The sequence below is a fragment of the Electrona antarctica genome (assembly GCF_951216825.1).
Source record: "Electrona antarctica genome assembly, chromosome: 7".
In the NCBI taxonomy this organism is placed as follows: Eukaryota; Metazoa; Chordata; class Actinopteri; order Myctophiformes; family Myctophidae; genus Electrona; species Electrona antarctica.
Genome location: NC_136812.1, coordinates 5090870 through 5162958, shown reverse-complemented (window position 1 = coordinate 5162958; position 72089 = coordinate 5090870). Strand labels below are relative to the sequence as shown.

At 39.8% G+C, this 72089-nt stretch overlaps 4 protein-coding genes across 5 annotated transcripts; 1 reads left to right on the top strand and 3 right to left on the bottom strand.

The window, feature by feature from the left end:
• Window positions 1–18888: 18888 nt before the first annotated feature.
• On the bottom strand, window positions 18889–27740 carry LOC306927353 (uncharacterized protein; the record flags this gene model as incomplete). The annotated part of the gene is made up of 4 exons (XM_079507064.1): window positions 18889–19032; window positions 19342–19482; window positions 26345–26958; window positions 27566–27740. 4 exons carry the CDS (start codon window positions 27738–27740, stop codon window positions 18889–18891), a joined length of 1074 nt encoding a protein of 357 aa, XP_079363190.1.
• Window positions 27741–31671: 3931 nt separating this feature from the next.
• Window positions 31672–62122, bottom strand: LOC306926621 (uncharacterized protein). Of its 2 annotated transcripts, none has more exons than XM_079505978.1 (3): window positions 61838–62122; window positions 49537–49944; window positions 31672–33126 (listed from the first exon to the last, which is right to left on the bottom strand). In XM_079505978.1, the coding sequence occupies exons 1-3, from the start codon at window positions 62028–62030 to the stop codon at window positions 32342–32344; spliced, it is 1386 nt and encodes a 461-aa protein (XP_079362104.1). In that variant the 5' UTR covers window positions 62031–62122; the 3' UTR covers window positions 31672–32341. The 2 variants fall into 2 exon arrangements, with proteins under 2 accessions (XP_079362104.1, XP_079362103.1); XM_079505977.1 differs by lacking the exon at window positions 31672–33126 and adding an exon at window positions 45992–47829 and having other exon boundaries at window positions 61838–62114.
• LOC306927243 (piggyBac transposable element-derived protein 3-like) lies at window positions 51195–53023 on the bottom strand (the record flags this gene model as incomplete). The annotated part of the gene is made up of 3 exons (XM_079506953.1): window positions 51195–51577; window positions 51695–51889; window positions 51998–53023. 3 exons carry the CDS (start codon window positions 53021–53023, stop codon window positions 51299–51301), a joined length of 1500 nt encoding a protein of 499 aa, XP_079363079.1. The 3' UTR covers window positions 51195–51298.
• A 925-nt stretch (window positions 62123–63047) lies between the features above and the next one.
• LOC306926463 (uncharacterized protein) lies at window positions 63048–67918 on the top strand. Its single transcript, XM_079505770.1, has 2 exons — window positions 63048–63324; window positions 66312–67918. The coding sequence occupies exons 1-2, from the start codon at window positions 63132–63134 to the stop codon at window positions 67484–67486; spliced, it is 1368 nt and encodes a 455-aa protein (XP_079361896.1). The 5' UTR covers window positions 63048–63131; the 3' UTR covers window positions 67487–67918.
• The last annotated feature ends 4171 nt before the right edge of the window (window positions 67919–72089 follow it).

Sequence of the window (72089 nt, the reverse complement as noted above, 5' to 3'; positions counted from 1 at the left end):
TTTGACAGCTCTTTTATTAGACATTGTTTTAATACCATAATTGTACATATGTTTTTTTTTTATTATAGTTTTGTCAATACAGTTGATGTAATCAAAATGGGGCCTATATATAGTGATATATCATATAATCACCAGTTTCTTACTGTGTTTTAACTACAACAGGCTGTGCAATTTCATATAGCAGGTCATAGATAGTGTTTTTGTCTGTTGTTACACACTGTACTCGGGATTATGAATAAAGAGATTTTCATTAATTGTTATTGTTTTGTTATTACATTACATTTGAGTCTAACCTTATTATCACACAACAATACAATAGATTGTATTATCACACTACAATATTCATTTTTCAGGGAATAGCTAAAATGCTTCATTTGTAATTGCTTGCTCTTTATCCAAGGTTTACCATTGAGTTTTACAGAATGATTGACCATCGTTTTAGTGCATTATAATCTCCCTGTATACATGGCATGGCAAACAACCATGTGATAACTCTAAATCAAACTTCAATATGATTGAAAATCCATTATGTGATCCAACACTGGTTTACGGCTCAAATAATATGCAGGAGATGCATTTTAACTGAATTTCATATAATTCAAAATGGCAGGTGATCTAGGTCGGAGGCCAAACGTCAGAGCACGAAACTTGTTCGGTATGAGGAGAGGAGACATGCGTGTCGAGGTTTCACTGAGTGCTATAGCGCCCCCCTTTGGCCAATGGTTGTGGGTTCAGTTGTGGGTTCAGGTAGCTTTAAACGCACTGAAATCACGCAAACGAAAGAATTTGAACGGACAAATATTGCCTTTGAGCAAAAAGTTGAAATCATCGAAACAGTCCAAATCGCAAACCAAGAAGATTGAAATTGTGAAGAAAAACAAGAAGAGATACAAGATAAGCATGATACCAGTTAGTTGTACCATTTGTGACAAATCAGTGTACAATATGAACTCCCACATGGAGATTCATACAGGGAGAAAATACTTTCCTTATAGATGTCGGATCTGTGCTGAAGGATTTCAACACAAGGCAGATTACTGGCCCCACTTGTTAAAGTGCATGCACTGCTTCCACGGTGCACTGTACACTGGCACGTGAATGAAGAGAATGGAATATTGCTTCATAAACACACCTCAACATTTACCACACAATGCATGTATAGTATACATGATGATACAGGGAAATGTTTTAGTTGTTCATATTCTGATGAAGTATCAAGTATGTACTACACCTGTACTTTACCCCCAAAATGCATAATTGCTACTTTTTTTAACACCAAGGTTTTTTTACTTACAATTTGACAGCTCTTTTATTAGACATTGTTTTAATACCATAATTGTACATATGTTTTTTTTTTATTATAGTTTTGTCAATACAGTTGATGTAATCAAAATGGGGCCTATATATAGTGATATATCATATAATCACCAGTTTCTTACTGTGTTTTAACTACAGTCAGATGTTTGGTTGTGAAGTTTATAATAATGTACTTGGTTTGAGTAGAGAGCTAAATGTTAATTTAGATCTGCAGTAATCTGGAGGGTTAAGTGGGGGCTGTTAAACAACTCGTCCGGTTTCTGTCCACCCCCCCCCACACAAACTCTCTGATTGGCCCACCAGACCACCCTCTGAGTATTTAGCAGGGCTGTGTTGAGTGGTGATAGTTAGTGCAGCAGAGGATATCGCAGCGAGAGGAACCATATAATTTTCTGCTGTACTGGTTATTAGCTAGATTTAAAATATGGATTTACTCCAAACACTGGGGTCCTTCTTAGAGAGACAGCGCCCTGCCTTCTTAATCGAGCAACTCCACGAGCCACTATCTACGGCTGCTATTGAAGAGATACTTGGCATCGCTAGATTAATCACAGCAGAGTACGAGGAGGAAGCGCTGCGCTCCAAGCAGGAAATTGACCGCCAACGCAGACTACCGGATATGGGTTTAAAACCAAACATCGAATTTCACAGATCAGGTTGGTACTTTTATATGATTTGAAGATGCAACCAAGTAGTTCATATTTTGTGTACAGCTGCAAAGGATTGCTAACTTGAAGTTAGTTTTACAGATCCACAAGAGTCTATATTACAGTGGATGCTTTGAGAAACAACAGAAAAACAATGTATATATCCCAGTCAAATATGTTACTTTGCCCAAAATGAGGAAAGATGTGGTAAAAAAAATATATATATGCATATTAAGTTGTAATGAAACATGTAATAACTTTCTCTCATTTCATCTTTGGTCTAGAATCTCTGCAGATTTGTCAGAACTTGTCAGAACTACTGTCAGAACTATCTCCAGACCAACACCTCCCTGTGTGTAAAGAGGAGGTTTCTTCCTTTGAACCTCTAGACCTATCGCTGGGTCCACAGGTCAAAGATGAAGAAATCAGAGAGATAGAGTCTCTAGTCACCACCTCAACTGAAATGGAAAGACAAGCCAATGCAGATGACTGGGGAATATCACAAACGAGTGATGACCAGTTCCTCTTCTCACAACCTGATATAATGAACTGTGTCGAGTGGGAGGAGAACAGACAAGTTCAGGTAGCTTTAAACTTGTCAGAACTACTGTCAGAACTATCTCCAGACCAACACCTCCCTGTGTGTAAAGAGGAGGTTTCTTCCTTTGAACCTCTAGACCTATCGCTGGGTCCACAGGTCAAAGATGAAGAAATCAGAGAGATAGAGTCTCTAGTCACCACCTCAACTGAAATGGAAAGACAAGCCAATGCAGATGACTGGGGAATATCACAAACGAGTGATGACCAGTTCCTCTTCTCACAACCTGATATAATGAACTGTGTCGAGTGGGAGGAGAACAGACAAGTTCAGGTAGCTTTAAACGCACTGAAATCACGCAAACGAAAGAATTTGAACGGACAAATATTGCCTTTGAGCAAAAAGTTGAAATCATCGAAACAGTCCAAATCGCAAACCAAGAAGATTGAAATTGTGAAGAAAAGCAAGAAGAGATACAAGATAAGCATGATACCAGTTAGTTGTACCATTTGTGACAAATCAGTGTACGATATGAACTCCCACATGGAGATTCATACAGGGAGAAAATACTTTCCTTATAGATGTCGGATCTGTGCTGAAGGATTTCAACACAAGGCAGATTACCGGCCCCACTTGTTAAAGTGCATGCACTGCTTCCACGGTGCACTGTACACTGGCACGTGAATGAAGAGAATGGAATATTGCTTCATAAACACACCTCAACATTTACCACACAATGCATGTATAGTATACATGATGATACAGGGAAATGTTTTAGTTGTTCATATTCTGATGAAGTATCAAGTATGTACTACACCTGTACTTTACCCCCAAAATGCATAATTGCTACTTTTTTTTAACACCAAGGTTTTTTTACTTACAATTTGACAGCTCTTTTATTAGACATTGTTTTAATACCATAATTGTACATATGTTTTTTTTTTATTATAGTTTTGTCAATACAGTTGATGTAATCAAAATGGGGCCTATATATAGTGATATCATATAATCACCAGTTTCTTACTGTGTTTTAACTACAACAGGCTGTGCAATTTCATATAGCAGGTCATAGATAGTGTTTTTGTCTGTTGTTACACACTGTACTCGGGATTATGAATAAAGAGATTTTCATTAATTGTTATTGTTTTGTTATTACATTACATTTGAGTCTAACCTTATTATCACACAACAATACAATAGATTGTATTATCACACTACAATATTCATTTTTCAGGGAATAGCTAAAATGCTTCATTTGTAATTGCTTGCTCTTTATCCAAGGTTTACCATTGAGTTTTACAGAATGATTGACCATCGTTTTAGTGCATTATAATCTCCCTGTATACATGGCATGGCAAACAACCATGTGATAACTCTAAATCAAACTTCAATATGATTGAAAATCCATTATGTGATCCAACACTGGTTTACGGCTCAAATAATATGCAGGAGATGCATTTTAACTGAATTTCATATAATTCAAAATGGCAGGTGATCTAGGTCGGAGGCCAAACGTCAGAGCACGAAACTTGTTCGGTATGAGGAGAGGAGACATGTGTGTCGAGGTTTCACTGAGTGCTATAGCGCCCCCCTTTGGCCAATGGTTGTGGGCTTTGCATCCTCGCCGTTTGGCATGGCCCTCTACCATATTTCTAAGTTCTGCGAAAACCGACTGCATGGTTCAGCCAGAACTGCTATTTTTATCAAATCACCATGGAATATTTATATTTCCATGGTAAATGGATACACAGCTATTTCTTCAGTGTTTGACTCTCAGTTACTCTCATTCATTGCTGGGTGTTCTTGACACCTTGTAGGCCTAATTTAATTACATCTGAATAGCAAAGCTATAGACCAAGCACTCAGACAATCAACACGTACAAGTGATGACTCATTGCCATTGTTTTGTCTGCATGTAATGATGGTGCCTCATTTGCAATTGCTTGGTCTATAGGTTTACCATTGAGTTTCACAGAATGATGGGTCATTGTTGTAGTCTGATTGCAGACATTAGCCTACAATAATTGTCCTATTTACATGGTTTACATTATTTTTCTATTATAAAAACATATTCTCTGGTATCAGTATTCAGTATCAGCTAACACAGTTTCTGTGTACTATATATTGAAGAGGGAATCTTGAAAATACTATAAAGTTGCAGCACACGCTGATAGCCAAAGTGCATATTTTTGTATTATTGAATATGTCTTCATGTCTTCATTATGGGTGAAGATAACTTTTACCAGTCACCTTCAAGTGAGATATCTGTACTTTTATGCAGAAGATGCTGTTTCATGTGTTTGTTTGCTTGATTAGATGTTTTAGTACGTTACAATGATTTCTGTATTATTTTAATTACAATTATATTGCTTTTACAGTCATTAGACATGGGACAAGGTGAGATGACATAGTCAGATGTTTGGTTGTGAAGTTTATAATAATGTACTTGGTTTGAGTAGAGAGCTAAATGTTAATTTAGATCTGCAGTAATCTGGAGGGTTAAGTGGGGGCCGTTAAACAACTCGTCCGGTTTCTGTCCACCCCCCCCCCCCCCCACCCCCTCCCACACAAACTCTCTGATTGGCCCACCAGACCACCCTCTGAGTATTTAGCAGGGCTGTGTTGAGTGGTGATAGTTAGTGCAGCAGAGGATATCGCAGCGAGAGGAACCATATAATTTTCTGCTGTACTGGTTATTAGCTAGATTTAAAATATGGATTTACTCCAAACACTGGGGTCCTTCTTAGAGAGACAGCGCCCTGCCTTCTTAATCGAGCAACTCCACGAGCCACTATCTACGGCTGCTATTGAAGAGATACTTGGCATCGCTAGATTAATCACAGCAGAGTACGAGGAGGAAGCGCTGCGCTCCAAGCAGGAAATTGACCGCCAACGCAGACTACCGGATATGGGTTTAAAACCAAACATCGAATTTCACAGATCAGGTTGGTACTTTTATATGATTTGAAGATGCAACCAAGTAGTTCATATTTTGTGTACAGCTGCAAAGGATTGCTAACTTGAAGTTAGTTTTACAGATCCACAAGAGTCTATATTACAGTGGATGCTTTGAGAAACAACAGAAAAACAATGAATATATCCCAGTCAAATATGTTACTTTGCCCAAAATGAGGAAAGATGTGGTAAAAAATAATAATATATGCATATTAAGTTGTAATGAAACATGTAATAACTTTCTCTCATTTCATCTTTGGTCTAGAATCTCTGCAGATTTGTCAGAACTTGTCAGAACTACTGTCAGAACTATCTCCAGACCAACACCTCCCTGTGTGTAAAGAGGAGGTTTCTTCCTTTGAACCTCTAGACCTATCGCTGGGTCCACAGGTCAAAGATGAAGAAATCAGAGAGATAGAGTCTCTAGTCACCACCTCAACTGAAATGGAAAGACAAGCCAATGCAGATGACTGGGGAATATCACAAACGAGTGATGACCAGTTCCTCTTCTCACAACCTGATATAACTAACTGTGTCGAGTGGGAGGAGAACAGACAAGTTCAGGTAGCTTTAAACTTGTCAGAACTACTGTCAGAACTATCTCCAGACCAACACCTCCCTGTGTGTAAAGAGGAGGTTTCTTCCTTTGAACCTCTAGACCTATCGCTGGGTCCACAGGTCAAAGATGAAGAAATCAGAGAGATAGAGTCTCTAGTCACCACCTCAACTGAAATGGAAAGACAAGCCAATGCAGATGACTGGGGAATATCACAAACGAGTGATGACCAGTTCCTCTTCTCACAACCTGATATAATGAACTGTGTCGAGTGGGAGGAGAACAGACAAGTTCAGGTAGCTTTAAACGCACTGAAATCACGCAAACGAAAGAATTTGAACGGACAAATATTGCCTTTGAGCAAAAAGTTGAAATCATCGAAACAGTCCAAATCGCAAACCAAGAAGATTGAAATTGTGAAGAAAAGCAAGAAGAGATACAAGATAAGCATGATACCAGTTAGTTGTACCATTTGTGACAAATCAGTGTACGATATGAACTCCCACATGGAGATTCATACAGGGAGAAAATACTTTCCTTATAGATGTCGGATCTGTGCTGAAGGATTTCAACACAAGGCAGATTACCGGCCCCACTTGTTAAAGTGCATGCACTGCTTCCACGGTGCACTGTACACTGGCACGTGAATGAAGAGAATGGAATATTGCTTCATAAACACACCTCAACATTTACCACACAATGCATGTATAGTATACATGATGATACAGGGAAATGTTTTAGTTGTTCATATTCTGATGAAGTATCAAGTATGTACTACACCTGTACTTTACCCCCAAAATGCATAATTGCTACTTTTTTTTAACACCAAGGTTTTTTTACTTACAATTTGACAGCTCTTTTATTAGACATTGTTTTAATACCATAATTGTACATATGTTTTTTTTTTATTATAGTTTTGTCAATACAGTTGATGTAATCAAAATGGGGCCTATATATAGTGATATATCATATAATCACCAGTTTCTTACTGTGTTTTAACTACAACAGGCTGTGCAATTTCATATAGCAGGTCATAGATAGTGTTTTTGTCTGTTGTTACACACTGTACTCGGGATTATGAATAAAGAGATTTTCATTAATTGTTATTGTTTTGTTATTACATTACATTTGAGTCTAACCTTATTATCACACAACAATACAATAGATTGTATTATCACACTACAATATTCATTTTTCAGGGAATAGCTAAAATGCTTCATTTGTAATTGCTTGCTCTTTATCCAAGGTTTACCATTGAGTTTTACAGAATGATTGACCATCGTTTTAGTGCATTATAATCTCCCTGTATACATGGCATGGCAAACAACCATGTGATAACTCTAAATCAAACTTCAATATGATTGAAAATCCATTATGTGATCCAACACTGGTTTACGGCTCAAATAATATGCAGGAGATGCATTTTAACTGAATTTCATATAATTCAAAATGGCAGGTGATCTAGGTCGGAGGCCAAACGTCAGAGCACGAAACTTGTTCGGTATGAGGAGAGGAGACATGCGTGTCGAGGTTTCACTGAGTGCTATAGCGCCCCCCTTTGGCCAATGGTTGTGGGTTCAGTTGTGGGTTCAGGTAGCTTTAAACGCACTGAAATCACGCAAACGAAAGAATTTGAACGGACAAATATTGCCTTTGAGCAAAAAGTTGAAATCATCGAAACAGTCCAAATCGCAAACCAAGAAGATTGAAATTGTGAAGAAAAACAAGAAGAGATACAAGATAAGCATGATACCAGTTAGTTGTACCATTTGTGACAAATCAGTGTACAATATGAACTCCCACATGGAGATTCATACAGGGAGAAAATACTTTCCTTATAGATGTCGGATCTGTGCTGAAGGATTTCAACACAAGGCAGATTACTGGCCCCACTTGTTAAAGTGCATGCACTGCTTCCACGGTGCACTGTACACTGGCACGTGAATGAAGAGAATGGAATATTGCTTCATAAACACACCTCAACATTTACCACACAATGCATGTATAGTATACATGATGATACAGGGAAATGTTTTAGTTGTTCATATTCTGATGAAGTATCAAGTATGTACTACACCTGTACTTTACCCCCAAAATGCATAATTGCTACTTTTTTTAACACCAAGGTTTTTTTACTTACAATTTGACAGCTCTTTTATTAGACATTGTTTTAATACCATAATTGTACATATGTTTTTTTTTTATTATAGTTTTGTCAATACAGTTGATGTAATCAAAATGGGGCCTATATATAGTGATATATCATATAATCACCAGTTTCTTACTGTGTTTTAACTACAGTCAGATGTTTGGTTGTGAAGTTTATAATAATGTACTTGGTTTGAGTAGAGAGCTAAATGTTAATTTAGATCTGCAGTAATCTGGAGGGTTAAGTGGGGGCTGTTAAACAACTCGTCCGGTTTCTGTCCACCCCCCCCCACACAAACTCTCTGATTGGCCCACCAGACCACCCTCTGAGTATTTAGCAGGGCTGTGTTGAGTGGTGATAGTTAGTGCAGCAGAGGATATCGCAGCGAGAGGAACCATATAATTTTCTGCTGTACTGGTTATTAGCTAGATTTAAAATATGGATTTACTCCAAACACTGGGGTCCTTCTTAGAGAGACAGCGCCCTGCCTTCTTAATCGAGCAACTCCACGAGCCACTATCTACGGCTGCTATTGAAGAGATACTTGGCATCGCTAGATTAATCACAGCAGAGTACGAGGAGGAAGCGCTGCGCTCCAAGCAGGAAATTGACCGCCAACGCAGACTACCGGATATGGGTTTAAAACCAAACATCGAATTTCACAGATCAGGTTGGTACTTTTATATGATTTGAAGATGCAACCAAGTAGTTCATATTTTGTGTACAGCTGCAAAGGATTGCTAACTTGAAGTTAGTTTTACAGATCCACAAGAGTCTATATTACAGTGGATGCTTTGAGAAACAACAGAAAAACAATGTATATATCCCAGTCAAATATGTTACTTTGCCCAAAATGAGGAAAGATGTGGTAAAAAAAATATATATATGCATATTAAGTTGTAATGAAACATGTAATAACTTTCTCTCATTTCATCTTTGGTCTAGAATCTCTGCAGATTTGTCAGAACTTGTCAGAACTACTGTCAGAACTATCTCCAGACCAACACCTCCCTGTGTGTAAAGAGGAGGTTTCTTCCTTTGAACCTCTAGACCTATCGCTGGGTCCACAGGTCAAAGATGAAGAAATCAGAGAGATAGAGTCTCTAGTCACCACCTCAACTGAAATGGAAAGACAAGCCAATGCAGATGACTGGGGAATATCACAAACGAGTGATGACCAGTTCCTCTTCTCACAACCTGATATAATGAACTGTGTCGAGTGGGAGGAGAACAGACAAGTTCAGGTAGCTTTAAACTTGTCAGAACTACTGTCAGAACTATCTCCAGACCAACACCTCCCTGTGTGTAAAGAGGAGGTTTCTTCCTTTGAACCTCTAGACCTATCGCTGGGTCCACAGGTCAAAGATGAAGAAATCAGAGAGATAGAGTCTCTAGTCACCACCTCAACTGAAATGGAAAGACAAGCCAATGCAGATGACTGGGGAATATCACAAACGAGTGATGACCAGTTCCTCTTCTCACAACCTGATATAATGAACTGTGTCGAGTGGGAGGAGAACAGACAAGTTCAGGTAGCTTTAAACGCACTGAAATCACGCAAACGAAAGAATTTGAACGGACAAATATTGCCTTTGAGCAAAAAGTTGAAATCATCGAAACAGTCCAAATCGCAAACCAAGAAGATTGAAATTGTGAAGAAAAGCAAGAAGAGATACAAGATAAGCATGATACCAGTTAGTTGTACCATTTGTGACAAATCAGTGTACGATATGAACTCCCACATGGAGATTCATACAGGGAGAAAATACTTTCCTTATAGATGTCGGATCTGTGCTGAAGGATTTCAACACAAGGCAGATTACTGGCCCCACTTGTTAAAGTGCATGCACTGCTTCCACGGTGCACTGTACACTGGCACGTGAATGAAGAGAATGGAATATTGCTTCATAAACACACCTCAACATTTACCACACAATGCATGTATAGTATACATGATACAGGGAAATGTTTTAGTTGTTCATATTCTGATGAAGTATCAAGTATGTACTACACCTGTACTTTACCCCCAAAATGCATAATTGCTACTTTTTTTTAACACCAAGGTTTTTTTACTTACAATTTGACAGCTCTTTTATTAGACATTGTTTTAATACCATAATTGTACATATGTTTTTTTTTTATTATAGTTTTGTCAATACAGTTGATGTAATCAAAATGGGGCCTATATATAGTGATATATCATATAATCACCAGTTTCTTACTGTGTTTTAACTACAACAGGCTGTGCAATTTCATATAGCAGGTCATAGATAGTGTTTTTGTCTGTTGTTACACACTGTACTCGGGATTATGAATAAAGAGATTTTCATTAATTGTTATTGTTTTGTTATTACATTACATTTGAGTCTAACCTTATTATCACACAACAATACAATAGATTGTATTATCACACTACAATATTCATTTTTCAGGGAATAGCTAAAATGCTTCATTTGTAATTGCTTGCTCTTTATCCAAGGTTTACCATTGAGTTTTACAGAATGATTGACCATCGTTTTAGTGCATTATAATCTCCCTGTATACATGGCATGGCAAACAACCATGTGATAACTCTAAATCAAACTTCAATATGATTGAAAATCCATTATGTGATCCAACACTGGTTTACGGCTCAAATAATATGCAGGAGATGCATTTTAACTGAATTTCATATAATTCAAAATGGCAGGTGATCTAGGTCGGAGGCCAAACGTCAGAGCACGAAACTTGTTCGGTATGAGGAGAGGAGACATGTGTGTCGAGGTTTCACTGAGTGCTATAGCGCCCCCCTTTGGCCAATGGTTGTGGGCTTTGCATCCTCGCCGTTTGGCATGGCCCTCTACCATATTTCTAAGTTCTGCGAAAACCGACTGCATGGTTCAGCCAGAACTGCTATTTTTATCAAATCACCATGGAATATTTATATTTCCATGGTAAATGGATACACAGCTATTTCTTCAGTGTTTGACTCTCAGTTACTCTCATTCATTGCTGGGTGTTCTTGACACCTTGTAGGCCTAATTTAATTACATCTGAATAGCAAAGCTATAGACCAAGCACTCAGACAATCAACACGTACAAGTGATGACTCATTGCCATTGTTTTGTCTGCATGTAATGATGGTGCCTCATTTGCAATTGCTTGGTCTATAGGTTTACCATTGAGTTTCACAGAATGATGGGTCATTGTTGTAGTCTGATTGCAGACATTAGCCTACAATAATTGTCCTATTTACATGGTTTACATTATTTTTCTATTATAAAAACATATTCTCTGGTATCAGTATTCAGTATCAGCTAACACAGTTTCTGTGTACTATATATTGAAGAGGGAATCTTGAAAATACTATAAAGTTGCAGCACACGCTGATAGCCAAAGTGCATATTTTTGTATTATTGAATATGTCTTCATGTCTTCATTATGGGTGAAGATAACTTTTACCAGTCACCTTCAAGTGAGATATCTGTACTTTTATGCAGAAGATGCTGTTTCATGTGTTTGTTTGCTTGATTAGATGTTTTAGTACGTTACAATGATTTCTGTATTATTTTAATTACAATTATATTGCTTTTACAGTCATTAGACATGGGACAAGGTGAGATGACATAGTCAGATGTTTGGTTGTGAAGTTTATAATAATGTACTTGGTTTGAGTAGAGAGCTAAATGTTAATTTAGATCTGCAGTAATCTGGAGGGTTAAGTGGGGGCCGTTAAACAACTCGTCCGGTTTCTGTCCACCCCCCCCCCACCCCCTCCCACACAAACTCTCTGATTGGCCCACCAGACCACCCTCTGAGTATTTAGCAGGGCTGTGTTGAGTGGTGATAGTTAGTGCAGCAGAGGATATCGCAGCGAGAGGAACCATATAATTTTCTGCTGTACTGGTTATTAGCTAGATTTAAAATATGGATTTACTCCAAACACTGGGGTCCTTCTTAGAGAGACAGCGCCCTGCCTTCTTAATCGAGCAACTCCACGAGCCACTATCTACGGCTGCTATTGAAGAGATACTTGGCATCGCTAGATTAATCACAGCAGAGTACGAGGAGGAAGCGCTGCGCTCCAAGCAGGAAATTGACCGCCAACGCAGACTACCGGATATGGGTTTAAAACCAAACATCGAATTTCACAGATCAGGTTGGTACTTTTATATGATTTGAAGATGCAACCAAGTAGTTCATATTTTGTGTACAGCTGCAAAGGATTGCTAACTTGAAGTTAGTTTTACAGATCCACAAGAGTCTATATTACAGTGGATGCTTTGAGAAACAACAGAAAAACAATGTATATATCCCAGTCAAATATGTTACTTTGCCCAAAATGAGGAAAGATGTGGTAAAAAATAATAATATATGCATATTAAGTTGTAATGAAACATGTAATAACTTTCTCTCATTTCATCTTTGGTCTAGAATCTCTGCAGATTTGTCAGAACTTGTCAGAACTACTGTCAGAACTATCTCCAGACCAACACCTCCCTGTGTGTAAAGAGGAGGTTTCTTCCTTTGAACCTCTAGACCTATCGCTGGGTCCACAGGTCAAAGATGAAGAAATCAGAGAGATAGAGTCTCTAGTCACCACCTCAACTGAAATGGAAAGACAAGCCAATGCAGATGACTGGGGAATATCACAAACGAGTGATGACCAGTTCCTCTTCTCACAACCTGATATAACTAACTGTGTCGAGTGGGAGGAGAACAGACAAGTTCAGGTAGCTTTAAACTTGTCAGAACTACTGTCAGAACTATCTCCAGACCAACACCTCCCTGTGTGTAAAGAGGAGGTTTCTTCCTTTGAACCTCTAGACCTATCGCTGGGTCCACAGGTCAAAGATGAAGAAATCAGAGAGATAGAGTCTCTAGTCACCACCTCAACTGAAATGGAAAGACAAGCCAATGCAGATGACTGGGGAATATCACAAACGAGTGATGACCAGTTCCTCTTCTCACAACCTGATATAATGAACTGTGTCGAGTGGGAGGAGAACAGACAAGTTCAGGTAGCTTTAAACGCACTGAAATCACGCAAACGAAAGAATTTGAACGGACAAATATTGCCTTTGAGCAAAAAGTTGAAATCATCGAAACAGTCCAAATCGCAAACCAAGAAGATTGAAATTGTGAAGAAAAGCAAGAAGAGATACAAGATAAGCATGATACCAGTTAGTTGTACCATTTGTGACAAATCAGTGTACGATATGAACTCCCACATGGAGATTCATACAGGGAGAAAATACTTTCCTTATAGATGTCGGATCTGTGCTGAAGGATTTCAACACAAGGCAGATTACTGGCCCCACTTGTTAAAGTGCATGCACTGCTTCCACGGTGCACTGTACACTGGCACGTGAATGAAGAGAATGGAATATTGCTTCATAAACACACCTCAACATTTACCACACAATGCATGTATAGTATACATGATACAGGGAAATGTTTTAGTTGTTCATATTCTGATGAAGTATCAAGTATGTACTACACCTGTACTTTACCCCCAAAATGCATAATTGCTACTTTTTTTTAACACCAAGGTTTTTTTACTTACAATTTGACAGCTCTTTTATTAGACATTGTTTTAATACCATAATTGTACATATGTTTTTTTTTTATTATAGTTTTGTCAATACAGTTGATGTAATCAAAATGGGGCCTATATATAGTGATATATCATATAATCACCAGTTTCTTACTGTGTTTTAACTACAACAGGCTGTGCAATTTCATATAGCAGGTCATAGATAGTGTTTTTGTCTGTTGTTACACACTGTACTCGGGATTATGAATAAAGAGATTTTCATTAATTGTTATTGTTTTGTTATTACATTACATTTGAGTCTAACCTTATTATCACACAACAATACAATAGATTGTATTATCACACTACAATATTCATTTTTCAGGGAATAGCTAAAATGCTTCATTTGTAATTGCTTGCTCTTTATCCAAGGTTTACCATTGAGTTTTACAGAATGATTGACCATCGTTTTAGTGCATTATAATCTCCCTGTATACATGGCATGGCAAACAACCATGTGATAACTCTAAATCAAACTTCAATATGATTGAAAATCCATTATGTGATCCAACACTGGTTTACGGCTCAAATAATATGCAGGAGATGCATTTTAACTGAATTTCATATAATTCAAAATGGCAGGTGATCTAGGTCGGAGGCCAAACGTCAGAGCACGAAACTTGTTCGGTATGAGGAGAGGAGACATGTGTGTCGAGGTTTCACTGAGTGCTATAGCGCCCCCCTTTGGCCAATGGTTGTGGGCTTTGCATCCTCGCCGTTTGGCATGGCCCTCTACCATATTTCTAAGTTCTGCGAAAACCGACTGCATGGTTCAGCCAGAACTGCTATTTTTATCAAATCACCATGGAATATTTATATTTCCATGGTAAATGGATACACAGCTATTTCTTCAGTGTTTGACTCTCAGTTACTCTCATTCATTGCTGGGTGTTCTTGACACCTTGTAGGCCTAATTTAATTACATCTGAATAGCAAAGCTATAGACCAAGCACTCAGACAATCAACACGTACAAGTGATGACTCATTGCCATTGTTTTGTCTGCATGTAATGATGGTGCCTCATTTGCAATTGCTTGGTCTATAGGTTTACCATTGAGTTTCACAGAATGATGGGTCATTGTTGTAGTCTGATTGCAGACATTAGCCTACAATAATTGTCCTATTTACATGGTTTACATTATTTTTCTATTATAAAAACATATTCTCTGGTATCAGTATTCAGTATCAGCTAACACAGTTTCTGTGTACTATATATTGAAGAGGGAATCTTGAAAATACTATAAAGTTGCAGCACACGCTGATAGCCAAAGTGCATATTTTTGTATTATTGAATATGTCTTCATGTCTTCATTATGGGTGAAGATAACTTTTACCAGTCACCTTCAAGTGAGATATCTGTACTTTTATGCAGAAGATGCTGTTTCATGTGTTTGTTTGCTTGATTAGATGTTTTAGTACGTTACAATGATTTCTGTATTATTTTAATTACAATTATATTGCTTTTACAGTCATTAGACATGGGACAAGGTGAGATGACATAGTCAGATGTTTGGTTGTGAAGTTTATAATAATGTACTTGGTTTGAGTAGAGAGCTAAATGTTAATTTAGATCTGCAGTAATCTGGAGGGTTAAGTGGGGGCCGTTAAACAACTCGTCCGGTTTCTGTCCACCCCCCCCCACCCCCTCCCACACAAACTCTCTGATTGGCCCACCAGACCACCCTCTGAGTATTTAGCAGGGCTGTGTTGAGTGGTGATAGTTAGTGCAGCAGAGGATATCGCAGCGAGAGGAACCATATAATTTTCTGCTGTACTGGTTATTAGCTAGATTTAAAATATGGATTTACTCCAAACACTGGGGTCCTTCTTAGAGAGACAGCGCCCTGCCTTCTTAATCGAGCAACTCCACGAGCCACTATCTACGGCTGCTATTGAAGAGATACTTGGCATCGCTAGATTAATCACAGCAGAGTACGAGGAGGAAGCGCTGCGCTCCAAGCAGGAAATTGACCGCCAACGCAGACTACCGGATATGGGTTTAAAACCAAACATCGAATTTCACAGATCAGGTTGGTACTTTTATATGATTTGAAGATGCAACCAAGTAGTTCATATTTTGTGTACAGCTGCAAAGGATTGCTAACTTGAAGTTAGTTTTACAGATCCACAAGAGTCTATATTACAGTGGATGCTTTGAGAAACAACAGAAAAACAATGTATATATCCCAGTCAAATATGTTACTTTGCCCAAAATGAGGAAAGATGTGGTAAAAAATAATAATATATGCATATTAAGTTGTAATGAAACATGTAATAACTTTCTCTCATTTCATCTTTGGTCTAGAATCTCTGCAGATTTGTCAGAACTTGTCAGAACTACTGTCAGAACTATCTCCAGACCAACACCTCCCTGTGTGTAAAGAGGAGGTTTCTTCCTTTGAACCTCTAGACCTATCGCTGGGTCCACAGGTCAAAGATGAAGAAATCAGAGAGATAGAGTCTCTAGTCACCACCTCAACTGAAATGGAAAGACAAGCCAATGCAGATGACTGGGGAATATCACAAACGAGTGATGACCAGTTCCTCTTCTCACAACCTGATATAACTAACTGTGTCGAGTGGGAGGAGAACAGACAAGTTCAGGTAGCTTTAAACTTGTCAGAACTACTGTCAGAACTATCTCCAGACCAACACCTCCCTGTGTGTAAAGAGGAGGTTTCTTCCTTTGAACCTCTAGACCTATCGCTGGGTCCACAGGTCAAAGATGAAGAAATCAGAGAGATAGAGTCTCTAGTCACCACCTCAACTGAAATGGAAAGACAAGCCAATGCAGATGACTGGGGAATATCACAAACGAGTGATGACCAGTTCCTCTTCTCACAACCTGATATAATGAACTGTGTCGAGTGGGAGGAGAACAGACAAGTTCAGGTAGCTTTAAACGCACTGAAATCACGCAAACGAAAGAATTTGAACGGACAAATATTGCCTTTGAGCAAAAAGTTGAAATCATCGAAACAGTCCAAGAAGATTGAAATTGTGAAGAAAAGCAAGAAGAGATACAAGATAAGCATGATACCAGTTAGTTGTACCATTTGTGACAAATCAGTGTACGATATGAACTCCCACATGGAGATTCATACAGGGAGAAAATACTTTCCTTATAGATGTCGGATCTGTGCTGAAGGATTTCAACACAAGGCAGATTACTGGCCCCACTTGTTAAAGTGCATGCACTGCTTCCACGGTGCACTGTACACTGGCACGTGAATGAAGAGAATGGAATATTGCTTCATAAACACACCTCAACATTTACCACACAATGCATGTATAGTATACATGATGATACAGGGAAATGTTTTAGTTGTTCATATTCTGATGAAGTATCAAGTATGTACTACACCTGTACTTTACCCCCAAAATGTATAATTGCTACTTTTTTTAACACCAAGGTTTTTTTACTTACAATTTGACAGCTCTTTTATTAGACATTGTTTTAATACCATAATTGTACATATGTTTTTTTTTTATTATAGTTTTGTCAATACAGTTGATGTAATCAAAATGGGGCCTATATATAGTGATATCATATAATCACCAGTTTCTTACTGTGTTTTAACTACAACAGGCTGTGCAATTTCATATAGCAGGTCATAGATTTTTTTCTGTTGTTACACTGTACTCTGGATTATGAATAAAGAGATTTTCATTAATGGTTATTGTTTTGTTATTACATTACATTTGAGTCTAACCTTATTAGCACACAATACAATAGATTGTATTATCACACTACAATATTCATTTTTCAGGGAATAGCTAAAATGCTTCATTTGTAATTGCTTGCTCTTTATCCAAGGTTTACCATTGAGTTTTACAGAATGATTGACCATTGTTTTAGTGCATTATAATCTCCCTGTATACATGGCATGGCAAACAACCATGTGATAACTCTAAATCAAACTTCAATATGATTGAAAATCCATTATGTGATCCAACACTGGTTTACGGCTCAAATAATATGCAGGAGATGCATTTTAACTGAATTTCATATAATTCAAAATGGCAGGTGATCTAGGTCGGAGGCCAAACTTCAGAGCACGAAACTTGTTCGGTATGAGGAGAGGAGACATATGTCATGCCGTTTGGCATGGCCCTCTACCATATTTCTAAGTTCTGCGAAAACCGACTGCACGGTTCAGCCAGAACTGCTATTTTTAACAAATCACCATGGAATATTTATATTTCCATGGTAAATGGATAAACAGCTATTTCTTCAGTGTTTGACTCTGTTACTCTCATTCATTGCTGGGTGTTCTTGACACCTTGTAGGCCTAATTTATTTACATCTGAATAGCAAAGTTATAGACCAAGCACTCAGACAATCAACACGTACAAGTGACGACTCATTGTCATTGTTTTGTCTGCATGTAATGATGGTGCCTCATTTGCAATTGCTTGGTCTATAGGTTTACCATTGAGTTTCACAGAATGATGGGTCATTGTTGTAGTGTGATTGCAGACATTAGCCTACAATAATAATGAGCAACCGCATTTTCAAAGTCCTCCGCCTTTAGGTGAAAAAGTATTAACTCTGCTGGGTTCATAATTTAGGTCAGTTCATTCTGTCACGAAGGCCAAAATGTGCTGAACCCAAATGCAGAGTCACACCAAGCAGAAGTGTGTTCAAAACACTTATTTATTAAAAAAAAAATGCAGAACAAAGGCAAGCTAACACAAGCTGGATAGGCAGAGGATAAGCAATCCCAAAAATGCAAAAACAACGATAGGTATGAGCAAATTACAAATTACCAGAAGTATTCAAGGCAGGGTCCAGAGGAACAAAGACACAAGCAAGAGCTCCAAGGTAGGACATCATAACATGAAAGTATGAACGGACAGTGTGTGTGTGCAGAGAGTCCAGTCTTATAGGTGGTGGGTTGATTGCATCAGTGTTCACAGGTTTGTAATGGGCTGGGGTGATGAGAGTGGAACCAGGTGTGTAACTAGGACTGAAGTGAGCAATGGGATGAGGGAGTGGCCAAAGTGGGAATACAGACAGGGGGAGACTCAAACCATGACACTAGGAAGCTAAAAACACATATCAGCGAGCATAAAAGCTCTATTCGCAGAAACGACAGGGATTACCCGGTTGCCGTTCATTTTAATGACATGAAACATGACATATCCACCTTACGCTTTGTTGGCATGGAGATGGTCCCTCTGCCACCCAGAGGTGGAAACCATGACCTTCTCCTTAAGATACGTGAGGCATATTGGATCTTCACTTGTGTTGCGGTCTCCAAACAAGTATGTATGATAAACAAGTGGCTCAAACTGGAGACCAACATAAGGACAGACATCACAAAGTGGACAAGTTAACGGTTTTTATTAACCACTTCCCCACAGGAGCATTAAACCAACAAACAAAATATATATTACTGTCAGGTACTTTACCAAATCAGGAGAAACAAAGGAGACGCCGGCCAAAACAGGAGAATGAGGGGGGGGCCCAGGCCACCCCCTATAGGGACGTCGAAGCCGTTTCCCCCCTCCCCTAACTAAAACCAATTAACTAATAAGAACAAAAACTATAACTGCCGGCCATCCCCAGGCCAAACTAAACTAAACTAAATTAAGTTTAACTGCAAAGTATGGATTGGGACTGAGCTGTTGCTGGGTCTGTGTCTGCCTTGACACTGAGCTGGCATGGCTTTTATAGCAGAGGGCTGCAGCAGAGGATGATTGGGGAATCTGCTGCAGGTGTGCCAGCCTGGGTGTGTCAGTCTGAGTGGGGAGGAGAGACAAGATTAGGCACAGACAATGATTGAATGACTTGAGTGTAGCTGTTGCCACACGGTCGAAAGAGCTGCGCACGTTCTCGGCTGCGCGCAGCTTAAAGCTTGAGTTTTTAGACAGCTGGTGGATGGAAATTAAGCTCCACCTGCGCTGAATTCTTGCGCGACGGCCAGATTCCCGGAAACGCTCTCCTCCGCTCAAGTCTTCGGCGGAGGTGGAGCTTCTTTTCCATCCACCAGCTGTCTAAAAACTCGGAATTTAAGCTGCGCGCAGCTTAAGAAGTGCGCAGCTTAAGAAAGTTTTGCGCTATGGTGTGGAGACGGTGTGTGTGTGTGTGAGTGATGTCATAGCCACACGCAACAACTTGCGACACCTTAGGCCCAAAAGGTTTAAATGATGAATTCTTACTAAATGTGATGTTGTGAATTTTGAGGTTTTCTCACCTCTGGGGTTTTTTGATACTTTATTTATTTTCTGGATGTTTTTGATATCTTGGTTTTATGTCCCGCTGTCATTGTGTGTGATGTCAATGTTGTGTATTTTGGAGTAAAGACCCTTATACCTTTAATTTATTAGGTCTGACCCCTAGTACATGTATTGGACATTATGCCATCCATTATTTAATTGTCCAATATTCATTTGTTGCCTCAGTCAGTACACTTAAAAGGTATTCCATTTTCATTGTATATATTGCCTTACTATACTGATTGATTTATTATATTGTAGCTATCTTATTCTATTTGGTGTATATTTATAAATGTTCCCTTTATCATGGAAAAAATATACCACCTGTACTCACCTGTGGGCAGTCCCTCCCCATGGTAACGGATTGGTGTGGGGCATTTGATTGGCCCCCACTGATCCCAGAGTTGTATTAATGCTGACTGTTTGTCAGTTCTGCTTTATGCCTGATGAAGGTCTGACGACCGAAACGTTGCAATAAAATCCAATAGCTAAAGTACAACATAATGCTTAAAACACTAAAATGGGTTCCCGTCCAGAATGGGTTAATATGGTCGTATAGCATTGAAGCTGCCACCCGACCTGTCAGAGCAGCAAATGAACATGGTTCTATGTATATGAGTATACATGTAAATAGTTCAATTCAACTTTGTAAATACTAAATGTATTTATTGTTATTTTGTCTTTGGGTAAAAATATAATTTTAATATAATAATATAATATAATATAATCTTAATAAAAAGATAATTTGAACATTTTAAGAATACCGTACTTCACATTTTATACACTTAATCATGTTAAAAATCAAGTAGATAATTAACACAAATCAATATAACGTACATTAATTGAACATTAAACAGTAAACGGGAATAGATTACACATTGCACTGAACTGAACTGAATGTGAACAGCCGGTCCATCCATCCATCCTCTCTCTCTCCGCTTTCTCTCGCTCTCCCGCTGGAAAGCGGAGAGAGAGGGAAGCCTGAAGACTCATGTCCTCTTTGAGGAGCTCATCATCTCTCCCTCTCTTCCTCGGGCCAGCCTCCACATTGGGACCCAGTGTTGTTTTTGGCAGCAAATTTAGATTTTAGTTTTAGTCCTATAAAGTCTCTTGAATAGTTTTCATTTAGTTTTAGTCACATTTTAGTCTTACTGTTAGTCTAGTTTCAGTCGACTGAATCTACGGTTGATTTAGTCGACTGAAGTTTTGCCATCAAGGCCACTGTTTTTTACTGTGTATTGTGATCAAGAGCAGGTATATAGTATTTAATTGTTATTCACTTAGGGAGGGTTTTTTATTACAATTAAGTACTGGCCTACCGGCATGTGCACTTAAGCCCCTCCAACTGATCCAAAATGCCGCAGCACGCTTGGTCTTCAACCAGCCAAAATTCTCACACGTCTCCCCCCTTCTCCGCTCCCTCCATTGGTTCCCGGTCGCTGCCCGCACAGAATACAAAACTCTGATGCTGGCATTCAAAGCAACCAAAGGCATGGCCCCCCCCATATCTCACAAGTATGATCGTACCCTACAAACCCTCCCGCTCACTCAGATCAGCCAACGCAGGGAAGCTGGAGGTACCTTCACTAGAAACGCCGGGACAACGCTCCACACGTCCCAAACTCTTCTCCCTTCTGGCTCCAAAACTCTGGAATGCACTTCCCATCGCAGTCAGAACTGCAGCCTCACTCCCAATCTTCCGCCATAGTCTGAAAACCAACCTCTTCAGACTCCACCATGGCCCGTAGCACTTGCCCTAGCCTAGCCCCTTAGATAGCACATTATGTAGACTTAGATAGTAGTTTAAACAGACTTATAGCTTGTTATGTAGACAGCTCTAGAATTGCACTTTATGTAGTCATAGCACTTTATAGTACACATGTATAATATATTTTATAGTATAGTATGTATAGTTTACATAGATACTCCACTGTTACGTTCTTAGTTTACGCATGATTCATGATAACTACTTTTTATATATGTGATGTATGCCATGCTTTTTGAAATGTAAGTCGCTCTGGATTAAGAGCGTCTGCTAAATGCCTAAATTGTAAATTGTAAGTATAGGACATTTTGATTATTTCTTTGCTTTTGGACCTGCACCGCCCTGCTCGCACTGTAAATAGCACCTTGTAGCACTTGTACATATATTGTTTTCCATTAACCTGTATACCACAAAAAGAAAAGAGTAATAAAACAACTTTTGGCATTTTACCACCTTGCCTTATTTAATAACCGTCCTAGACTCGGTGAGTCGTTACAGGGGTCCCTGGCATATCTTTTCAAATGGAGGGCCGCAGGCTCATTACTGCCAATTTGGGGGTCCCTGACATGAAAATGTTTGGGAACCACACCGCCAATCAATATTAAAACTGTTTAAGTGCCAGGGACGTTAAGACGAGCTGAATCTAATTATGCACTGATTTCCAGGGGCGTTATTTTTTTGTATCCATATTTTGAAAATGCCTCTACTCTGGTGTGCAGGTGATGACATGCACAATATAATTACATTTTCTTTCTTTTATTTATAATGGGCTTCGGTGGCATCGATGACCAAAACTGGTGTCCACCCCCTGGCACTTTTTAAAGACTAGGGTGCAAATGGCTTTTATGGGCATTTTACTCTAAAACGGATGGGAATCAAACAGTGTATATGAAAACAGGTGAATGAAATCATGATTCATTTTTATTCATGCTGGTCGTTTTTTTCTCCTATAGCCTATGTCCTTAAAGACCTTACAAAAGGTAAGGTCCTTCTAACCGCTGCCCCGTGGTGGATCTGAACTGGACAGCAATTAATAATCTGAGTGATTATACTGTAATTATGTATCTATTTTTTAACATGTTACAGCGGGAGTGAGTGACAGGTCGTTTCAGGGAAGCAATCTGGTTATGGTTAAAGGCGTCCAGCTGAGCTTCAAGCGAGCGTGATTCATTGAATACATTATTCAAAATATAAAAGGCACATTCTTGGTTGAATGCGTATGAAAATTCTTCTGATTGTGATTCTGACAATGGTCAAGTACAGTATATGTTATTTCAGTAGGCCTATAATTGACAGCTGAGCTAAACCAATTTTGTCAATTTTGAACGATTCTACAAATGTCTTCTAAATCCTGATGGTTTTCTGAAAAACCCATGTTTCTATGTCTATGTCGAGGACCCCCATGCATGACCCCATGTCTATGTCAAGGACCCCCAAAAATAATAAATAAAAGTAATTGCCCCCCATCTGAAAATATGTTGTTCCAGGGACCTCCCAGAAGCAAAGATTTGAGCTAAAAATGTTCGCTCTGAAAGAATATATATTCAAAGACTTGTACCCCATTTTCACGATTTTTCAAAAATAACAGACCTACAAGTTCTTGCTTGTAGATCTGCTATTTTTCAATAGCTAAAGTATAACATAATGCTTAAAACACCAAAAGGCTAGTAACTAAAAGTTTTCAAATAATTGTAGTGGAGTAAAAGTAAAAATTTTGGCTCTGAGATGTATAGTGGAGTATAAGTAAAAGTACTGTAAATTGGAAATACTCAAGTAAATTACAAATACCTCAAAATTGTACGTAAGTACAGTACTTAGTTACTTTCCACCACTGGAACAGCAGCCAGTGTTGTTTTCGTCGACTATGACGAAAAATGTCCGTCGACTAACGTTTTTCACTGACGAAAATATACATAAAAACTAAATAAAAACTAAGCCATGGTGACTAAAACTATATGACTAAATATACTGACAATTTCGTCAACAAATAAAAACTAGACTAAAATGTTAGGAAGGGACAAGAGATCCAGTATAAGTCATTTTACACTTGGTTGCATGCTGAAAATAGCAGATAGAATAGATAGAATAGCAGAATAGATCGGCTATTTTCAGCAAGTGTAAAAACAGTCATCACGATAGCATCGACGCCCACCAAAATACATTTTAATCGACTAAATCAAATGTAGCCCATCGCGCATTGCAAAGTGAAACAGTCTGAAACTCATCAGCTCCGTTGTGCTAGGAAGCTGTGTGTGTGTGTGTGTGTGTGTGTGTGTGTGTGTGTGTGTGTGTGTGTGTGTGTGTGTGTGTGTGTCATTTTTGGCAGCAAATTTTGATTTTAGTTTTAGTCATAGTCTCTTGAATAGTTTTCCAGGTCACATTTCAGTCACCTGGAATGTTTTAGTGTTAGTCTAGTTTTAGTCGACTAAATATCATAAGATTTTAGTCGACTAAATCTACAGTTGATTTAGTAGAACAAAATGTATTTTGTCGGGCCTTGATGTCGTCGTAATGCAAATAGTACATCTGTTACTTTCAGCATGTGTAAAATGACTTATACTGGATCTCTTGTCCCTTCCTAACATTTTAGTCTAGTTTTACTAGTCGACGAACATTTTTCATATTAGTATTAGTCGACAAAATCAACAGGTGTGTGTGTGTGTGTGTGTGTGTGTGTGTGTGTGTGTGTGTGTGTGTCTATATATTTTTATGATTTGGAATGCATTTGCCTTTCGTGAACACGTGCCTAGGTGTATTTTAACATGAATCATAATGGTGGTATACTTGAGAGCCAAATATTTTCTGAGGTGGTTCTGCTTGTTGTAAAAAGGTTGAGAACCACTGATTTAACCATATTTCTGTTGTCCTTTTTCTCAATTTCATAGGCTCAACATTATTCTTATCAATGGTAAAATGTGTTTTATCTAATTAGTTAGAGTTTTGCTTAAAAGTAATCCAAAAGTAACTGAAAGTAACCCCCCTACTTTTTAAATTGTGGTACTAAAAGTAACCTTCCCAACCCTGTATGTCCATGTTTGAATAATTTGACCTGTTCATTCTCGTTCGTTCAATTCTCACCTGTCATTTGAAATACCTATAGTCTGTCACAGTGACAGTAAGGGTTCGGTCTATATCTAATCTAATCTAATACCTATAGTCTGTCACAGTGACAGTAAGGGTTCAGTCTATATCTAATCTAATCTAATCTTGTGAACATTCAGGATCGCACTCTGGCATGTCATTCCTACAGGCTCATAGGACGTGTTCAGAACTTGATTGATTTATTAACAGTTTGCAGAATTACAGTACATTTCAAGTACAACTCAATAAAAAACAAACTGTTAACTGTGAGTGGACGACACCATAAAGCATTACACTTGTTTACAATAGGGCCCACTATTTTCAATTCATCAAAAAATAATAATACCGCACCGGAGTGCACTCGCCTATTAGTTTGCATTTCACAGTGCGCTCAGTGCGCTATTTCCGAATGCGCCCATAGTCATACAACTGCCTCAGCACAGTAACTTAAAGCTGTTATAAGCAATGATATGTCAACATTTGAATGACCTCAGGTCCGTTCTTGTTTAGGGGTTTCTGTTCATAAAGTTACACCTTTGAATGCTCCAGGTGTTTCCTATCAACCAATCTTTCGACTGCCTGCATTGAAGTACTGGTAACCGTTCCAGCCACGATAATCTCATCTCCCAGCAGCTCTGTAATGTCCTTTTTAAGGTGGATTTCCCACCCAGATACATGCATTATTTATTGGTTATTTTAACACACACACGTACGGATCAAATCACCAAACTGTTTTATAGTGAAAGATCATAAAGATTCTGCATGAGATATTTGATAGACAAAATCAGCTAGATCGGTAAATTGTGTATTTATATAGAGCCTATATCCAAGGCGCTTTACATAGATTCTGCATTACATTCACCCATTCACACACACATTCATACATCGATGGCGGAGGAAACCATGCAACTTTTCAAGGCACCAACCTGCTCATCAGGAGCAATTAGTGGTTCAGCATCTTGCTCAAGGACACTTCGACACTAACTCTGGGGGAGCCCGGGTTAGAACTGGGAACCTTCCGTTTCCCAAGCAGTCACTCCACCCCTGAGACACTTCTCAATCTGTTCAATAATTATAATGAGGGATGAGGGTCACGAAAAATGTGCCACAATCTGTACAATTATACCCTTTCTCACAAATGTCACTTATTGTGGATGGAGGTTGTTTTATTTGTTTAATGTGTTTAAAGTGTTCTATGAATGCTAATATGCTCGTTCTGTATGAAATATAAATGTATAAAGTCAGCTCGGAAGACATACAAGATAATGCTACTCTAATAGATCTCTAGATAATGCTAGATTGTTCTCCTTTATGAACCCTCATCATGTGTCTCTGTAGAACATAATTTACAGTGAAACATTTGCCACAACGTATACAACTATAGGGCTTTTCCCCTGTATGGGTCCTTGTGTGTCTCTTCAGATCAATATTCTGAGTAAAGTTTTTTCCACACACTGTACAACTATAAGGTTTTTCCCCTGTATGAGTTCTCATGTGTATTGACCGGTGACTAATTTGCCGAAAAACTTTCCCACAAACTGGACAACTGAATCGCTTTTCCCCTGTATGGATATTCATGTGTCTTTTCAGACTTCCCTTTGTATTAAAACATCTGCCACAATCTGTGCACTTGAACCCATTCTCCCCAGTGCGACTTCTTGTGGATGAAGTTTGTTTTACTGATTTCGGGCCCTGGGACCGCTTGTTTCTCAAAGCTGTTTGTCCTTTCACGTCTTGCGTCTTCGGTTCTTGTAAATCGGCATGAGCTTTGCTGCTTTCCTCCCACCCATCCCTGTGGTGTGGATTGGGGAGGTGGATACCACAAGATGGTTGTGACGCTCCATGGTCCATGTGTTCAGTTGAGGTGCTGGCTACAGGCTGATCTGTCTCTCCGTTTTCAACACCATCTTCACATTCCACTGCTATCAATGGAAATGTTGACACATCAGCAGCCTCTAGCCTTTGAAGCAGCTCATCTTCACTTTTCACTGCTACTATTGTCAACGTTGCCCCATCAGCCTCCTCTGGTCTTTGAAGTAGTTCCTCATGCTCCTCTTTCACCCGTGGAGGCTCCGGTTCCTCCTGGACCAGACTGGAGGTCGTCGCCTGACCTTCAGGTGAAACCTCTTTACACACAGGGAGGTGCAGGGAGTCTGAACAAAAGATAAAATGGGAGAAAAACACGACATGATTCATTTGGGGTGGTTCCACAATTGTTGTTTGGTTCTATAGCGTTCAAATGTAATGTTATATCAAGATAAATGCTTGATTTCTCATCACAGAAAGAAAGTCTGCACACCGTTATTTAAGCTCCCAGTAGTTTATTAGGAAATCAGGAATCAACGTTTCGACCCTTCCGGGTCTTCCTGATGAAGACCCGGAGGGTCTGTACCCGTCAACATTGTTGAGATGTGCGTGCTTCCCGTTTGGATGTTCTCTCTCACCACACTCCCACCCAAATGTTGGTTGACAAAATCGTCCACTAAAACTTTCACAGTCGTAGTTGTTGGAATACCCCCTTTTAAAGTAAGTTTTCTAATAGTCAGTTTGTCTGATGAATAAGTATTAAACTAGCATGAGTTATACAACTATTCCCATAAAGAAATTAAAACTACAATGTAATTTCAGCAACCTAACATTTAAAACCACTGTTAACCCATATTGTTGTTGTTGATTGACAGTGTTTAAATGTAGCCTTTAAAATAAAATAACCTCATCCTATGTGAAACTAACTTTTTGCAGTGTGATGAATTTACCAACCTGATCCGTGCAATTGCACGGGTGGTTTTAAAACCATTTCCAGTAGTCTGCGTTGGTGCTCATTCTCCTGCCTGGAATGAAGCGCTTTGTCCTCATACTCTGTTACAATTCTTCCAACAATCCCAAATATCTCTTCAGCAGCTGCAGATAGTCGCTCATTGACCAACGACTTCATTGTTTCTAGTAAATCCATATCTTAAAGCTCTCTATGTCTTTAACCCGACTTAGCCTTCAAACTCACTATATTGTAATACAATAAAACAACTACTAAAAGGTTCTATAAGTATCTTCAGAAGCTGTTCACTGTGTTCAGAGGAAGATTTTTTGAAAACCTACTAGGCTATTTCTAACCCAGAAGACCTTTAGCTCTTAACACGCTTGAGAACAAGTTAAAGTGTCACCACATGCACACGGACCGCCCTGCTACTTACATATGTGCATGGTCTGATGGCCAATCAAGTGTGAGGGGTAGAGAGATACTGGACAATAGATGTTTAACTGTGCCCCCCCCCCCCCCCCCCCCACACACACACACACACACATGTAAATGCATCATCCCTAAATGGTATCAGGTAGCCTAAGCCTACCGTTTAACATTCAAACAATAGGGGAAAAACTATCTCACCTTGTCCAATGTCTAATTGTAATGTAACTGGAGGACAGAGTGTGTGTGTGAGTGTGAAACTTTCAGTTTCATTTGTACTTTGTCTTCATTTAAAGTACAGTTCTGTGTTATTTGATACTAAGATAAGACACATTTATTGAATGGGTGACAACCTGTTTCCACTTTTTACCGACGTATAGTGTATCACTGTCAATACAAGTAAGATATGTGTACTTTTAATCAGGTATGCAGTGGAATGCTGTTTAGTGTTCACGTTTATTTGTATGTGTTTTTTTAATCGATGATTATATAGCTTTTATTGATTGATTGTTGAAATGTGAAAAAAAAGCAAGAGACGCAAGATAAGCACGATGCCAGTTAGCTGTAGAGTTGGTGGTGAATCTGTGCGTGATATGAACACCCACGTGGAGATTCATACGGGAGAAAATCTACTACGGCATCTAGCCGTTACAGATGTAGGATTTGTTTTCAGGGATTCAAACACAAGGCAGAGTACTTACCCCACTTATTAAGGTGCATCCACTGCCTTCACGGCAAACTCTACACCGGCGTATGAGTTAAGATATTCTCATACATTGTTATTATAATATGTTCCATATCATTACATTGGAATATTGTGTTGACAATACTAGTGTCCAGCTCTCAAAACATGCCTTAACACACAAATGTTTATATTATCTTTTTCTTGGTGTGTGTGAAACTTTCAGTTTCATTTGTACTTTGTCTTCATTTAAAGTACAGTTTCTGTGTTATTTGATACTAAGATAAGACACATTTATTTTATGGGTGACAACCTGTTTCCACTTTTTACCGACGTATAGTGTATCACTGTCAATACAAGTAAGATATGTGTACTTTTAATCAGGTATGCAGTGGAATGCTGTTTAGTGTTCACGTTTATTTGTATGTGTTTAATCGATGATTATATAGCTTTTATTGATTGATTGTTATGTTGATAATTATTTTGTTCTTTGTTTGAGTATGGAGTGCATTCACATTTAGATTTGCTGTGATTTGAAAGGTTAACTAAACAACTGTTTGTCTAGTGTGCGAGCAGACTAGACAAGAGGGTCTCTGATTGGCCCATCAGACACACCCTCTGGTTGGCTCATAAGACACACCCTCTGTGAGTATTTAGCAGGGCTCTGTTTAAAATAATGAATTAGTGCAGCAGAGGGTAACAGAGGCAGAGCTACAGTTTACTGTAATCTGTGCTTAATTGAGCTGATTAATATCTAAACATCCCTCTTCTAGAAATAGTCAGATATACATTTTGCTTTGACATGCATTACTTGATGTACTAGATTATTAGAAGACATTATGTTTTTACTTTTAGTGATTTGAAAGCTTGGTGTACAGTCAGACACCAACTGTGGGGGTCTTTCTTAATCGAGCGACTCCACACGCCACACCACCTGCATCTACAGCTGCTGCTGAAGATATACCTGGTCACAGCGGAGAGCGGGGACGAAGCTTTGCGCTCCAAGCATGCAGGGAATTGACCGACAACGCAGACTAACAGGTATGGTTTTAAAAACAATGTGTGCATTGTGATACAGCTGGTTGCTGCATAGTGCATACAGTCCAAAACAGAGTGTTTTCATATATTGTATACCACAGTCTATGTATAGTGATATATTACAATGGATGCAGATGATAACAAATCAGTTTCTGGTTCTTCTTACATGGTTTGAAACATATTTAACACATAAGACATTGGTTTTGTCATACTATGATGTTACTTCAAAGGCACTTCTTCATTATGCATGATGATGACAATGATACTTTGACATGAACAAGTAGCCTAATAGATGAAGTTAAAGGGGCATTCCACTCATTTTCAACATTTTACTATGTCATTACTTAATATACCTTAGAGCTGTTGTGTGTAAATAATACAAAAGTCCCTCCATTATGTGTTTCCTAGAACTGGAGGTCTTGCTAGTTTGACTGTAATTTTTTTTAATTACAGTTCTAGGAAACACACAATGGGTGGACTTTTTTTATTATTTCCAGCTCTAGGGTATATTTATGACATAGTGAAATGTTGAAAATGGGTTACCCCTTTAATGCAACATACAATGACTTTCTCTCATTGTATCCTTTCCCTAGACTCTCTGCAGGCTTCCTTTGAACCTCTGGGCCAACACCTCCCTGTGGAGGTTTCTTCTGAGCAGCAGGAGAGGAACCCCGGTCTGGTCCACGAGGAACCGCAGGGTCCACAGGTCAAAGAGGAAGAAAACGGAGAGAAAGATGCAGATGCGGAGGACCGTGGAGCATCACAACCGACGACTAGTGATGAACAACTCCTCTTCTCAGGGAATATAACGAACGAGTGGGAGGAGACCAGGGGGGTTCAGGAAGCTTTAAACGCGCTTAAATCATGCAAAAGATGGAACGCAAAGCCTTTGGGCAACAAACGGTCATACTTCCAGGAAGTGAAATCGTCAATCAAACGATCCAAATCCACGAAGGGTCAAAAAAATGTGAAGAAAAGCAAGAGACGCAAGATAAGCACAATGCCAGTTAGCTGTAGAGTTGGTGGTGAATCTGTGCGTGATATGAACACCCACGTGGAGATTCATACGGGGAGAAAAACTACTACGGCATCTAGCCGTTACAGATGTAGGATTTGTTTTCAGGGATTCAAACACAAGGCAGAGTACTTACCCCACTTATTAAGGTGCATCCACTGCCTTCACGGCAAACTCTACACCGGCGTATGAGTTAAGATATTCTCATACATTGTTATGTTATTATAATATATTCCATATCATTACATTGGAATATTGTGTTGACAATACTAGTGTCCAGCTCACAAAACATGCCTTAACACACGTTGTTTATATTATCTTTTTCTGGTTTTGTGAGCTAGTTTTGCAATGTTTTGCTAGTTTGACATATCTGTTTACACTTTATTCTCTTAATTGTACATACATTTTTTTTTCTTATGTCAATAGGTCCATTGAATAGATTTAATGAAAATTGAGAATGAATCTAGTATATTATGCATAGTGATAGTAGTGATATGGAAACACTCTGTTTCTCGATTTGGACAGAGATATATTACATAGTTTCATGTTTTAACCAGGCTATGCCTAAAGTGCCCCACGCCATTGAGAAAGTGTGTTCAGCTGATGTCTATTACAAACTGTACTCAGCAATATGAATAAATAGATTTGTATTAATTGTTTTATACTGTATTATTAGTATTACATTCCCATACCATTACATTAGAAAATTGTGTTAATCGTATTAGCAGAAATACAATACAAAATGATTACACTACAACATAACTTGACAGTGCATTCCACCAAAAAGTAATCTTCCTTCATTCCCATGTAGATGAAGGGTTTGGGTTTGTGTAGGTATTTAATTAAATCACCATGGAATTTCCATGGCAAATGTGAGAAAGAAAAAAACACATGTATTTGCATAAACAGCTATTTATTCAGTGTTTGACTCTCAGTTACTCTCATTCATTGATGGGTGTGCTTGACACCTTGTAATTGAATTTTGGTGGCTCATTTGCAATTGCTTGGTCTACAGGTTTACCATTGAGTTTCACAGAATGATGGGTCATTGTTGCAGTCTGATAGCAGTACCAGACATTACAATAATTTTCCTATTTACATGGCATGGTAAACAAGTGGTGTCATTTTAAACAGCAACCAACATGAGACCATTCAGTTCCAAACATTTGTAATCACATTATCTGAGATAATAAACCCTGTTTTTTTGTTTTAGCTGTTTCTGTATACTATGAAATGCACTTTGTGTATTTTAAGATTTATACAAAGATGGCGGAGGAAACCATGCAAGGCACCAACCTGCTCATCAGGAGCAATTAGGGGTTCAGCGTCTTGCTCAAGGACACTTCGACACTAACTCTGGGGGAGCCCGGGTTAGAATTGGGAACCTTCCGTTTCCCAAGCAGTCACTCCACCCCTGAGCCACTTCTCAATCTGTTCAATAATTATAATGATGGTCACGAAAAATGTGCCACAATTTGTACAATTATACCCTTTCTCACAAATGTGACTTATTGTGGATGGAGTTTATTTAATAAAGTGTTTAATGAATGCTAATATGCTCGTTCTGTATGAAATATAAATTGTCAGCTCGGAAGACATAAAAGATAATGCTACTCTTCAACTAATAGATTGTTCTCCTTTATGAACCCTCATGTGTCTCTTTAGAACATGATTTACAGTGAAACATCTGCCACAGAGTATACAGCTATAGGGCTTTTCCCCTGTATGGGTCCTCGTGTGTCTCTTCAGATCAATATTCTGAGTGAAGTTTTTTCCACACACTGTACAACTAAAAGGTTTTTCCCCCGTATGAGTTCTCATATGTACTGTCTGGTAACTAATTTGACGAAAAACTTTCCCACAAACTGGACAACTGAATCGCTTTTCCCCTGTATGGATAGTCATGTGTCTTGTCAGACTTCCCTTTGTATTAAAACATCTGCCACAATCTGTGCACTTGAACCCATTCTCCCCAATGCGACTTCTTGTGGATGAAGTTTGTTTTACTGATTTCGGGCCCTGGGACCGCTTGTTTCTCAAAGCTGTTTGTCCTTTCACGTCTTGCGTCTTCGGTTCTTGTAAATCTGCATGAGCTTTGCTGCTTTCCTCCCACTCATCCCTGTGGTGTGGATTGGGGAGGTGGACACCACAATATGGTTGTGACGCTCCATGGTCCATGTGTTCAGTTGAGGTGCTGGCTACAGGCTCTGTCTGAAGCAGCTCATCTTCACTTTTCACTGCTACTATTGTCAACGTTGCCCCATCAGCCTCCTCTGGTCTTTGAAGTAGTTCCTCATGCTCCTCTTTCACCCGTGGAGGCTCCGGTTCCTCCTGGACCAGACTGGAGGTCGTCGCATGACCTTCAGGTGAAACCTCTTTACACACAGGGAGGTGCAGGGAGTCTGAACAAAAGATAAAATGGATGACATGAATTAGGCCTATTTGGAGTGGTTCCACAATTGTTGTTTGATTCTATAGTGTTCAAATGTAATGTTATATCAGGATAAATGCTTGATTTCTCATCACAGAATGCTTGAAGGTATAGGAAGTCTGCACACCGTTCTTTAAGCTCCCAGTAGTTTATTAGGAAATCAGGAATCAACGTTTCGACCCCTCCGGGTCTTCACCAGGAAGGGTCTTCTTGATGAAGACCTGGAGGGTCTGCACCCGTCAACATTTTTGAGATGTGCGTGCTTCCTGTTTGATGTTCTCTCTGATACATTGTTATGTTATATATTATATATTCCATATCATTACATTGTAATATTGTGTTGACAATACTAGTGTCCAGCTCCCAAAACATGCCTTAACACACAAATGTTTATATTATTTTTCTGGTTCTGTGAGCTAGTTTTGCTAGTTTGACATATAGCTGTTTACACATTACTTTATTCTCTTAATTGTACAAATTGAGAATTAATCTAGTATATTATGCATAGTGATACTATAGTAGTGATATGGAAACACTCAGGTCTGCGATATATTACATAGTTCCATGTTTTAACCAGGCTTGCCTAAAGTGCCGCACGCCATTGAGAAAGTGTGTTCAGTTCAGTCTATTACAAACTGTTCTCAGCAATATCAATACATTTATTTCCATTAATTGTTTTATACTGTATTATTATTACATTAACATACCATTACATTAGAATATTGTGTTAATCGTATTAGCAGAAATACAATACAAAATTATTACACTACAACATAACTTGACAAAAGTCATCTTCCTTCATTCCCATGTAGATGAAGGGTTTGTGTTTCTGTAGGTATTTCATCAAATCACCATGGAATATACATCTGAATAGCAAAGCTATAGAACAAGCACTCAGACAATCAATACGTAAAAGTGATGAGACATTACAATAATTGTCATATTTACATGTCATGGTAAACAAGTGGTCATTTAAACTAGAGATGTCCCGATACTGTATCGGAACAGTATCGGATCGGCCCTTTTTTGGTCATATCGGTATCGGCAAATAGAATAACCACCGCTCCGACACAGGGGCAAATACAGTGTTGGTGCATGTGGAGTTTACTTTCGAGTTGCCCACTGCAAGTGCACATTTGAGTGAGGAGTCTGCTATAAACACAACACAAGATATATAGCTAGATAGCTATAAACACTATTCCCGGTCAGTGGACTTCAAAATAAGATCTTCATTATTGTTCTATTATAAATATTATTCTCTGGTATCGGTATTCCTAATTTAAACCTTGTAATAAATGCATTTTAAACAGAAACCAACAGTTCCAAACCTTTCTAATCACATTTTTTGAGATAATAAACCCTGTTTTTTTGTTTTAGCCGCTTTTGTGTAGTATGAAACTTTGTGTATTTTAAGATGGGATACTTTTGATATAGTTAGCATATATTGAAGAGGGAATCTTGAAAATACAATAAAGTGGCAGCACACGCTAATAGCCAAAGTGCCTATATTTTATTAGGAAGCAGCGTAGCTGAGTAATACATGAATAGGTCTCCATGTCTTCATTATGGGTGAAGTTGACTTTTACCAGTCACTTTAAAGTGAGATATCTGTACTTTTAATCAAGTATGCAGAAGATGCTGTTTCATGTGTTCGTTTCGCTTGATTAGATGTTTTAGTATGTTACAATGTTTTCTGTATTGTTTTAAGTAGAGATGTCCCAATACTGTATCGGTATCGGAAAAGTATCGGTATTGGCACTTATTTGTCATATCGGGTCAAATCGGTATCGGCGAATATGCAAGTCTGACCACCGATCCGACACGGGGGTAAGGGGTTGACAATATGGCAGGTAAAATAAAATGTTGGGGCATGTGGAGCTTGCTTTCAAATTGCCCAAACTGCAAGTGCACATTTGAGTCTAGATAGCTATAAACACAACACGAGATCACAAGCCACTATCTACGGCTGCTGCTGAAGAGATATTTGGCATCGCTCCAAGCAGGAAATTGACCGCCAACGCAGACTACTGGATATGGTTTTAAAACCAAACATCAAATTGCACAGAGCAGGTTAGTAAATGTTCTATGATTTGAAGATACAACCAAGTTGTTAAGATTTTGTGTACAGCTGCAAAGGATTGCTAACTTGGAGTTCGTTTTACAGATCAACCACAGTCTATATTACAGTGGATGCTTTGAGAAAATAGAGAAAAAAACAATGTAAGCCTATATTTCCCAGTCTATGCTACTTTGCCCAAAATGGGGAAAGATGTTTAACAATCTTTCAGTATCAGCTAACACAGAAATTGTCGGATCGGACCGGAAACGAATAATCACATTATCTGAGATAATAAACCCTGTTTTTTGTTTGTTTTTTGCCGTGTCTGTGTACTATAAGTGGGGGCAGTTAAACAACTCGTCTGGTTTCTGTCCACCCCCCCCCCCCCCCCCCCCCTCCACATAACCTCTCTGATATTCTGACATCTGCATAGACTCCATACTTGGGCATGCCTGACAAAGAACTCCATAAATGGGCATAAAAGGGACACAGACATAACTAGAATTAATTATTATAAAGTTGCAGAGAAATAATTAAATATATGTAAAGCCCTTGTAACTATTATAACTTTAGTACTGGCACCATCACACCATCAATCGCAAATAAGTCATCAGTTTGTATCTGTTCACATTCACAATGTACCATAGAGGGATCTCTTTCCAAGTCTTTTATACCCCTATTAACATGGGAGTGGAAAATATGCTGAAAGTATGTACATTTTTCAATAAAAATAATAATTTTGTGTTGTGTTTCTTCAGATCACAACTTTGACCAAAGCATTTGCCACAAACTGTACAACAAAAGGGTTTTCCCTTGAATGAGTTCGCAATTCGAGTTTGCAGCTGTGCTTTTAGACCATAGCTTTTTGCGACAAACAATGCAACTATATATATGTGTTTACCTGTAGGCAGGTTACCATATGTCTTTTCAGATTATTATTTTGACCAAAGCATTTACCACAAACTGTATAGGTATAGGGCTTTAACCCTGAAATGTGATATAAAAACTTGCATTGCCTATTTAGGACATTGCCTATTGAATTATCTAGCCTATTAGACCTAGTATTTAGGTAAAAGTTGTCAACCATAAAAACCCTTTAAATATACTTTAATTACTGTACTAAAAAGTATTTCATCTTAAAACACCCAATGACAAAGTGTTATTGGGTTATTGTTATTGTACACAAGATAGTACAAACAAACAACTTAAATAAAGCCATAATGTCTGGATAATAATGTAATGATAAGTGAATGTAATATTACATTAAACAATTATATGAATTCATGACAATGAATGAATGGAAATCTCTTTATTCATATTCCTGAGTACAGTTTGTAAAACCACCACAACAATAACACTAGCTTTGTGGCCTGTTGTAGATAAAAAATACAGCAAACTGGTGATTGTATAACATATCATCACTATATTATACTATATGTCAGGCGCGCCTGAGCCATGGAGCAAACGGAGCAGCTGCGACACCAGATTAAAAAGAGGGGGCGCATTGCGACACCACTTTCAGTCCCCCCCCCCCCGGCCGCCGCCGCCGCCGCCACGCTCGAAGCGCACGGTGCGCGACAGCGAGAGAGAGGAGGAGAGGGTGTTTGTCTATGTGTGCGTGAGCGCGGCACGCGCGGAGAGAGAGAGGGAGAGAGAGTGGGATGCTGCGTGTTAAAAAATAAATAGGCTACTAATTCGCGCATTGCATCCAATAATGCCCGGCTTGCCCACCTGTGTGAATCACTTACTTTGTGCTTGCTGCTAGTTTTCAGAAGAATTAATCCAAGGTTTGTCATATTATGTTTTAAAGTAGGCATACATTTTAGCTGGTCAGTCAGTGTGTGCAGACTCAGAGAGAGAAGCAGCACTGCTCTGCTGATTAAATTGATATGACCTAGATATGTCATATGCGCTGACTGGCAAGTTAATTAGTTATTTGGCAACACCTGTGTGAAATACCAGAATAAGCTTTTTCTTTTTTTTTGTGGCCATCTACAGGCCGGCCATGACTGTACTACAGCTGGAAGTTTTTTCCACAGCTGTGGAATTGAGATCCTTTTTTTTTAACTCATATAATCTGCTATGATTTCTTAAATTATTATTCATGACATGAATGTGCAGTAGCCTACCAAAAAAAGATATAGATATAATGTCACGTTATTATTTATATAAATAAAAAGTGGACTGGTTGGAGGATAAAATAAATAGTATTCTTAAACTACATTTGTGTGACTTTTTGGTTTTTTTTTTTTTATCATCGTCTCTGCTCTGCTTTTTCTCCCTGGAAATAAAAACGTCTGGGTTTCCGAGGCTACTGCTCTGCTGCTGACGCTATTTCCGGTTACCTTTACGCACGGGGCGCACGGATTTGAATTTCTCCGGTCAGCCTGAATGTGTGTGTTGTTGTTGTCAACATGGCTCAGAAGAGAATGAGTGATTTATTTGGTGGGTCCAAGCCCAAATCAAGTCTAGTTAATGAACCCTTGGCCTTCATGGGCACCAGCAGCAGTGTTCAGCAGGGAACGAGTGCTAACGTTGTTGGAGGAGAAGGAGGACAATAATAAAAACAACAACAGCAGCAGCAGCAGCAGCGCAAGCAGCAGTGTCCATCTCACGTAGCCTACATAATGACATTCTGGACACGTAACTCACGTTGGATATACAGTAAATGCCATGATGAGGGAATTAACCACCCCGGAGCGCAAGAGCACATTTGGGGTTTAAGGTAAAGCATTTACAATTGAACTATATTATTTCTCTAATAGTCACTATTGCAGTGAGAAATAATATAGTATTTACTAATTACTATGGCCGCCGTGCCAACTGAACTGCTGAATGCTGCTGCAATTTAATGTTAGATATTAGATTCTGACGGGGAGGGATCTATGATGAATGATGACGATACAACACCGTGGTCGCCGAGCCCAAGCGCGCTGCGCTGTCAGCTCGTCTGTTGTATAATAGGGCTATAATTTATATGTTTTGTTTTGATATCGGCGCCTTGCCAATGTCATGTGTAGCCTAAATAGGCCTATGCCTTTTTATGATGCATTTTGTCAGTTTGTTCATATAACTTGCGTGTGGAGAGGGAAAGTAAAAGCCACTTTTCCTTGTGAAAATGCGCGAAAACGCGCGTGCACGAGGCACATGCACGCGCATTTTTGCGCGCGCGCTACGCGCGCGCATGAGTCCAAATCTGTGCTCCCCCACCTGGAAACGAAGTTAGGCGCCCCTGCTATATGTATGCTCCATTTTGATTAAATCAAATCAACGTATTGCCCCCAAAAACACAAAAACATAAAATAAAAAATATATGTGTAGGCTACTAAGGGATTGAAGAAATGTCTAAAAAGAGCTGTGTCAAATTACAAGTTAATAGAATAATTTGCTATTAGAAAAAGTAGCAATAATTGGGGAAAGCACAAGCATTAAAAATAGTACACACTTCATCACAATATGATGCTCTTCATTCACGTGCCGGTGTACAGTGCACCGTGAAAGCAGTGCATGCACTTTAACAAGTGGGGCCAGTAATCTGCCTTGTGTTGAAATCCTTCAGCACAGATCCGACATCTATAACGAAAGTATTTTCTCCCTGTATGAATCTCCATGTGGGAGTTCATATCGTACACTGATTTGCCACAAACGGTACAACTAACTGGTATCATGCTTATCTTGTAGCTCTTCTTGTTTTTCGTCACAATTTGAATCTTCATGGTTTGGGCTTTTGGTTTTTGCAGTGATTTCAGTTCATCAAAGTAGGACAGCTTTTTGCTCAAAGGCAATATTTCATCGTTCACATTCTTTCGTTTGCGTGATTTCAGTGAGTTTAAAGCTACCAGAACTTGTCTGTTCTCCTCCCACTCGTCACAGTTCATTGTATTATTGATTGAGAAGAGGAGCTGGTCATCACTCATCGGTGCTCCACAGTCCTCTGCTTTTTTTCCCATTTCAGTTGAGGTGCCGACTAGAGACTCTGTCTCTCCAATTTCTTCATCTTTGACCTGTGGACCCTGTGGTTCCTCCTGGGCCAGACCCAGGTTCCTCTCCTGCTGCTCAGAAGAAACCTCCTCTTTACACACAGGGAGGTGTTGGTCTGGACATAGCGATAGGTCTAGAGGTTCAAAGGAAACCTCCTCAAACATCTGCAGAGATTCTAAAGAAAAGATGAAATGAGAGAAATTAATTAGATGTTGCATAACAACTTCATATATTATTTTTTACCACATCTTTCCTCATTTTGGGCAAAGTAACATTATCATTGTGCATGAAGAAAGTACATCGTAATGCACAATGATAATGTTAGAAGGGACAGAACTGAAGGGAGAAGCAGAAGAGAAAAAGCCTTTCAGATGATGAGTTCCTAAATGCATTCTATAGTATGACATATGACACATGGAATGTTTCTCAAATGTTCAGATTGGGAGATATAAATTGTTGTTACTCAAAGCATCCACTGTAATATACCAGCACTGTGGTGTAAAACTAACTCCAAGTTGGCAATCCTTTGCAGCTGTACACAATACACACAATCTTAACTAATTGGTTGTATCTTCAAATCATAGAACATTTACCAACCTGCTCTGTGCAATTTGATGTTTGGTTTAAAACCATATCCAGTAGTCTGCGCTGGCGGTCAATTTCCTGCTTGGAGCGCAGCGCTTCCTCCTCGTACTGTGCTGTGATTAATCTAGCGATGCCAAATATCTCTTCAGCAGCAGCCGTAGATAGTGGCTTGTGGAGTTGCTCGATTAAGAAGGACCCCAGTGTTTGGAGTAAATCCATATTTAAAATCTAGCCCAATAGATCAAGATGGAAACCAGTACAGCAGAAAATGATATGGTTCCTCTCGCTGTGATATCCTCTGCTGCACTAACTATCACCACTCAACACAGCCCTGCTAAATACTCACAGAGGGTGGTCTGGTGGGCCAATCAGAGAGTGTGTGTGTGTGTGTGTGGGGGGGGGGGGGGGGGGGGGGGGAACTCGTCCAGGACGAGTTGTTTAACTGCCCCCACTTAACCCTTCAGATCACATGCAAATCTAAATGTTAATGCTCTCTCCACTCAAAGTATCAAACCAAGATGATTACAAAATTATAAGTTAATAATTGTAAAATAATTATCAAATCAACAATTACACATACGACTACCTCACCTTGTACCATGTCTAATGCTAGTTAAACCTGTCTAATGCTAGTTAAACCTATATAAGTATTGATTAAAACAGTAACATACAAACATCTAATCAAGCAAACAAATAATTCTGCATAATTGGTTTAAGTACAGACATCTTACTTGAAAGTATTTTTCTAGACCCATTTGTGAAAAAAGGGAAAGAAGACGCACAACTCGTAGTCATGATACAAGAAGACTTTTTTTTATTGAACCGACGTTTCGGCAAACAGGATGCCTTCTTCAGGGTATGACTTACCCTGTAGTACACACAGTAGTACACACTTCATCACAACATGAACAACTAAAACACAGGTGTTTCCCCCTGTATGAATATGAAATGTAGTGTGATGCATCATGCAGTGTGGTACACACTAGCAGCCAGCCAGTGAACAGTGTGCCGTGAAAGCAGTGAGTGGGGCCGGTAATCTGCCTCGTGTTTAAATGCTTCAGCACAGATCCGACATCTGTAACGAAAGTATTTTCTCTTTGCCACAAGCGGTACAACTAACAGACCTCTTGCTTTCCTCTTCTTGCTTCTCTCTCTTCTTGCCATTTGATTTCAGTTCAACTGACAACTTTTTGCTCAAAGGCAATATTTGTCCATTCAAATGATTTCGTTTGCGTGATTTCAGTGCGTTTAAAGCTACCTGAACTTGCCTGTTCTCCTCCCACTCGTCACAGTTCATTGTATTATTGCTTGAGAAGAGGAGCTGGCCATCACTCCTCGGTGCTCCACAGTCCTCTGCTTGTCTTTCCATTTCAGTTGAGGTGCTGACTAGAGACTCTGTCTCTCTGATTTCTTCATCTTTGACCTGTGGACCCTGTGGTTCCTCCTGGGCCAGACCAGGGTTCCTCTCCTGCTGCTCAGAAGAAACCTCTTTACACACAGGGTGGTGTTGGTCTGGGCATATTAGCGACACCCTGTGCAATTTGACGTTTGGTTTCAAAACCATATCCAGTAGTCTTCGCTGGCGGTCAATTTCCTGCTTGGAGCGCAGCGCTTCCTCCTCGTACTCTGCTGTGATTAATCTAGCGATGCCAAATATCTCTTCAGCAGCAGCTTTAGATAGTGGCTTGTGGAGTTTCTCGATTAAGAAGGACCCCAGTGTTTTTAGTAAATCCATATTTCAAAAGGTGCATATTCTAAAATCAATGGTAATAAACCACTCTTTATATATAGGGCTTGGCTGGATGCTTGTCACGATGACAGCCCTCAATAATCTATATCCATAAATGGAGTTCTACATTGGCATCAGGGGCGGCAGGTTCCTATAACGGCAGTGGGTGCCCCCCGTGGGTGCCCCCCGTGGGTGCCCCCCGTGGGTGCCCCCCCCCCCCCCCCCCCCCCCGGCCGCAGCGGGGAAAAAACCTTTTTTTTGGTACTTTATTTACAGTTTGCTAATAAATACAGTGGTGCGCGCTTTCAGTTCACAACAATTAACGAACACATTAAATTGTTTCAGCATCTTGTTTCAACATTTCAGCATGATCAACAGTAAATAATTAAATTGTTTCAGCCATAAGCGGCGGGTGGATTTTACCTTTAGCTAGGTGGGACGACGCAGATTTATTTATTTATTTCCCCCAGATGGTCTAACAATCTCATGATTTGACCAATGTATTACCAATCTCGTACACCATTGCTCACGAAAGCAAGATCCTTGACCAAATTACAGCCACTGCATCTTACCTTTTAATTAAAGTAAAAGTAGTCTGAGGAAAGGGAACAGTTCTGTTCCCCGGACATTGTTTTGGGATATTTTTGCTGAGATGGCTCTGTTTGTCAAGTCTCAAGTCAGTGTGGAGATTGGCCGGCGGTGTTGCTGCCCTCCCCTCCCCTCCCGACTCATGGCTCTTTACAGACGGGCCGACGGTACACAGACAGCAGCCTCTCCGCTGACTGTGTTAGTGTTGTGTTGCTGCAGGAGACGGAGTGTGAATGAACCGTGCGGTCACTGGAACAAAGCCACCGTATTAGCATTTGAATACCTGTTCTGTGAACACCGTAAAGGTGTGTGCCTACGTGACAAAATGACCAGGGGGAGGGGATCTTCAGCCTTAATCTCAGTGGGTGCTATTTGCCTTATTCTTTTTTCAGTGGGTGCCCAAGCCCTCAGGCACTCCCAAAGTTGACGCCGTTGATTGGCATGATGTCAGTGCTAAATGTCTCTGACATCTCCATATATGGAGCTGGTCCAAATATGGGGTTTGTGATGTCAGACCTGGATATGTTAGTGATATGTCGGGTATCTCCATATATGGAGTACCGGTATTCAGTGGGTAATCAGTCTGGTGGCATATCGAATACCCATATGACGTGAAGGTGAGCTATATTAGTGCTGTCCAACAATTAAATGTTTGAATCGCGATCAATCGCAGAATTTATATAGTTAATCACACGATTAATCGCAAATACGTCATGGTACGTATTATGGTACAAGTCTTGTATACCCCTATTAACACAGTGGAAAAATATGCTGGCTTTATGCAGAAAGCATATGTTCACAATCTTGTAGATCGGCTATTTTCAGCAAGTGTACAACGGCATCAAGGCCCACCAAAATACATTTTAGTCGACTAAATCAACTGTAGATTCAGTCGACTAAAATCTTATGATATTTAGATGACTAAACACAAGACATTCCAGGTGACCAAAACGTGACTGAAACTAAATGAAAAGAGACTGACTAAAACAAAAATCTAAATGTGCTGCCAAAAACAACACTGACTGCTTTGGCTCTGGTAAAAGTTGTGACCCATAAAGTCCCTTTAAATGTGCTTTAACTATGTCACAGGTATCTCATATTAAAACACACAGGTATCAAAAGTACAAGTGCATTTCATAGTACACACAGAAACAGTAAATGCAATACAGTGTATATTACATGTATTGTAATGTTAATGTCTGGTACTGCAATAGAGAGTACTGTATGTGCATTAGAGACTGACACGGGAGTGGATTTTCACTCCTGTCCTGTCCCACTCCCACAGAAAAAATCCTGTCCTGTCCCAATCCTGGGCCAGAGTTTAAAAAAAAATCCTGTCCTGTCCCACTCCTGTAGAATGACTCCTGATCCCATCCCGCTCCCACTCGAAATTACTCCCGCTCCCATCCCGCTCCTGTTTTTTTTTTTTTTTTTTTTTACGTTAGTCATTAGGAAAGGCAATTGATTGATCGATCCATCTATCCATCTATCTATCTATAGGCCTATCTATCTATCACTTCTGGCTTCTCAAGACAGATAGCCTACCAATAAAATTAAAATAAATAAAGTGGGCAATGTTGGATTTAACTTTGACTACCAAATACAGTTCTGACACTTCATTTAAGTCCTATACGGTTTTTCCCTGAACAGAACTTAAAGCTTAACAGTTAACAAGTGCTTTGTCAATTAAGATAAAAAAAAACCTCAGTGTCAATTTAACTCTATATGATTAATTATTCAGTGTACAAGTCTATGTGTATGGCAGTGGTCCCCAGGGGTCCTTGAGAGAGTTCCAGGGGGTCCCCAGCTAATTAATAGTTTGGAACCAAATGGACCATTATGGGTCTGTAACAAATTATGTTATGGGAGTGTACAAATGGAACCAAATGTTGTTCCATTTGTACACTCAGAGTTAAATTAACATTGATTTTACAATATAAATTGGGGGTCCCAGCGATAAAAATGCCATTCAATGGGGGTCCATAGACTAATGCATGTCAAACTGGGGGTCCTTGAAAATAAAATGGTTGAGAATCACAGCTAGAACCGTAATACAAATCTTCTCTTATGCCCCTGGCATCTTTTCAAATGGGGGTCTGCGGGCTAATAAATGTCAATTTAGGGGTCCTTGACATGAAAATGTTTGGGAACCACTGGTGTATGCGACTCGGTTGGGAGAAAGAAAGGAGACGATGTATTGTAGAACATTCGCTCAGAATAGAACAGCTGTTCAGAGAGCTGTAACAGCGTTAGCATGTAGCTAACATAGCATCACAATTGAAAGTTGCAACGTTGCCACTGCCAGGGGAAACAAATGCATCAGGATGATCTGGCTATAAATAATCGATTAAATCACGGCACCGGCGCGATGCAGAATCATACACGGCCGCATTACGATGTCTTCATATAAAACTTTATAAGACGTCCAGCCCGACTGGTTTGCAATTGGAGGAGGTGTTTGACTGTTTGTGTTGTGGAAGCACTAGCACTGCTGGATTATGGGTAATGTAGTTGGCTCACAGAAAGATGACTACATCGATGTCAATCCCGCTCCTGCACGCTCCTGTTGATTTTCATTCCCGTCCCGTCACGATCACGGGATTAATACAAATATTAATCCCATCCCGCGGGAATCCCGCGGGAATCCCGTGACCCGCGGGAGTCCTGACAAAATGTCAGTCTCTAATGTGCATGCTTAAAGTGAATGGCACATCGAGTGGCAAAGCAACAGGAAAAGTGAGTTTAACATTGTTTAATGTTGTTTAATGCAATCAGATAAGACTTTTCTGTGTGGATGTATGGGCTGTCAAGGCCAGAAAGTAGTTTTTTGCCACTCAGTAGGCGTTCCTGCATAACTTCCTGGTTTGATGATGATGTCACACGCATACCCTCAATAGGACTACAACGATGACCATCATTCTTTGAATCTAAACCTATAGACCACGTAAATGCAAAGGAGCCACCGTCTAAATTACATGCAGACAAAACAATTAACGACAATGAGACCTTTCTGTGCTGATTGTCTGAGTTATACATCTGAATAGCAAAGCTATAGACCAATCAATGATAGGGTGCCACGCCCACCCAACAATGAATGAGAGAAACTTGGGTCAAACACAGATTTAACAGCTGTGTATGCAAATAGATGTGTTTATTTGCCATGGAACTATTCCATGGTGATTTGGTGAAATACCTACTGAAACACAAACCCTTCTTTGTGTGCGTGGGGATGAGGGAACAGGGCCTTTGGATGTCAACTGGTGCAGTTAACCATTTTGCGAGGAAAACATTATCCCAAAATTGCTGATCCACTAGCCACAAACCACAAGCTTGTAGCTTGCCTATTTTCGGTGAAGACATCACTTATCGCACCAGTATGAGAAGAATGTCGTCTGTTACGATTGTTCTTTAGAAATTAAGCTAAAGACCTTTCCATTTGGCCACCGTCTGTATTCTTCCATTAGTTATGCTGTGTGTATTACTGTTTTAATGCTTACCGTTTCATGGAAAGCACTTTGGTCTTCAAATGTTCTATAGAGAAACGTCCTTTCTCACATGTTGTCAAGGTCGCACAAACTATGTGAATTCATCAAAATATGAGAATTATTTATCAAAGAAAAGCTAAAATATTGATACAGATAATACAATGTATTGCAACTCACAGCATAATTCTGTATAAAAGACATTCGTCTTAAGGCCTGTCTCTAGGGGAACACACACAGAGGTTGAACATAAACCCAACCGTTACCACCATTGCCATATAGTTCAAAAGTACAATTTATTTACTTTTGACAGCTTCAAACATTTTTCAGATGCTTGTCTCATTTTTAAAATCTTAAATGGACTTGCACCTCCACCACTGAAACAGTACATATATCGAAGGGACAGTGGTGATAGAACAACGAGGGAAACTACCAGAGGAGACTGTGAAGTGCCAATCAGACGTAGTGTGTTTGGTAAAACAGCCTTCTCTGTTAGAGCCTCCCATCACTGGAACAGTCTCCCTACAGAAGTAAGAGAGACCTCCAACTATTTGACCTTCAAATTTAACCTGAAGAGGTGGCTAAAAACAAATCAAATCTGTAATCATGAGTAACTATCAGCACTATTTAGTATTCATCACCGGTGTCATTTTTTCACTTCACAGTTGTTCTGTCCCCTGTACCATGTTGATCTGTTCCTGTATTGTATTGTGTTTTTGTATGGACATAGTGTTGGGTGCTGGCACATATGCACACATGGCATCAACGCATGGTGTTGTGTGCTGGCACACCACACACTCTGTCTCTCTTTTATCTGTATTGTATTGTGTTTTTGTATGGACATAGTGTTGGGTGCTGGCACATGCACACATGGCATCAACGCATGGTGTTGTGTGCTGGCACACTATACACTCTGTCCTTCTTTTATCTGTATTGTATTGCATTGTATTGTATTGTACTGTATGTGTCATTGTATGTTTAGTTTTACTACCATTTTAAGAGCCTGCTCAGGGACTACAGATGAAAATTAGCTTATGGCTAACTCTGGCACATTTACATGGAAGTGAAAACTGAAATGTTGATTAATGAGCATTGTCCCTGTCAAATAAATAAATAAATAAATAAATGTGGTGATTTTATTCATGAAGAATGGAAATAATTAAAGCATAAAAAGGTAGATTCCATTAACACTTAATGAAAGAGAACCATATTGCCCAACTTAAAAACATGACACTCTGCTCTAGTATCCATGATTTAATATGTAATTATTTGATTAGAATACATTATCATGAATCTGTTTTGTATGACATGTGTAACATCAGATTCTTTGGAAATAAAATAGATAAAAGGTTTATCTTCTGTGAATCCCCATATGTCTCTTCAGATCATGCTTTAGACCAAAACATTTGCCACATACTGAACAACTAAATGGTTTTTCCCCTGTATGAATCAGTGTGTGCCTTTTCAGAGCATAGCTTTGCCCAAAGCATTTGCCACAAAATGCACAAATAAAGGGTTTTGGAGGTTTTGCAGAATGAGTTTGCATGTGTGTCTTCAGCTGTGATTTTAGACCATAGCTTTTGCAACAAACTATACAACTATAGGGTAAGTATGTATGCGTTATTATGTGTCTTGTGAGATTATTCTTTTGAGCGAAGTCTTTACCACAAACGGTACAGCTAAAGGGCTTTAACCCTGTATGAGACTCCATGTGTCTCTTTAGGTGGCCATTTAGACTAAAGTGTTTCTGGCAAACTTTACAACTAAAGGGGGTTCCGCCTGCATTCGTCCTCTCATGCCCGTTCCCCCCAGTGTGACTCCTTGCGGATAAGGTTGGTTTTGACCATTCCAGGTTCTGTGACAGCCTGTCGCCCGAAGACAAAGTTTGTCCTTCCACACGTTGAGCATTGTGTGATTTCTGTGGCTTTAAAGCGTTGCTGGTCTCCTCCCAATCATCACCGTTTTCGGTGTGGAATTCATAACAGTGTGCAGGGAGGTCCTCTACACCAGCTTGTGTGTTCATGTGTTCAGTTAAGGTGCTGGATAGAGGCCCTGTCTCTCCATTTGCATCACCGTCATCAATTCTCACTGCCATTAATGACCCATCAGCTTCCCTTGGTCTTTGAAGTAGCCCCCCATGTTCCTCTTTAATCTGTAGAAGCTCTTGTTCCTCCTGTACCACCAGACTGGGGTTCCTCTCCTGCCGTTCAGGGGATACCTCCTCTTTACACAAAGGAAGGTGCAGTGAGTCTAGGCAAAATGTAAAAGAGAGAAAAACCATCAAATTAACTTACACATTTCTGCCTATACTTTGTAGCTTATCTTTTCATCCAGTGGTTCCATATTATGTCCGTGTTTTGGTCAAAGTGTTGAGACCATATCCGTCTTATATGAAATGTGATAAATCCTCACGAAAAGTTAACACAAATAAACGTAACTTTGGTCGATCATTTCTCCCCTTTAATTGCAACAACGATACGCAGAGGCTGACCGTGTGAAATGTTTCCATGGGGGCAGTGTCATGGAATGGGGCGGTATCTCTCTCACAGGCAAGACGGAAGGCAATCTCAATGCAGTGAGATATTGGGATGAGATTCTGGAGCAAGTGGTGATCCTATATCTTCAGAATCTGGGAACGGGATGACGCTCGCCCCCACAGAGCCATGATCATCACAGAGTACCTCCAGAATTTGGGAGTGGCGAGGATGGAATGGCCTGCCGTGAGTCCAGACAGCAACCCAATTGAACACGTGTGGGATCAGCTTGGGCTTGGGCAGAATAATATTCTATGATTGTCCAAAGTTAGTGAAACCGCTCCCAATCGTGTGAATTTAACTCTGGCAGTCATAAGGTCTGCTATTCCAAGGACTCTGTGCACAAACGCAAGCACAGCTACCAGACGGAAACCCCTTTGGACTTAACCAGATTATAATAAAACAAAAAGAAAGCTACCCGACATACTGGAAAGAGACCACCTAAAACCAAAGCTAAATGGAATATCTAGCTAAATAGAGAATATGTATTGGCAGAAGACCTAAGCATGGTGAACGACCAGAGACTAACGGAAGCCTTGACTAGGTACTGACTCTGTGATCACAGTCTTGCAATAAAGGCCGACAGACCCAAGGGAAGACAGACTATGCATGCACACAAAATGTAAAGACTCCTACACCTACTAGGAGAAATACAACAATGTGCGAACAGAGCAGCAAGATGTGTGAACTGTTGCAATAAAAGAAGTTTAGCCAAGCGAATACGACCAGCCTAAGGACTACTGTCTGTACCGAGTAGACCTCTAGACCTATTGCACAAATAAACACATTTTAAATCAGAGGCTTTTTTGTATACTATTTAAATAGTTTTGAGAAATAATGCTGCTAATTGTCCCAAAGTGACTATTTGTTAAAAGCTACCCTGTAGGCTATATATTATATATAACGACACAATGTGACATAGCTCGGTTTAACACAATGCTGTACACCCCTCCAACTGTACTTTAACCATTTTCTTAAACTGTTTCTATTTTGAAACTTGCCTTTTCAATGTAAACACATGTTTACTAATGCCAATAAAACTCATTTGAATTGGACATTGTAAAACGTTGTTTTACCAAGCGTGCGTGTTTTACTTTGTAACGCTTTGGTTTCATTTCACTGCAAAAAAGCCTGAAAAAGCCTTTTGTTATGATGAAGGCTGCAAATTATATCAGTGTTTTCTGGGGAAGCTTTCAAAACACGGCATCGGTTATCGGCCATAACAGCAATTAATTATATCGGATATCGATATCGCCCAAAATGTCTCATCAGTGCATCCCTACTTCACATACAAGATATATCAGATGAGGTTGACCACGTGGTACTCAGTTTGCAAACACATGCAAATATGTTTTATATTCTTTTTTAATAGAGATCACCAACTATTTTAGATTAGTACTGATAAAGTGATTGTTATTCTTACCTGAAATAGAGTCACCCCATGCCTTCCCATCAAGTAATGTCAATGTTGACTGAGCTTCCTTGGTCTCCTCCCCGTCATCGCTGTCTTCCATGCGAGATTCAGACCAGTGTGAGGAGAGGAGCTGGACTCCACAAATTGTTTGTGATGATCCACGGTCCTCTGCATCAGTTTGTGTTTTCATGTGTTCAGTTGAGGTGCTGGCTAGAGGCTCTGTCTCGCTGTTTTCATCATCATTATCATCATCATCATCTTCATGTTTCACTGCTGCTAATGTCAGTGTCACTGTCGACCCATCAGCCTCCTCTGGAATTAGAAGAAGCTCCTCCTGTTCCTCTTTAACCGGAGAAGACTCTGGTTCCTCCTCCTGGATCAGACTGGGACTCCTCTCCTGCTGTTCTGGCAAAACATCTTTAAGCACAATAAGGGGTGGGGGGGAAAGGAGAGGAGATAATGTCACCAGAGAACAACTACTTTCTGAAGTTGTGAACTAAAACGTTTTTCCCCCTTTCAAAGTAGTACTGCTTAATTCCCAAAGGGTGGAAAATACAGATAGTTTAGACCTACAAGGTCTTCATCAGGGTCTATATAGGATGTCTTACCTGTATCACCAAAGAGCACGCATCTATAAGAGCCTGCATTTTTTATACTTTAATTGTATAAGATCTATTCTTATGTCATCTTTGTATCAGTAAAAAATATATATGCAATTTCAAGGAGTAAAAAAACAGACATGGGATCGCAGAGTGTTCACACTAAGGAAAGTAGGCTTTCAACTCCATAAATCCATAATTATATATATTTTTACTAAAGACGAGAGAGGGCACACGCACAAGGGATCGATAGTTCCATAGCATTAAGGAGAACTCCTTCTAATGCCATGAGCTAGGGAAGACCCTGTATATACAGTATAGGCTACAGTGCATATGCATTACATATTGTTCATAATTTATATACACAGCAAACTAGATAATTAGAGATCTCGATTTACGGGGGATGCAGGGGTTTTACGCAGCAGCAGGGCCATGTGTGTGTATACAATAATAACAATAATATTAACATTCTCTTTAATCAGTAACATGTGGGTTATAACTACATAACAAATATTGTTTTATGCAAAGGCAATAAATGGATAGAGGGTATGAAGTCGCTCAGCCAGCTATGGATATACGCACTGTGTCATGTATTACTTTACAGTCAGAAATGCTGTCTGTCTGACAGTAGACCTTATCGACGAGAGACATCATTGATGACATACAGCTCACTTAGGGATTCAGTTTTAACCTAGAAGAATAACTTCATTTATATGGTTAATTATTTGGCCTCAGAACAGTATACATTATGAATAATAGTTGGCCTCAGAACAGCAAACATGATGAATAATATCAATAAGCCATATTTTTAAGAATTGTGATTTTATTAAAAGAACAGGAAAGTCTTATGCACACCTGATCGGCTCAGGGTGCGTAGGCAAGTATTCACAAAAACCCACAAAAAGTACATCATGACCTGCACACACACTATGAACACTTATTTAAGCAATGTTTCGGTCCTTCCTCAGGCACCCGAAGAACAAAATGAAAAAAAAAAAAAAACAGTAATACATTTACTAAAGAAACGGCAATGGCAAACTCTGATTTGCATTGCAAACAGCACTCCACCCAAGTCCCAATTCCTGACAAATCACATCTGCTCCGCAAAATGAAAGCCCCCTCTCACCGTGACTGCAAGTCACTTTGAACACCATTTACAATTGCATGCTTGTTTAGCAGTGATAGTCCCAGAAACAGTTTCTGTCACCTGAAAGGCACAGACGGACATCACACTTGTGGCAGAGTACGATGGTGTACCCCGAACAACCACTATTCCTGCAGCGCCCCTTCTTTGTCTTCATCGGGAAGTGTCCAACTTGGTCGTGGCGCACATCTGACGGCCGGTGTTGACGTGGTGCCTTGCGTGGAGCGCAGTTCGGACTCTCTTCCAGCTGTCTCTTCTGAGCTGAAGATGGCTGTTCACTCTTTGGCATTTTGACTGCAGCGCCCACCTGATTAGAACAGAATACATATAAATCAATGTACTTGTCAAAGATTCATCAGGATACAAGTCTGATATATAATGCAACCATTGAAATGACACATGCTAAACATAACTTGATTCTTACCAGAATGAGAGAGGATGCAAGCCTTGACTGGAAGATTCTGAGTTTCAGGACGTCTTTCGGTGGGACCTTGAGAGCTTCACAGTCGCGTTTGTAGAGGAGCCAGGCATTGACCACAGCAAGGGTGATGGTGTGCCAGAAGATGTACATGTACCAGCGACGGGCTCTCAGGGAGAACTTGCAGTTTGGTGGGCGGACCTGAGTGGTTGAATGGTTTTATTAGTAATGGTACAGAAGCACATACACAGACGCAATACTAAAAAGCAACACAAAAAGCTTAGGGCTTGATTTCATTGTAGTCATTACCTGTCTTGTTGTTCCCGTGTAGTGGATGCCGCGACCAAGGAGACTCTCTACCAGTAGAGGTGTGAAGTTGTCTGCGTAGATCTTGTAGTTCTGACCGCTTGGCAGTGTTGAAGCAAGCTTCATGACGACATCCCCTGACAAGCCACGTTCAGATTTGGCTTGTATGCCACCGCTGCTCCCTTGGTAAACGTCAATGTCACACACCATGCCGCTGGTCCCCGCTCTGACCCATAGTTTGAACCCCCAGGGTGTGGTCAGCTTGCCTCTCATATACTGCTCGACGCCACTCCTCCCCTTGAATGGAATCATCGTCTCATACACAGAGTTGTGCTCTTCTGGAACCACCTGCAGGCACTTCTCTCTGAACGAATTCAGCCATGGTCGGATTTTCCAGAGTTTGTCCTTCTTTGCCCTCTCTGGCACCGTCAAGTTGTCAACTAGATGTAACGAGGTCAACAAAGACTGAAATCTGTTGTGTGGCATCACATCGGCTACAGCTGGGATTCGTGTGTCGGCTTCCCAGTACATTCGGCATCCATTCATCCGTACAAGGCCCATCTTCAGATACATGCCCATCATTTGCTCAATTTCTTTTCTACTTGTGTTAACTGACGTTCCCGTTGCTTGAAGGCTGTACACATTTGTGCTTGTCGTCAGAGAGTCAATCATGTCTTCGGACACAAACCGACGGAAGTACTGTAGTGGTGTGTGGAGAGAACTCACATCTTCAGTCAGAGATGGACCCGCAAAGTCTGTATTAGGGCTGACAAAGTTCTTCTTCTGCCACTGATATTTTGCGTGTTTGGCCGGTCGGGGCGGCTGAATGTGTGCATCTCTTGGGTAGTAATCTTCTTGTGACTCCTCTCCACAGGCCTCTTCATCCGACTCATCAGTTTCAGTGAAGTCGATGTCCACATCACTCTCTCCGTTCAGTACAATATCCATCACATCCCTTGCATCAGTTTCAGTGAAGTCACTGTCCACATCACTCTCTCCATTCAGTACAATATCCAACACTTCCCCCATTGCAGTGAAGCAAGGCTCTCTCCTTGCGTGTGGCATTCTGAAATGAAAATAAATAAATACCTTTAGTACATTAGTGTTTATACATCTCACTGCATGTACACATTTCACAAGTATATTGGTAATCTGGGGAGTGGTGGTGTTACAGGTCTCAGTTGTAAGACCCATATGCAGATGAGTTTTGCTGCTGGGAAGCCCTCCTATGCCTGATAAAACAGGAATAAAATGAATAGGACAGGTGACGACGGTGTTGTCCTTTTAGCCTCCTCATGCAGAATCAATTTATTTATTCACAATTCAATATATTTCTTTTCTCTGTATCATTTCTTTTTCAATAAATCAATACATCGATCAAAATATAACATAGTCACAATATTCTCTTTTTCATGACATCACATTGGGTTCACATTTAAATTCACATTTAGTTACAAATAACCTCTTTTAGTTACTTTCATAACCACCAGCATCTGTTTTTATCATACCACAAAAATACAAGGACTGTTCCTTTAAATGTCTGTGTCAGACATTAGTGCACATTCATTATGCATTGTAAATAGCAGCCTAGCATAGTGCTACAAATATATATCCCTTAAACATCAGGTAAGTAATTATCATAGTGCAGGACTGAGTTTCAAATGGCTGTAGGCAAAACGTTTTTCATAGTACTAAAATGCTTAAATGCTTAAAGTGCATTAAAATGTAAAATGATACAAAAACGTTTTATAATCAAACATTCTGTTCATCAAAAATACTTCTGAACAGTATTACTAAGCTAAAGACACAAAACTGGAATGATCTGGAGCCCCAAAAACGTAGTCTTCCCTCATTTTCACCAAAACACAACAGGACCACCATTTTAGAAGCACATGGAAAAACGGCACATTGTTTGGGTCACAAAACCACTCAAAAGTATATTCAGCTTCACCAAAAACGATCTCTAAAGTAAAATAAAACATAGGCAACAACTGTGTGCAGTTTAAGAGTCTGTTGTGCAGTACAAACCTGATAAAACAGGAATAAAATGAATAGGACAGGTGACGACGGTGTTGTCCTTTTAGCCTCCTCATGCAGAATGAGGAAGTGGGTCAGTCCATTCAACAAGTGCCTCTGAAAACGAAGCGAGTCGCCACACTGCCCCCTAGTGGTGGAAACACTAGGAAAGTTCCACTGTGTAGTGTCATTGAGCTTGGAATAAACCAAGATATAAATGCATTGTCCAATCTTGCTCATGCATTGTCCATTCTTGCTCATATAGCAATATTCTTTTCACAAAAACAAATAACATCTTCAAAATCATAACAAAATAAAATACAAACATAAATGTGACCATACATTTTGTGTGCGTCACAGTGGCAGCTGGCCATGGTCTCCAATCACTATAAAATGGCTACCTTTCCCAGTGCTTCTTTCTCTTCCAGCTGGGCCACACCTAAGCATGTCCATCCAGAGCATATTGTTTGTTTGTTTGATTTGCTATGGCTATTGCTTTATCTTAGTTAAATTATTGTTTATTCTATTTAAGAAAATTCTACGTGTTTGCATTTATCCCTTGCCCGTTTCCCATCTTTTGTTGTGGTTTGGACGCCAGAATGAGTGAGAATGCAATGTGGGGAAAATACACGTATAACTGAGACCTACCACATTGCCCCATTGTTCTAATTTACATTTGGGGGATATCTTTCACAATAATAACCTATGTACATGTTGTAGACATTCTAATGATCACCACAAAAATATTACAGGCATTTTACTTTTGTTGTGAGGATTCCCGTCCAGTGAAAATTAGAGTTGTTCTTCCTTCAATGATGTCACAATACATGCACACGCCTAGTGTCATCAGATCAGCATGTCAATAGCTGGGGTGGAGTCAGTACTCCAGTAATTTAGTACTGTGACAATGGCCCCCAGAAATTGGCATACCCCTACCGGGCTTAGGACCAAACACAACATAGCTTTTCCTCATCTCTAAGGCCTCCCATACATGAAATGGATTCTTGTATAAAAATATTTTACTGTAAAAGTGGTGAAATTGATATTTAAAGTCATACACCTCAAACAAAAAAATACAGCCTGTCCGTCTGGGGATTAAGGCATATAAACTCATGTAGATTCACAATGGAAGCTCTGAGAGGTTTAAAATGTGGCATATTGGAAGCCAGGACATCCCTCTACATTCTAGAAAAATAATAATGTAAATATGTGAATGTAAATATGAGATATAGTCATTTGAACACATACCTACAATAGGCGAAAATGTAAATCTGTATAGTGTCTTCTTTACTTTGCAGTGACTCTGACATGGATTGTCATAGCAACACATATGAGGGCTTGTAGGAATGGTGTGGTTCTACTGTATCCAGCAATACCAATTGTGTAATTGTAGCTTGCATACTCGTGGAGTTATGGCACTAAACGTACATTGTGTCCCAAATGGGGGGAATAAAACAGTCCTAATGAAATCGACAGTATTAGTTAGTGTGGTTGCTCTAGGCAACACCAACACACTATTGTTCTCTGTCCGATATTTTTTTGCCAGCAAGGTGCTTTTTGAGGGAGGTTTAATGTTTTTTTTTGTTAAATGTTTTTTTTTAAAACGCCATTGCCAATAAAGGGAACATTTGCGTCATATTGTCTCTTTATTGTTAATGGCATTTAATGTGTTTACACCGTTTGTTTCACATCACCATTACATCACCTAATCAACATGAGTTAGACTTTAATATATTAGCCCCCCTCACTTCACACAGGTGTGATTTGTGTTAACTTTTGCACAACAGAAAAGTGAAGCTTTTTGTCATATGCTTCACACACTGTTGTCACTGTTGTCATGCTTCACATGACATCACAATATAGAATACAAACGGTAAGACGGAATTCAGTTCCCAGGTCCCTATATGCTTTGTGACTCACGTCAGTGCAACCACACTTGCAATTTCCCAGAATTGCACCTTTCTAGTTTTATTTTGACTTCACTTATCAATGGTGGAATAATTATAACAAATTGACTTGAATAGAAGTTCCAAAATGTATGAAATCCCAAACTTGAGAAATTGTGAAAAGAATATTGCAGCTGCAACAATACTGCAGAGAAATGCAGGCCTACAATAGAACTACTATTATATAGCACAGACCTGGATGAGGGTGCTCAATGATCAATGTTATCCTCATAACAGCAAGTCATTAGTTACTGCGAGAGTCTAGCAAACACCAACTCAGGATTCCTGGATCTCTGCCCTCCACAATTTTCACAATTTTCATTTTTTATTGTTTACTTTATTTAGAAAAGCAATGTACAGTAACTTTTCACATCCCTTATACAAAACAAACACAATCAATTCTCATATTTTCCCCATGTCCTGTGTCCCATGTCCTGTGTCCCTCTTAAGTTATACCAGTATTAATAAGACAAGATTTATGGAACAATGCAATTAAAGTCATTCATTTCTGTAGGAGTTGATATAATTTTACATAATATTTTTTTTTACAGTATTTGTCTCCATCTGCTCTATCTGCATCGTGTTGCCTATATGGGTTTCTTCATAAACTGACACAGCAAATATTTTGGAATGTGAAAAGAGCAGAAGAACCTTGTCAAGTCTAGTAGCTATTTAGCTAGCTGGAGTGACCTAACTTTAAGCTCCATTTAGTGTAACAGATCCTGTCCAGTAGCATAATAGAAAAGCCCAGACTCTGTTTCACCAGAATGGTTCATTAGTATCACTTGTAACAGCATGGTTACTGTGCATAGTACCTAACTATAGTAGTGTACGGTCGGACACAATATAGTTGATTGATGAATTCTGAACCTGAAGTATTTGTCTGTGGTAAACATTTAGAAAAAGTAAAGAAACAAGATCCATAATGTCACAAACCCCAAAGCAGAAGACCTTCAACACATACTAAATGGTGCTCAACAGAGAGATGATTAAAGATCAAATTAAAGATATCTTATCATGTATCATGTTGCTGAGCAAACTACACCAGTCAGAACAGCAAATGTTGAGAGTGAGAGTATGCCTGCACCATGCAGTCTCATCAAGAAGACTGAATAAGGTTGATAATAGTAACAGAGACAATGAAGGTTGATGAAGTTGTATCGTCGGCTGCTCTTGTATTATATAAACATCATAAAAGCTACCTTAAACCTCTAAAGGAAATAAAGCAGCTGCCAGACAAAACAAATAATCAGAACAGCAGACCAAATGTTCACCTATTTTAATTTAATTAAATGAAAATGATGACACTAAACTAAGCGTTATGATGACATACTGAAGACACTGGTCCATGATTTTCTTCATCAATATATCTGAAGCTCTACAGCTCTGTTTTTGAGTGGTGTAAACCACTCCTACAACTGGCTTTGTTAGTTTACGTGTCTGTCTGTCTGTCTGTCTGTTCGTACCAAAAAATGAGCATGGTTGCTATGGTCACCCAGTTCACACGGGGTGTGATTTCATTACGTCAGACATTACGTCAGACCACAGCTGATCAGTCTATATAAGACCTTACACCACTCAGTTCACACGGGTGTGGTTCTTTTCTTGGACGTGCAGCTTCTATCAGTGCATATCCCATGGGCACACTTTCAGAGCATACCACATCAGACCTTTCAGCTCAATCTACAATTCAAATTGTAATGTATGAGATTTTCCTTCAGTTTCCAGGATTTTCCTGTATTTAGACCATCATCACATCTTCCTCAGAGCTCAGTCTTCAGTATGTCATTATAACTCCCAGTCAGAGGTTATATATTGTATGATATTTATCTTCATACGATCAGGTTACGAGAGCTTAGTGTTGGTATATGGAGCCAGGGTTTTATGAACATCAGCATAATTTCTCTGTTGAGCAACATTCAGTGTTGAAGGTCTTCTACTGCGGAGGTTTTGACATTATTGACCGTGTCACTTTCCTTTTTCTATTTGTATTTGGATGTTTTTTTAACCATGTTGTAATAGCGACCACACATCACATTTACTATGAAAACATAAATGTCCTGTCACTGTCAGTCAGTTAGTCAGTTAGTTATAGTCACCTTGTGACATCATCAGGGATAGAGATCCCTCATCAATATTAAGGCCATATATAAGAATGCCCATATATGGAGATCCCTGATGTCATCAATATTGGCCAGCAACTCTACATCTGACCTCAAACCTCAAACCCTTAGATCTCCATATATGGAGCTGACCTGTTCTGACATTCCATATTGTATGTTGATCTGACCTCATTAATCCCTGTATACTCAAGACACGCTCCATATATGGGCCATATATATTAATACATTAATTCTGTACTGGCCATATAATATGGCCAGTACAGAATTAATTCCATATGTTGATCTGACTCCCCATGCCAAAGCGCCAGCGCTCGCCCAGCAGTCTGCTGTCACCCAGGCCGATGCGTGCATGTGACCTCACCCTTTTCTCGCCCTAAGGTCTACAGTGTCAGGGCTCTACTATTGTCAATGGCTACTGGACATGCTCTGTTAGTATGTTACACTAAATGGAACTTAAAGCTAGGTCAGATAGCTACTTGATTTGCCATTATTCCAAATATATATCCTTTTCATATTCCAAAATATTTGCAATGATTTACCTTTTATGAAGAAAGCCATAGGCAATACGATGCAGATGCGGTGAAGCTAAATACAACTTTACCTTAAAGGGTAAGACCACTTTTGTAGAGGTTTGGGTTGTGTAGTTACCTTGCCATGATGTAACTCCAAATGTGGACAAGAAATCAAAAATAATTTCTCCAGTGATTAGAAATTGATAATTCAAAATATGCTCCTCATTGACTTACATTGTACGCTGAAACAGCTCTCAAAGTCACTCTTTTAGTACGTAAACAAACACAAACAAAGTTGTTTCAGACAATATGGAGCAACACCAAAACTCATGTGGTTTTATTTTTTCATAAAAATGTTAACTTCCTGTTGATTTGTCCATTTTTATTCAGAAGAAAACCCGGACTGGATCCATGGATCCGGATCCAGATCTTCATATAGTAAAATCAACAGGAAGTTACCATTTTTATGAAGAAATAAAACCACATGAGTTTTGGTGTTGCTCTATATTGTCTGAAACAACTTTGTTTGTGTTTGTTTACGTACTAAAAGAGTGACTTTGAGAGCTGTTTCAGCGTACAATGTAAGTCAATGAGGAGCATATTTTGAATTATCAATTTCTAATCACTGGAGAAATTATTTTTGATTTCTTGTCCACATTTGGAGTTACATCATGGCAAGGTAACTACACAACCCAAACCTCTACAAAAGTGGTCTTACCCTTTAAGCAAACATGTTAAATGATTATATCAACTCTACATGAATGAATGACTTGCTGGTATGAGGATAACATTGAGCTTGGTTTCCCTCATCCAGGTGTGCTAAATAATAGTTAGGTAGTTCTATTGTAGGGCTGCATTTCTCTCTGTAGCCTACTATTGTTGAAGCTGCATATATACTTTCACAATTTTTCATTTGTGACATTTCATATATTTTAGGGACTTCTACTCAAGTGAATTTGTTATAATTTCACCACCCTTGCATAAGTGAAGTCAAAATAAAACTAATCTGTTTGATACTGTAGATTTCATTAGGACTGCTTTATTTCCTCCCATTTGGGAAACCATATACGTTTAGTGCCATAACTCCACGAGTATTCAAGCTACAGTTACACATTCGATTCAGCAGAACCACACCTTCCATACAAGCCCTCATATGTGTTGCTATGACAATCCATGTCAGAGTCACTATACAAAGTAAAGAAGACACTCTACATAGATTTACATTTCCGCCTATTGTAGGTATGTGTTCAAATGTCTATATCTCATATTTACATTCACATATTGACATTATTCTTTTTCTAGAATGTAGAGGGATGTCCTGGCTTCAGGTATGCCAAGTTGTAAACCTCTCAGAGCTTCCATTGTGAATCTACATGAGTTTATATGCCTTAATCCCCAGACGGACAGGCTGTATTTTTACTTTGGGGTGTATAACTTTAAATATCAATTTCACCACTTTTGCAGTAAAATATTTTTATACAAGAATCCATTTCATGTATGGGAGGCCTTAGAGATGAGGAAAAACTATGTTGTGTTTGGTCCTAAGCCCGGTAGGGGTATCTCGAAAACTAAAGCACTTTTTGACTGTTCGTCACAGGACTAATTAGAAATGTTAATGCTTGAATGCTAATTCAAAATATGCTCCTCATTGACTTACATTGTACGCTGAAACAGCTCTCAAAGTCAATCTTTTTGGTACATAAACAAACACAAAGTTGATTGAGACAACATAGAGCATCACCAAAACTCATGTGGTTTTATTTGTTTTAATAAAATGTTAACTTGCTGTTGATTTGTCCATTTATTATTATTAGGAAAAAACATGGACCGATTTCTATTAAAAAAAAATCACACCCGTGTGAACTGAGTGGTGTAAGCTCTTATATAGCCTGATCAGCTGTGGTCTGACGTAATGTCTGACGTAATGAAATCACACCCGTGTGAACTGGGTGACCGTAGCAACCATGCTCATTTTTTACGAACAGACAGACAGACAGACACGTAAACTAACAAAGCCAGTCGTAGGAGTGGTTTACACCACTCAAAAAGAAAAAATCACACCCGTGTGAACTGAGTGGTGTAAGGTCTTATATAGCCTGTCTGACGTAATGAAATCATGTCTGACGTAATTAAATCACACCCGGGTGAACTGGGTGAACATAGCAACCATGCTCATTTTTTGAGCACAGACAGACAGACAGACAGACAGACTAACAAAGCCAGTTGTAGGAGTGTTTACACCACTCAAAAATATGGACATTCAGACATAATAGTCTTTATTGTCTGAATCAATAAACCTTGTTTGTGTTTGTCAATGTTTATGTATTGAAAGAGTGACTTTGAGAGCCGTTTCAGCGACCAATGTAAGTAAATGAGGAGCATTTTTTATCATAATTTGTTTATTGTCCACATTTGGAGTTACATCATGGCACGGTATCCTATAACTACACAACCCAAACCTCTGCAAAATTGGCCTTAGGCCTACCCTTTAAAAGTACAGTATGCGACTATAGGCAACTCCTATGCCAACAAAATGTGGAAAAACAGTGTGTAAACTGTAAATCCAGCATGATATTAAATAGCGAACCGAATGCCAAACGATAATGAGTCCCTGCCTAAACAATCTCATGTCTCTAAACTACTTCGAATTCACTACTATGAGTTCTAAATATGGTTAAATGTAGATGATGTAAGTGATCACAGACATTATAGGGCTAACTCTAATGGCTGTTGTTTTGTATATGGGTAAGTTGAATTGATTATTATAATAGTGTTTTATAAATAAAATACAGATGTTGCCGTTTTGCAACTGTATTGCAGGGTTAACATCGATGTCACTCTCTCCTTTAATCGGTTTGATTGATTGAAGTATTTATTAACAGTTTGCAGATATCAAGCACAAGTTAACTCTAAAAAAAACTGTTAACTGTGAGTGGACGACACCATATAATTAAGCACTACGCTTGTTTACAAGATGGTCCACCTTGTTCAATTCATCAATTAGAGACAAATATATAGCCAAAAAACAGAAAATCATCATAAAGAAGGTATATGGGAAAAGAAAACATATAGCTTATGGTGGTATGTGAGGGGAAGGGTAGGTGGGGGCGACAATATTATGATCTTTACAAGACAGAGCACAACATAAATGAAAACACGGGGACTGACGGAGTAAAACCAGCAGCTGGTGTTATACGTTATAATCAAAGTGACCTACAGTAACAGTACCAAGCAATAAGTACCAACCTGTTGTGCGGAATCCGACGTCAGGATGTTTTAAAACCACTTCCAGGATTCGTTGTTGCAGCTGTTGTTGTTTGGAGCTGAAAGCTTCGTCCTCGTATTCCGTTATGATTCTCTCCACCACCACAAAGATCTCGTCCGCGGCTGCACAGAGCCGCTCGTTGACGAAGGACCTCAGTGTTTGTAGTAAAGCCATGATTTAGTCACAGGGAATGACAATTAAAATGACAAATAAATGCTAACCATAGATATGTCTGCCCTGGGCTACAGGCGCGACAGTGTGACGCAATTAAACGTCATCAGAGACTGCATATATCTGCGGGGACATTATTGCCTTAAATATAGGCTTGATTTGAGGAAAAAATTGCTGCCATTTGTCCAAAAGTGACTGCAATTAAAATAATTGCTGCTATTTTGTACTCTTTTTATACCATGTATAAACGACGCTATGTGACTAGTTGTAGTATTGGGTCTGTGACACAAAAATGGGACTTTACTTCCCACTGTATGGGATCACAGGCACAAAACTGACCTAAGGTAAACGAACGCTGAAAACAGCAGATCTACAAGCTCACAACACGTAGGAAGTCTCATCAAGTTGTGTCTGCTATTTGTTACGGACGTTCACCACCAGCAGGTGGCAGCACCTCCACGATGAATAGGTCTGTAGGAATATATATGTCAGGGACCATAGATATAGCCAGGGACCCCCATAAGAGAAGACTAGCAGTGATTCTCAATCCGTTTAATTTCAGTGACCCCCAGTTTGACATACATTAGTCTACAGACCCCCATTTAATGGCATTTATTTTGATGAATTGAAAATGGTGGGCCCTATTGTAAACAAGTGTAAAGTGTAATGCTCACAGTTAACAGTTTTGTATTGAGTTGTAATTGTGTACTGTAATTCTGCAAACTGTTAATAAATCAATCTATCTATCTCTGGGACCCCAATTTATTTTGTAAAATCAATGTTAATTTTACTAATGGGAGTGTACAAATGGAACCAAATGGACCCGTACACTCTCTGAGTTACAGTCCCCTGATAACATATGGGTCCATTTGGTTCCATGCAAACTATCGTTTTGCTGGGGACCCCCTGGAACTCCCTCATGGGGGTCCCCGGACCCCACTTTGGGAACCACTGATCAGCTTTGACCTGACGTCATAGCCGAACCAGGAAGTATAATTTGACCCGTTGCTTTGTTGTGTTGAGCTAGCCTACGAGAGCTATAACGTTAGCTGCTCTGACTTGTTTTAATGTCACTAACAATTAATTAATTGTGCTAAATTAACCATGGCTTTACTACAAACACTGAAGTCCTTCGTCAACGAGCGGCTCTGTGCAGCCGCCGAGGAGATCTTCGTGGTGGTGGAGAGAATCATAACAGAATACGAGGACCAGGCGTTCAGCTCCAAACAACAGATCGAGCAGCAACAGAGAATCCTGGACGTGGTTTTAAAACCCGACGTCAAACTACATAAAACAGGTTGGTACCGTCCAGACCAGAGAGGTAGCCAATAGTCATTAGCATAAGAACCATTGAAACACCAGCAGCTCTTGAATTTCCTAGAAGTGTTTTCATGCCTGGTGTCTGTGTTTGCAAGGAATGTAACGGGGAAAGGTCCATGAAATTAACATAATGTGTAAAAAATAGTGTCTGGGGTTGTCTTTAACCTCGACTGACATTCAAATGTGGTTGTATCAGATGTAAACAACTGATTACTTCCAACAACACTTCACCGTGACTCCTGAGTCGTTATTGGGACCCTTTGTTGGGGGATCACAGACGCAGACCGATTTTTGTGGTACCCTGTACAGTATTGCTAGTGCTTACGTTTGAAATGTACACATTCTGCATACTGTGAAATAAAAAAAATCAATCAATCCATTTTCTTTTCCTACATAAAAAAGAGATTTCAGAAGATTTCCCCCTCCCCGGGGATGTCATTTTCAACAAATGTAATAATTACAATTCCATACATTAAAGACACATCGATAAATACGTATTGAAAATAGCCCATGGCCATCTACAATAAGCGACGAGATGTGCGTGGGCTTGTAGATCTGCTATTTTCACTACTTTGGGCCCCGGGGTCTTGAGGTAAAAAGTTTGTGAACCACTAAGTTGCTAGACTGACAAATGACATTGAGCATGAGTGTAGTGTAGTGTGGGAAGTAACAATGCCATTAATTTAAAAAAAATGCCATTCATTGCAGTAAGAAGTGTGTTGCCTGCCCTGCAGTGACATAAAGTAACATTCAACTGCAATTGCATGTGCTAACCTCAAGGTGGCAAACAAAGACCACTATATCATGAACCATGGTGTGTTTGTGCATGTTATAGGCCTATCATGTAGCCTGTGCCATTAGTGTCTCCACAAGGCACGTGAGAGTGTGTTGGCATGATCACAGCCAAACTGCATACACTCCCTTAATGCTGGAGCAGGACCTCTGCTCTGCACCAATGTTTTCCCACATGGGCCTGTTATAGCGCCACCAGGAGGCAGATTCTTTGCAAAACGTTTATTTTGACAGTACACATACTAAAAATGGTATCTTTGAGAAACAAAGGAGAGGACCCCCACACACTGTTACTCCTTTATATTTTATCCAAATTGTACGCAAATCCATACACATGCTCTCTATACTTGATGGGGAGAGAGTCTGTTTTGTCCGTCCATGTACACTACAGCTAATATCCGGCACTGTTGGCCCGGCCGATGCCAAACTCTGCACACACGCTCCCTGGATGCCAACGACTAACCTGTGCCCCAAATTCTTCCGAACGGCCTGCTATAGCACCACCATGAGGCCGATTTTGCAAAACACCTTTCTTTTATATTACTCGCACAGATTTTATCCATACATCACGCATATCAGTGTACACTATTTATAGTGTTATGATCAACACAGATCTGTTGACATCTAAAATGGTAAATGGTGCATTTATATAGCGCCTTTATACAAGGCGCTTTACATAGATTGTGCATTACATTCACCCATTCATACACCGATTACGGCGGAAGCCATGCAAGGTACCAACCAGCACATCGGGAGCAATTTGGGGTTCAGTGTCTTGCCCAAGGACACTTCGACATGTAGACAGGAGGAGCCGGGATTCGAACCGCCGACCCATGGATCATTGGACGACCTGCTCTACCTCCTGAGCCACAGTCGCCCCCATCTAAAGGCCTATTTAGAATAAAATGGCTAAAACTTTGATTGATTGATTGATTTATTAACAGTTTTGCAGAATTACAGAACATTTCAAGTACAACTCAATACAAAAACTGTTAACTGTGAGTGGACGACACCATAAAGCATTACACTTGTTTACAATAGGGCCCACCATTTTCAATTCATCAAAACATTTAAAGATGTACGAATATACACAACTATATAGTCAAAACAGGAAATCATCATAGAGGAGGTAAAAAGGGAAAAGAAACATACAGTGATGGGGAAAAGGGGTGGGTGGGGGATTCAGATGTTACGGGGGGGGCATTTTGAATTGCAACCGTCCGTAGGTGCCCTTTGAGAGCAGTTTTGAAGGAGTCAAGGGATTTGCATGTCTTAATGACTGTTGATAGGGCGTTCCACATGTTGGTGCCATAGGAGCGAAATTAATTTAGTCCCTTGTTTGTACCTAATCTGGGTTGCACATGGTGTGTTGAACTCCCTCTGGCGTTGTGGGTGTGGACTTTGTTGACATTAAGTATTTAGACAGGTACATGGGTATCTTGGTGGTGTAGTGAATCTTGTGGACCAGACCCATTGACCCAAGATGCTGTACTCTGTCGTCAACCCTAAGCCATTCCAGCCTGTCAAAGTGGGCAGGGGTGAGGTGGGTTCGGGGAGTGAGGCCAAGTAGTAGCCTGACCAGTTTGTTTTGGGAATCCTGGGGCCGTGTTTTAAGGTCCTTACATGTGCGGTGGTACCAGGAGGTGCATGCAAAGTCGAAGAAACCTTGTGTTTTTGTTGACCAGTGAGGAGATCCTGTATAGGAATCTTGTTCTTTGGTTGACTTTTTTGATTACGTTGGTGGCCATTTTATCACCGGAAAGATTTGCCTCCAGGATGGAACCTACTGTAGGTAGGTAATTTCATCTTTCCGTGTGATAATATTGTCACCTTTTCAACCTGCAGTTTGTTCCTGTCCGAGACCAGCAGTGCTGAGTCATCAGTGAACAGCAACAAGTTGCAGTCACAAGCTGATGTCATGTCGTTAACATGTATTAGGAACAGTAAAGGCTGTGAAATTAAGCATGCACATTCCCACTACACCAAGGAAGAAATACCACTTAAAGTTTTTCACCTCAACCTCATGGTTACATTATAACAGGCCAAATCATGTTTTTACTATATATATTACTATATAACTTTGTATGCGCACTCCCTAGAGGCCAAGGAAAAAAAGATTGACGTCTAAAGTTTGCAGGAGTGGCCTGTTTTCAACAAACTGTCTCCTTCTAGATGAACCACTGTTTCCTGGGTATGAAGATGTTTCAGTGGACCTGCAGGAGAGGAGCTCCAGCCTGGACCAGGAGGAACCAGAGCCTCCACAGATTAAAGAGCAACAGGAGGAGCTACTTAAAACACCAGAGGAGGGTGATGCGTTGACAGTGACATTACTAGCAGTGAAACAGGAAGATGATGATGAAAACGGGTGGCCTGTAGTAGCCGGCACATCAAATGAACATGTGAAAATGAAAACACAAGCAGATGCAGAGGACTGTGGATCATCACAACCGAATAGTGATGTCCAGCTTCCCTATTCACACTGTTCAGAATATGACACTGAAGACAGTGATGAGTGGGGGGAGACCAGGAAAGATCAGTCAGCTTTAAACAACCTGGAATCACAAAATGTGGCAGGACAAACATTGTCTTTGAGCAACAAGCTGTCCCAAGTCCTTGATATGACGCATACAGAGGAAATGCCGTTTAATTGTGCAGTTTGTGGCAAATGTTTTAGTTTAAAGTCTGGTCTAAAGAGACACATGGTGATTCATACAGGGGAAAAACCATTTAAATGTACATATTGTGGCAAAGGCTTTAATCGAAGGGGAAATATGAACACACACTTGATGACGCACACAGCGGAAAAACCCTTTATTTGTATGTATTGTGGCAAAGGTTTTAATATAAAAGGAAATTTGAACAAACATATGATGACACATACAGGGGAAAAGCCCTTGTCTTGTGCATATTGTGGCAAAGGCTTTAGTGAAATGGGTAACCTGAAAAGGCACACGAAGACTCACACAGGGGAAAAACCCTTTAATTGTACGGAATGTGGCAAAGGCTTTGCTGAGATGCTTGATCTGAAAAGACACATGAGGACTCATACAGGGGAAAAGCCATTTATTTGTACAGATTGTGGTAAAGCCTTTAGTATAAAGGGGAATTTGAACAAACACATGATGACTCATACAGGAGAAAAGCCATTTAAATGTACGGAATGTGGCAAAGGCTTTATTCAAATGGTCGACTTGAAAAGACACATGAGGACTCATATGGGGGGAAAACCCTATAGTTGTACCATTTGTGGGAAATGCTTTGATCAACCGAATGTACTGAATACACACATGATGATTCATACAGGAGAAAATCCCTTTGAAGAGGGTGTAAGTGATATGTATCGTTAAAATAAATATCACTCTGTTGCTTCAGCTCAACAGGATAAAGTGACTTAACAAAGCCTCTGTACTGGAACAAAACATTTTAAACTGATCAATGGGTTCTCTCCCCTGATTGCATACAATTGTGCATGCTGCTTAGAAAAATCTGTCCTATGATTACAGATTGTTTTGAGGATATACATGTATTATTGCTGTGCCTCAGGACAGCGATGTCACTCAGTTATTGTGCTTCTCCACCACATGGTACCATGGTCCTAGACCAGTGGTTCCCAAACCTTTCATTGTCAAGGACCCCCAAATTGACACTGATTAGCCCGCGGACCCCCTATTTGAAAAGATATGACGGGGCTCTAGGAGTGATTCTAAACCCGTTTAATTTCAAGGACCCGCAGTTTGACATGCATTAGTCTATGGTCCCCCATTTAATGGCATGTCTATCTCTTGAGACCCCAATTTATATTTGAAAATATAAACTTAATTTAACCCTGAGAGTGTACAAATGGAACCATTTGTGAGTTACAGACCCATAAGGGTCCATTTGGGTCCTAATCTATCATTCAGCTGGGGACCCCCTGGAACTCTCTCAATGACCCCTAGGGGTCCCTGGACCCCACTTTGTGAACCACTGTCCTAGACCATGGGTTCCCCCAAACTTTCCAGCCCCTGAACATCAAAATAACTCTTCCATGGACTCACGGCCCCAACTTAACCCAGCGGTAATTTTATGCACATTTGTCCGCACAATTTATTAAGCCTAGGGCTATGTAGGGGTTTTGTAACAATTGTGGTTAAATATATTTGTAGTAATTATTTTTTCATTGTATTTCACTCATTCTGTTGATTCTATTCAGGTGTGTAAAATATTTGTGATGAGCCAAAATAATGACTTATACTGAAAAGACCCGACCACAACTTTGGGAACCCCTGTCCTAGACAACCAATTGCGGGTGTCTGACCAATGGTGAACTATTATAAGCAAACACACAAATAACGCTATGACAGATTACACAAAAATAAGTGTAATGGGTAATATACACTTTACAATATATGGAAATAATAGTCATCATTAATTTTATAATGAACAACTTAATTTTATTTAACCATATAAGCCCTATTTAAAATGCTCTCAACACATTGCTACATGACACACTGTGAGCTTGTAGATTGGTTGTAAAATGTGAACAAAAATCAGGACACATCAGCTGCATTGCTGATACCATAATGTTGTCAGGAAGGTCAAATAATGTCCTCCAATATGCCAGGCTCTAGAACAGTGAATGGTAAATATCACCAAAACCTAGAAGAGTGGATTTACACTTGAATAATAGATCACCAAATTCTTAATTAGGGGAAGGAATTAGAAAACAAATCAAGGTAATAAGATTCATGTTTATAAAAGTGATTGAAGACTGAATAAAGTTTTGTAAAACAAATCTAAGACTTGTTCCATCCATTATCTGTTTACTGTATATCAACATTTATGCATACACATTCCTACTACTCCACTTAAGGTTTTTCACATCAACCTCATGGTGGCGCTATAACAGGCCGAATCATGTTTTTACTATTACTATATAACTTTGTATGCACACTCCCTAGATGCATTTTTCACAGCTTCCTGTTATAGTTTTATATTATATCCTGATTGCTGATTGGCGTCTAGGATTGCAGGAGTGGCCCGTTTTCAACAAAATGTCTCCTTCTAGATGAACCACTGTTTCCTGGGTATGAAGATGTTTCAGTGGACCTGCAGGAGAGGAGCTCCAGCCTGGACCAGGAGGAACCAGAGCCTCCACAGATTAAAGATCAACAGGAGGAGCTACTTAAAACACCAGAGGAGGGTGACGCGTTGACAGTGACATTACTAGCAGTGAAACAGGAAGATGATGATGAAAACGGGTGGCCTGTAGTGGCCGGCACCTCAAATGAACACGTGAAAACACAAGCAGATGCAGAGGACTGTGGATCATCACAACCGAATAGTGATGTCCAGCTTCCCTATTCACACTGTTCAGAATATGACACTGGAGACGGTGACGAGTGGGGGGAGACCAGGAAAGATCAGACAGCTTTAAACAACCTGGAATCACAAAATGTGGCAGGACAAACATTGTCTTTGAGCAACAAGCTGTCCCAAGTCCTTGATATGACGCATACAGAGGAAATGCCGTTTAATTGTGCAGTTTGTGGCAGATGTTTTAGTTTTAATTCTGGTCTAAAGAAACACATGGTGATTCATACGGGGGAAAAACCATTTAAATGCACATATTGTGGCAAAGGCTTTAATCGAAGGGGAAATATGAACACACACTTGATGACGCACACAGCGGAAAAACCCTTTATTTGTATGTATTGTGGCAAAGGTTTTAATATAAAAGGAAATTTGAACAAACATTTGATGACACATACAGGGGAAAAGCCCTTGTCCTGTGAATATTGTGGCAAAGGCTTTAGTGACATGGGTAACATGAAAAGACACATGAGGACTCATACAGGAGAAAAGCCTTTTATTTGTACATATTGTGGTAAAGCCTTTAGTATAAAGGGGAATTTGAACAAACACATGATGACGCATACAGGATAAAAGCCTTTAAATGTACATGTATATTGTGGCAAAGGCTTTATTGAAATGGTCGACTTGAAAAGACTCATATGGGGGAAAACCCTATAGTTGTACCATTTGTGGGAAATGCGTTGATCAACCGAATGTACTGAATACGCACATGATGATTCATACAGGAGAAAACCCCTTTGAGGAGGGTGTAAGTGATATGTATCGTTAAAATAAATATCACTCTGTTGCTTCAGCTCAACTTACAGGATAAAGTGACTTAACAAAGCCTCTGTACTGGAACAAAACATTTTAAACTGATCAATGGGTTCTCTCCCCTGATTGGATCAAATTGTTGCATGCAGCTGCTTAGAAAAAGCTGTCCTATGATTACAGATTGTTTTGAGGATAGACATGTATTATTGCTGTGCCTCAGGACAGCGGTGTCACTCATCACTCACAATTGGTACCTGATGCTACCACATGGTAGCTTGCCTTTTTTGGACCAAATTGACACTAATTAGCTTGCGGACCCCCTATTTGAAAAGATATGAGAGGGCTCTAGCAGTGATTCTAAACCTGTTTAATTTCAAGGACCCGCAGCTTGACATGCATTAGTCTATGGACCCCCACTTAACACAATCAGTCCCGAGATTCCTTCAAAATAGGAGCTTGGGTGCCGCTTTTACACTCTTGACTCTTACGTCATATTTTTCATTGTATTTCACTCATTATGTTGATTCTATTCAAGTGTGTAAAATATTTGTGATATTTGTGAAGACCCGACCACAACTTTAGGAACCCCTGTCCTACAACCAATTACTGGTGTCTGAGCTAAACTAACACACAAATAACTCTATGACAGATTACCCAAAAAAATACATCACATGGATGCACCTGGGGCGTATCCTCAGTGATGTATCCTGAGGTCCGTGCCTTGCATGGTTTCCGCCGCCATCGGTGTGCCATGAATGTGTGTGAATGGGTGAATTGATGCGCAATCTATGTAAAGCGCCTTGGATAAAGGCGCTATAGAGTACAGAACTACTCTGCCAGGGCTGGGAGGTACACTTCTGGCACGTGGAAGGACTAGGCTCTGTGGGTTGACTCATGTCCGGGCCCCTCCTACGTCTCACCAGGTCCATTCCTGCTCTCACCAGGCTCAGGACCTGTGCGTTGCACCAGAGTCCCAGCACCAGACACTTCATTCAGGAGTGGTGGGCAATGGTTCCACAGACTCCACCCGAGCGAGAAGGTGGTGCTGCGGGCTCCGCTTTCTGCTTGAATGGCCCTCCTAAAGGCCTCACCGAGGGTTTGTTGGGCTTCCTCCTCCAGGCTGGGGCGCTAACCCATACTGCTCACCCGGGTGCCGTCTACATTCCGGCTGTCACCCATCTCTCCGTTGGTCACCAGACTATACCTGGTTGTCACATCAGCAAGATTCATGTTTATAAAAGTGAATGTGATTGAATAATGAAGACTGAATAAAGTGTTGTAAAACAAATCTAAGACTTGTTCCATCTGTAGCCCCCAGCCAAGACCCAGCCCACAACAGCCCTGTAGGGCTCAGAGGAGGCTCAATGTTACACATCCATTTCCTGTTTACTGTATATCAAATATTGATCTGTCAATGTTTATATAAACTGATACATTTTACAGCATTATATTTGGGATTGAAATTTGTTAATACTGTCGAGTGGAGACCAAATATATCCCAAACTGTTACTTGTCTGTATTCAAATTCAAATATCAAAAATAGTAGATCTACAAGCTTAAAATGCATCACTTTGTGCCACGTCTTTTGCTTATAGATCTTTGACTGTTGATGCTGTTGTACACAAAGCACAATGACTAGATAGGCCATGCTAAAACCAGTGCAGGCTGGGCTGTTGACACACACTTTACATACAGTCGGGGCGACTGTGGCTCAAGAGGTAGAGCAGGTCGTCCAATGATCCATGGGTCGGCGGTTCGAATCCCGGCTCCTCCTGTCTACATGTCGAAGTGTCCTTGGGCAAGACATGCCCAATGTAAAGCGCCTTGGATAAAGGCGCTATA

Bases quoted from the DNA above. Each gene is read 5' to 3' on its own strand.
- LOC306926463 (XM_079505770.1), top strand. From the start codon at position 63,132: ATGGCTTTACTACAAACACTGAAGTCCTTCGTCAACGAGCGGCTCTGT. The intron at 63,325-66,311 runs GTTGGTACCGTC...GTCTCCTTCTAG, and splicing joins CGTCAAACTACATAAAACAG to ATGAACCACTGTTTCCTGGG.
- LOC306926621 (XM_079505977.1), bottom strand. From the start codon at position 62,030: ATGGCTTTACTACAAACACTGAGGTCCTTCGTCAACGAGCGGCTCTGT. The intron at 49,945-61,837 runs GTTGGTACTTAT...TTGTGCTTAAAG, and splicing joins CGTCGGATTCCGCACAACAG to ATGTTTTGCCAGAACAGCAG. The intron at 47,830-49,536 runs GTAAGAATAACA...CATTTTGCCTAG, and splicing joins ATGGGGTGACTCTATTTCAG to ACTCACTGCACCTTCCTTTG.